The following is a 71623-nucleotide window of genomic DNA, read 5'->3' as shown; positions in this document are numbered from 1 at the left end:
GTGCACTACCAACGCCCGGCTCAAGACAGGGTTTTTTTTCTGGGGCTTTGGAGGCTGTCCTGGAACTAGCTCTTATAGACCAAGCTGGTCTCGAACTCACAGAGATCCGCCTGCCTCTGCCTCTCTAGTGCTGGGATTAAAGACGTGCATCACCACCGCCAGGCTCTTGTACAATTTGTGTCCATAAAAGTTGTTTCATCTTTTCAGGTTGGCTGTCCTAAGGTTAGGGCCATTTGTCTCCCCTTTTCCCCTGTTGGGGGCCATTTGAAGTTCTATCATCTTCGTGTTTGTTAGGGCCTTTTGGAGTTATCTCCCCTTCCTGTCAGCTTTTCCGGGGATGGTATGAGCCACCTGCATGGGTCATGGGGTCAGGTTCTCACATAGTGCTGTTTTTGGCCCTTTTTTCTCTAGGATGGTTCTGGTTTGGCCTTTCAACACCACCTACTTCTGCTGGGATTAGAGGCATGCTTAATCACGGCCTGGCCTTTTGGTTTTTTTTTTTAGTAAACTGATAGGGCTCAACAGATACGAGCAGTGGCTGCCTTCAAGAGGACCCGAGTTTGGTTCCCAGCACCCTCATTTCCCAGCTCCCAACCACCTGTGATTCCAGCCCCGGAGGATCTGACGCCTTCCTCTTCTGGCCTCTGAACGTATTTGCACACAGATGGCACACACAGACACACATACACAAATCAAAACACATCTTTAAATAAAGACTAACAGACTAACATTATCATTCAAGGCTGTCTTGGGCTTGCTCCCAGCTGCATGGGGGATGGAAAGCGCCCTGAGAAATGTACTGTTGGGCCATCTGATGTGAATAGATGTCGGTCACACAAAGATGTCCATCTCATCACCAGGCGAAGCACCCCGGTGGGACCTCGTGTTGATAGTGGCTGGGTGAACTGTCACTTGGTGCTTGTGGCTTTGTTTCAGCAGAAGGAATCTCGCAGCTATCTGACTTCCTCCTGCCCAGTGTCTCCCTCTTTCTCCTGATTCTTCCCCAGCCAAGTTATAAACCCCAGGAAGGTCACTTGTGAAGGTCACACTGTCAACGACCACCTCGACCAGCAAGGAAGACGCGACTCAGGAATCCTTCTCACAAGCAGTTTATTCAGGACCTTGAACAAATCTTCTGACCCCAGGGAGTGCCCGCCCACAGCTTAAAAAGGCCCTTGGGCGGCCAACCCCGGTAAGCCATGTGGCGACAGCAGATAGGTCCACATACGAGGAAGCAAGCCTGATATCCAGCCTTGACCAAATAAGGAGTTGTTTATCACAGAGAGCACTTGCTGTCGGGCTAGCAGAGGCGGAAGCCAGCACCATCTTAAGGGTGCGGCATTTCGCAGCTCTCTACATCACACCTCCTCACCTCCCAGAAGCTCCTCACGTGACAAGTGTCCTGCCCCATGCCTAAAGAGAAATGCTGTTTGCCCAGTGGTGGTGGCGCACACCTTCAATCCCAGCAGAGGCAGGAGGATTTCTGTGAGTTCAAGGCCAGCCTGGTCTACAAGAGCTAGTTCCAGGACAGGCTCCAAAGCTACACTGGGAAACCCTGTCTCGAAAAACTGGGGGGGGAGGGGGGAGTGGAGGGGAGGGAGAGGGGAGAGGAGGGAGGAATGCTATCCTTTGGAGACACGGAGGAAGACCCGAATAAACAGATAAACAGGCAAGCTGGAACCCTCCCTCAGTCTACCCTCAGAGGCTTACACCTGCTTTTCATCACCTCATTCTTCTACAGGTCTGTTTGCACATCCGTGTGAAAGACCTTGGCATCAAAGCGCTGGGCACTGAACCGAACCCTCTGCCCAAGAACCGGGGCCAGACCACTGGCTGCAAATGCAAGAGGTGATTTACTGAGTACACAGGCGCCTGCGGATGCTACTGCAACTTGGGTGCAGAGCATACCGGGCTTGCAGGGAGCACAATATTTATAGAGTTTTAATGGTTACATAAGTATCAGCATAGCAACAGGCATTTCATTGGCTCATCTTGGGGGCAGGGGTAGTTCCCACGGACTAAGTTTCCTCATGAAAGACCCCGGCATGCTTCAGCAATTATTACCTCATGAAAGACCCCGGCACGCTTCAACAATTATTATCCTGGTCCCATGACTACTATGGTGATCATAGACACAACTGGGGGCAGGGGTCCTGGTATTGCCATATAAAAGACCCTGGAACGCTTCAGCAATTATTATCCGGGTCCCCATGACTGCTCTGGTGACCACAGATCCTGTTTGACATCCTGCCAGCTGGGCGAGGCACCTGGTCTGGGTTTTTTTAATTAGGCAACGGCCTGGCCTTACTTTTCTTTTCCTAGGGGGTCCTGGGTAGGGGTCTTTCACGTGAAGAATGTTGCAATACCTGGAGGAGCATACCTGTAGTCCCAAAACTGGGAGGTAGAGGCAGGAGGAATACTTCAAGATCACCCTCAGCTAAGTTTCAAGTTGGGAGGTTTCCATGGCTACACAGAGAAACTCGAGTCTCATCAACAAGCAGGCAAACAAAACAATGGACAGTTCCAAACCAAACAAATAAAAAAACACCCTACCCGCCGGGCGGTGGTGGCACACGCCTTTAATCCCAGTACTCTGGAGGCAGAAGTGGGCGGATCTCTGTGAGTTCAAGGCCAGGCTGGACCGACAGCTTTCAAAAGAATACAGAGAAACCCTGTCTCGTAAAAACAAAAACAAACAAAAAAAGCACCTGACCACCGACCCGCCACTGTCCTAACTGCTCCCGCATAACCTAGGACTGGTGAAGTGGCTTTGTCTCTTGTGGTCTAGCCCATTGAGTTGAAAATCGTCACGTGGCCCTGATCCTGGCTCACTTCCTGGTTTCCTTCCCCACGGTTCCCCAGAGCTCTGCTTGTTGGGTCAAGGGGGCTGCAGCTGCAAGGCGCTGTACGGCCACCAGGGGTCAGCCCTCGCCAGGCGGTGAAGTCAGAGACTCGGCTGGGTCTGCAGCTCCGCTTTGATCTTGGGCTCCTGGGACCCCATCCCGCTGAAGTGTCCAGTTCCCCCAGGTCTTGCTGGCCCCGGAGGCAAACACGTGAGGTCAAAGTCGCCGTATGGAAGTGAGGCTGTCACAAACCTCAGGGACACAATTAAATTTGAATTCCTCTCATCTGTCTCTGCTATACACACACATGCACACAGAATAAATAAAATTCATTTGTTGGGGTTGTTTGTTTGTTTGTTTTGATTTGTTGTTGTTTTTTGAGACAGGGTTTCTCTGTATAGCCCTGGCTGTCCTGGAACTTGGTCCGTAGACCAGGTTGGCCTTAAACTCCCAGAGATCTGTCAGCCTCTGATTGCCGGGACTAAAGGCGTGCACCACCAACGCCCGGCTTACAAGCAATGTTTCTACCCTCAGTTTCAAACTTCTTCCGCCGAAGCCTCGGGTCGTGTCCTTCGGTCTGGGCAGTTCACGGTGAGCTGCCCACTGCACGCTCTGTCCTCCGGCATGCGCTCAAGGCCTGCTAAGGCTGACTCACCAGTGAAAACAAGCTGGACCTTGGTCTTCAGGGTTGCTTTGTGTTGCTTTTCAAACAGCCCGCTCGAAAATGCTTCCGTTGAAAAGTGCTGACTTCCCATCTGAGCCCACAGAACGACTAAAAGCAGGATGTCATCCCTGAAGTTTGTGTCTCTGTCTCCAGGACTTAGGCTGAAGGCACTAAGATAACTCATGGTCCTAGACCTGTATCACCTTGGCTTCCAGGAAAGGCAGATCTCAGGAGGCCAAAACCCTCCCCTCCTGGAGGAGGGCAATTAGCTATGAATGCACCTTGGGGCAGGAGTAACCAGTTCCTGAGAACTGACTTGTCCCCTCAAATACGGCCTTCTTTTGACCACTTTTGAAGGACCAGTCTGAGAACATGGTATGGAAGTTAGGGCCATTTCCAGGACAGCCAGGGATGCACAGAGAAACCCTATGTTGAAAACCAAAAAAAAAAAAAAAAAAAAAAGCAAGCAAACATCAACAAAACCAAACAAGCAACCCCAACAAATGATGTATTTTATTTTGTGTGCAGGTGTATGTATGACAGAGAGACAAGAGAAAGAATTATGCAAAGGAAGAGATGATAGAGAATTCAGATTTAACTGTGTCCCTGGAGTTTATATAACAGCCCTACTTCCAGACCTTGGAAGTGAAGGTTCAAACTCTCCCACCTTTTACAACTGAATTTAAGCTGCAGCTCTCTGAGAAGGACAAAGCAGGTGTCTTTTCCAACAAAGGGCCATTTATCTACAGGACCCTTATATTCAGGGTCAAGGGAGAGAAGAAAGACAGAGGATCTAAGTCAGCCTCACAAAATCTCAAGGACAAACCCAGCAGCCCCTTTATTTATTTATTTATTGTTTGTTTGTTTATTTATTTACTTATTATTTATTTATTATGTATACAACACTCTGCCTGCATGTATGCCTGCAGGCCAGAAGAGGGCACCTGATCTCATTACAGATGGTTGTGAGCCACCATGTGGTTGCTGGGAATTGAACTCAGGACCTCTAGAAGAGCAGCCAGTGCTCTTAACCTCTGAGCCATCTCTCCAGCCCCCAGCAGCCCCCTTCTTACACTACGGTCAGTTAGAAATATACTAATGCAACTACTCTTTGCTTAACCAGTTAAGTTTGAGATGGCCTGATGCTTCTGGAACTCCCCTCAGCTTTGCTTAAAAGGAGCCTGTGTGTCCCTCTCGGGGCCATCGCCATTTTGTGCAGGCGGACGACCCCACATGCGTGTGGTACATTAAACACTCTTTGTTCTCGCATACTATTTGAGTCTGGGGTCTTCTCTCCTTCAGAGTTTCCTTGGATCCTACAGAAGCAGGGCCACACCTCGACCAGGACCACTGAATTAAGCATACTTCATAACCCTTGCTTCTTGCCAGAATTCATCCTCTGTTTAAACCTAAAATGCTCGCCAGGTAAGGGCATCTGCCATCAAACCAGATGATCTGAATTTGATTCCCGGAACCCACCTGGTGGAAGGAGAGAACTAACTCCTCCAAGTTGACCTCTGATCTCTGCTCATACACATTCACTGTGTGTGTTTGTGTGTAGTGTATACGTGTGTGTATGTAGAGTATACATGTGTGTGTGTGTAGTGTATACATGTGTTTGTGTGTAGTGTATACATGTGTGTGTAGTATATACACATGTGTGTAGTGTATACACACGTGTGTGCGTGCATGTGCGTGTGTGCGTGTACGTGTGTGTGTGTGTGTGTGTATAGTGTATATGCATGTGTGAGTCACTGGACCTTTCTGTCTGTCCTTCCTAGTATGGCCACAGTGAACAAAAAACCTCCTTGGACAGGCACACTCCTTTTTTTGTTTTATTTTGTTTTTTTGTTTTTTTCGAGCCAGGGTTTCTCTGTAGCTTTGGAGGCTGTCCTGGAACTCACTTTGTAGATCAGGCTGGCCTGGAACTCACAGAGATCCGCCTGCCTCTGCCTCCCGAGTGCTGGGATTAAAGGCGTGCACCACCAACACCCGGCAGGCACACTCCTTTAATCTCAGAAGACAAAGGCAGGAGGATCTCTATGAGTTTGAGGCCATCCTGGTCTACAAAGCAAGTTCCAGAAAAGCCAGGACTGTCACACAAAGAAATCCTGACTTGAAAAACCAAAACTAAAACCAATGAAATGAAACAAAATACCCAGCAGAAAACAAAAAACCAATACTCATCAGTCACTTTTCTCTTTCTTTTTTTTTTTTTTTTTTTTTTTTTGGTTTTTCGAGACAGGGTTTCTCTGTGGCTTTTGGAGGCTGTCCTGGAACTCACTTGGTAGTCCAGGCTGGTCTCGAACTCACAGAGATCCGCCTGCCTCTGCCTCCCGAGTGCTGGGATTAAAGGCGTGCGCCACCAACGCCCGGCCCCAATAGATCTTTCTGTCTCTGGATCCCCTAAGATACTTTTTTAGGTGACAGGGGTGGTTTGAATAGGAATGACTTCCACAGACTCACATATCTGAATGCTTAGTCACTAGGGAGGGGCGCTATTTGAAAGGATTGGAAGGATCAGGAGGTGTGGCCCTGTAGGAGGAAGTGTGTCACTGGGGGTGGGCTTTGATGTTTCAAAGCCTGTGCCAGCCCCAGGCTCCCTCTTTCCGCCTGCAGATCAGGATGTAGATCTCAGCTACTGCTGCAGCACCTGCCTGTGTGGTCCTCACCATCATGAGTAAACCTCTGAAACTCTAAGCAAGTCGCCAATTAAATGCTTTCTCTTCTAGGAGTTGCTTTGGTCACGGTGTCTCGCCGCCACAGCAACACAACACTGGCTAAGCCAATCTCCATCTTTGATTTGTTGGCTCGATCAAAATATCTCACAGCAATAATCCCGTGGTCTCTAGCAAGCAGCCTGGTGACCCTGACCTGTATAGATGCCTTATACAAACAATGCGAGTCCCTGGTGCTTCGCCCTAAGTGACCAATCTCAGGAAGGACAAAGTGGTTGTTTGTTTTATTTTTTTGTTTTTTCAAGACCGGGTTTCTCTGTGTAGCTTTGTGGACCAGGCTGGCCTGGAACTCAAGGAGATCGGCCTGCCTCTGCCTCCCGAGTGCTGGGATTAAAGGCATGGCCACCATCGTCCAGTGACAAAGCGGGTTTTAACATTGACTACCTAAGAAGACAGTGAGCTGCCCTCCTCTTAGCTAGTCAAGCACCACCCCCCTCAAATGACCCACGACAAAGTCAGTAGCTTTTCTGAACGGCTACAAAAGAATACCTTCCCTGTCAGCAGAGTGATTCTCCCTGAGAATTGGCCTGCTGTGTTGTTTGTCTGCCTAACAGTAGACTGTTTATTAAAACCCTTACAACATTTTGGTCTGGTAAATATATATATATATATATGTATATATATATATATATATTTTTTTTTTTTTTTGGTTTTTCGAGGCAGGGTTTCTCTGTATTGTTTTGGAGGCTTTCCTGGAACTCGCTTTGTAGATCAGGATGGCCTCGAACTCACAGAGATCCGCCTGCCTCTGCCTCCCGAGTGCTGGGATTAAAGGCGTGCGCCACCAATGCCCGGCTCTGGTAAATATTTTTATTCCCCACGCGTTCGGCTTATTGCTGGCACAATGGTGACAGCATAGCGAGCAACATGGGCAGAGTATGGAGGGACTGCCGGAGGTTGAGCCTGTTAGCAAGGCTTCCACTGGAGCCCTGGAGAGAAGGGCGTGTTCATGCTAAACTTCCCTTACTGATGTGCACTGGTATTTTGCCTACATGAATGTCAGAGCTACTGGAACTTGATTTACAGACAGTTGTGAGCTGCCCTGTGGGTGCTGAGAATTGAACCCGGGTCCTCCAGCCCACAAATGAGGTTTTGTTTGTTTGTTTGTTTGTTTGTTTGTTTTTTGGTTTTTTTTTTTTTTTTTTTTTTTTTTGGTTTTTCGAGACAGGGTTTCTCTGTGGCTTTGGAGGCTGTCCTGGAACTCGCTTGGTAGTCCAGGCTGCACAAATGAGTTTTTCAACAGCTCATTCATTCTTCCTCTAATTCAGTAGTGAACTACTGCCTGCGTGTGCTTGAATCACCTTCCGGAGCTTGCAACACAGCCCTGAAGAGATTACAGTGATTTCCCACGAGGATTCCTGGATTTAAAGATAACTCAACAAGGGATGAAAATACTCTGAGCGCAGAGAAAATGATGGTTGCCTCCCCCTGGAGGCAACGTGGGCTACTGCAGAGACCCAGCAGGACAGAGAGCCGGCTCCAGGAGGCTGGAAAGGCACCGTGGGCTCCCAGTCTGTGTTTCATCCCGCTCCACTGGGCTCAGGGTCGCTGCTGTGGGGCACACTTGCTCCCCTCTAAGTGCAGGCTCACTCTGCTGAAAGCGACGCTTCTTTCTCAGTCAAGCCGGGAAACGGAAGACTACCGTGAGGCAGAGTGACGCGGCGGCCTTTGCCAAACCTCTGTGCTGCTGGAGAGATTTGCCTACATGTCTTCACTCCTGGGAGCCTCCCCTGTACTCAGAGCTCGCGCGCTGTATTAGTCACCTGTCCTGTTGCTGTGACAAAGTACCCGACGACAACAACTTAGGGAAGAGTTTCTTTAGTTCACGGTTTGAGTCGCTCTATCGTGACACCGAAGCTTGGGGCAACTGGTTATATTGCATCCACAGTCTCAGTGCCTCCTTACAGAGGCCAAGGTAGATCTGGGCCCGTGGGGCTTTCCGATTGGATAATCCCTGGTGTGGTGAGACAGGCCACGTTGTCTGTTTCAGAGGCCATAAGTTTTCCTGGGCCTTTAACTTTGGTGTCACAAGACGCGGCACCAGAGCTCAGCCTGGTCTCTCATCACCAAATTACATCGTTCACAAAGCAAATGGTTTATGGAGTGTGAGCATGGAGCGGAGCAACCCTACAAAGAATAGCTATCACTGACTTAGGAGGCCATGGAGGTGAGACGAGTTGGCTATTACATGGCTTCAAAGCCTTAAGAAGGCTCAAGGGGAAAATCATCGGAGTTCAGCAGGTGCTCTAATAGGATTTCGGAGAGAATTTAGATGGAGACAAAGACAATACGTCTAACATTTATCACTGGATTATTATGTGCCAGTATTATTTCTGGGTTTTGTGGTGCTGTGGACTAACCCCAGCCTGCTGCCCACTGGGCAAGTGCTTAATCACTGAGCCACACCCATGGCTCCTGTTCTGTTCCTTGTGTGTCAATGGGGTACACACAAGACCCTATTGATCCTGTTCAATGGAGTACACAAAATCCTATTGGTCACCGGGCGTTGGTGGCGCACGCCTTTAATCCCAGCACTTGGGAGGCAGAGGCAGGCGGATCTCTGTGAGTTCGAGACCAGCCTGGACTACCAAGCGAGTTCCAGGACAGCCTCCAAAGCCATAGAGAAACCCTGTCTCGAAAAACCAAAAAAACAAAAAACAAAAAACAAAAAAACCCTATTGATCATGTTCAATGGAGTACATACAAAATCTTATTGATCATTTTCAATGGAGTACATACAAGACCTTATTGATCATGTTCAATGGGGTAAACACAAAATCCTATCAAATAGACACTACATTCCCACCATCTTACAGAATAGAGAGTGAGGCTTAGGTATGTCAAATAACCTGAGCTAAGATTTGGGTAGACAGGCAGGTAGATAGGGAGAGAAGACATGCCGAGGTGATAAGGACACCCTTATGCCAAAGTTGATCTATCAGCCATCTTGTCTCTGTTCAAACTGACCTACTTTAAATTTGGGAGGAAGAGCTCTCAAAGACCCTGCAGACCCTAGCCCCGCAGGAGAAGTAGGACTTTGGGCTCTGAGTCTCCTCTCTGTTATGCAGAGGGACTTGGTCTTGGTGTGTCTTTCTGTATGTTTCTTCATCCCTACTAAAAGCCTTTCTTCATGGGCTGACTCTGTCTTCTGCTGCCTGTTGAGCTTGAGATTTTTCCTGCCTTTTAATTCTTTAGCTGGCAGAGAAAACAGACTTGATCAAGACCCCTAGACAGCAACACTTCCATTTCCCTGTGCTAGCACTATCTTTTTTTTTCACAGAGTCTTACTGTGTAGCCTTGGCTAGCCTTGAACATGTGACTCTACTGCCTCAGCTTCCAGAGTGTTAGGACCACAGGCAATGTCTTACTTAGGGTTTCTATTGCTATGAAGAGACACCATGACTACGGCAAATCTTTTTTCTTTTTTTCTTCCTGAGACAGGGTTTCTCTGATTTCTCTGTATCCTGGGCTGTTCTGGAACTCATTCTAGACCAAGCTGGCCTCAAACTCAGAGATTCACCTATGTCTGCCTCCTGAGTGCTGGGATTAAAGGTGTTGGACCACCACTGCATGGGCAACCACAATGAGACAGTTCTTATAAAGGACAAGATTTAATTGGGGCTGGCTTACAGTTTCAGAGGTTTAATCCATTACTGTTATGGCAAGAAGCATGGCAGTGTGCAAGCAGACATGGTGCTGGAGGAGGAGCTGAGAGTTCTATATCTTGATCCACAGACAGCAGAAGGAGACTGCATGTCACACTAGGCTCAGCTTGAGTATATGTGACCTCAAAGTCTGCCCCCTAGTGGCACACTTCCTCCAACAAGGCTACACCTCTAATAGTGCCACTCCCTATGAGTCAAGCTTTCAAACACAAGAGTCTATAGGAGCCATATCTAAAGATGAAGGTTTCTGACCCACTTGGTCCCACAGTTGCTTTGCCCCAAATAAACACACAAGACACTATATTAATTATTAAACTGTTGGCAGATGACTAGGGCTTCTTACTGACTTGCTCTCTCTTAATTATTACTACTAATCTATGTATTTCTACATGGCCTTGTCTTACCAGAAAACATCTGGCGCACCCTATCTTCCCGGTCTCTACATGGCATCTCTCAAGAGGCTTCTCTCTCCTCTCTCCCCAGCATTCTCCTTGTCTCCCAGCCCCGCCTATCTTCCTGCCTCTACTGACCAAACAGTGTTTTATTCATCAGCCAATGAGAGAAACATATATAAAGAGGGACATCCCCCATCACATACCCATTCAAACCACCACAAGGCATCACCGGCTAAGTCTGCTTCTTTTGGGATATTGTGAGCGAAGGTATGGATATTGAATGTAGCCGCTGAAAGCACTCAGTCCTTCAGAAAGAGCAGAGTCTGAGGTAGGTGTGGTGAGACAAGCCTGCAGTCCCTGCCCTTCATGGGAAGACTGGGGGTTCAAGGTTATCTTTGATAACACTGTGAGTTCAAGGCCAGCCTGGGCAGCATGAGAGTCTGTTTCAAAAAGCAAATCCTCAAACAATCCGATTCTATAATGTACATGTGGTCAGCAAGCATGGCGGCTCACACCTGTAATCCTACCAGTGGGGCTAAGACAGGGTGATCTGGCAAGTTGGAAGCCAGCCTGGGCTACACAGAGACTCCAGCTATCCTGAGCTATGGAGTGACTCAAAAAATAAATAAATAAAAAGGACAAATAAAACATATGTGAGGTATGCCTCCGGGTGTAATAAAGTCTGTGTGTTCTTTCTCCTATAAAAAATAAACATAAAAAAGTCAAAGGAACTGAAGCAGACAAAATATTTTTGAAAAAGAGCAGTGTCGGAGAGCTCATGTGACCTGGTTTCCATTCTGTAAAGCCACAAGAGACAAGACAGTGTGGTACTGAGGAGAAGACAGAAGATCTACTGATCGCTGGTGTGGAATAGAGTTTAGAAATAGATCTAAGCACATACGGGCAACTAATGCTTGACAAAGCCTCACAGGTAATTCAGTGTAGAGGGTATAGACTTTCAAGGGACAGCACCAGACCCGCAGACAGATATCATATATAAAGTGTCTTAATCCCCATGCCACACCCCATATAAAATAACTCAGAATGGATCATAAAAATAAATGTAAAAGATCTGGGTGGTGGTGGCACATGCCTTTAATCCCAGCACTTGGGAGGCAGAGGCAGGTGGATCTCTGTGAGTTCGAGGCCAGCCTGGTTTACAGAACAAGTTCCAGGACATCCAGGGCTACACAAAGAAACCCTGTATGGAAAAGCTAATAAATAATAAATAGATAGATGTAAAAAGGTTGAGGGTGTAGTTTACTGCTTGAGTGCTCTCTCCTTGAATGCACGAGGTTCTGAGTTCAATTCCATTGCTAAAACAAGAAAACAACAAATGCAAAAGCAAAGAAAAACAATATGGTAAAGTTTTTTTCTTAAGTTTTTCTTTTCTTTTTTTTTTAATTATGTAGTGTTCCGCCTGCAGGCCAGAAGAGGGCACCGGATCTCATTATGCATGACTGTGAGGCATCATGTGGTTGCTAGGAATTGAACTCAGGACCTCTGAACCGCCGAGACAAGCGAATATTTGTGAACTTGGAACTTGGGATAAGCTAAAGTTTTATATACCAAAGCACAACCCCCAAAAGAAAAGAATTAACTTGAATCAAAATAAAGGTCTCTTCTAGGACTGGGGATGGCTCAGTTGGTGTGGAGTGTGTGCTTACTACATGGAAATCCCTGGACGCATTGCTTCTATTCCAGGGCTGGAAAAGGGAGACAGAGAGGAAGAGTCAGAAATGAAATGAAAGAAGGGAAGGAGGGATGAAAGAGAAAACCCTACATATCGTGTACACCTGAGAGGCAGAAGGACCGAGGAGTTCAAGACCAGCCTCGCCTACATAGTAAATTGCAGGCCAGCCTTGGCTACATGAGACCCTATCTCAAAAAGTAACCAATCACAAAGAAATAAAGAGAGCCAGGTAGAGGGCCCAGTGAAGCATTTTATGAACTAGCATGAGGATTAGAGTTCAGGTCACCAGAAACTACTCAAAAGCCGAGTATGGGTGGCAGCCTGTCTGTAACGCCGGCGTAGGTAACTGGAGCAGGGAATCTCGGGCGCAAGCTGGCTGATCACACTAATCCAAACGGTGACCATTAGATTCAGCAAGAAACTCTGGCTCAGGGCCAGCTAGGGAGACGACTCAGAGAGTGAAGACGCTCACTGTGCAAGCCTGACGGCCTGAGTTCAATCCCTGGAACGCCGGTGGGAAGTCAGATGTGGCAGCACAGACATCTCAGCACTCCTGCTGTGCAGACAGGAGGTGGGGGGGGGGAGAGAACTGCCTAGAAACGGAGGGAGCCAGCTAGAAGACAGCAAAGAGATCTGCTAGGGTGGGAAGCAGCTGATGAGACACCAGATGTCCACAGCAGCATCCACAAGCATTTGGAGCATGTACACACGCACTCACATAACCTCCTGCACTGCGGTGGTTTGAAAGAAAATGGCCCCCAAAACTGGGTGGCACTGTTAGGAGGTGTGGCCTTGTTGGTGTAGGCGTGGTCTTATTGGAGGCAGTGTGCCACTGTGGGGGTTTCTTTCTCTCAAGCTTTACTCCGTGCAATGGTCAGCCAAAATCAACTCCCCATTGCCTGCAAGACACAGGACACTCTGCTATTTCTTCAGGACCATGCCTGCCCCATGTCACCATACTCTCTGAATGATGGACTGAACCTCTGAACTGTAAGAGTTGTGTGGTCATGATCTTTCTTCACAGCAATAAAAACCCAAACTAAGATAAGCACACATACACATGCAGAAGGGAGGGATGGAGAGAGGATGAGTCACATAAACCTAGGAGAATTTTTTAAAATTTTATTTATTCATTATGTATACAGTGTTCTGTCTGCATGTATGCTTGTACACCAGAAGAGGGCACCAGATCTTATTACAGAGGGCTGTGAGCCACCATGTGGTTGCTGGGAATTGAACTCAGGACCTCTGGAAGAGCAGCCAGTGCTCTTAACCTCTGAGCCCTCTCTCCAGCTACCACCTGGGAGATTTTTTTTTTTTCGAGACAGGGTTTCTCTGTGGCTTTGGAGGCTGTCCTGGAACTCACTCTGTAGACCAGGCTGGCTTCGAACTCACAGAGATCCACCTGCCTCTGCCTCCCGAGTGCTGGGATTAAAGGCGTGCGCCACCAACGCCTGGCCACCTGGGAGATTTTTACAAAACATAGCCAGTAAATAACTGATTGCTGACTATATAAAGAACTCACAAACCTCAGATGGGAGAAAAAAACTTGACTCTAAAGATATGAGAAAAGTATTAAATACCTTCCCAAAGGCAATATATACCTGGGAAATAAACACATGCAAATGTGTGCAACATAATTAGTAATTAGGGAAGTACAATTGAGACCACAATAAGATGCCATTGAAGGCATGGAAATTATGGATTCACCAGACCAGCATGAATGATAAGTGGTGTTTTATTGGGGATGGACTTGCACATGTAACTGTGAGTGACAGCGTCCCTGCTGGAAGGATGAAGACACTTTCTCTCCTGTGCTCTCTGTGACCCAAGGGGCTCATGCCCCGCACCTGTAACCACACCCAAAAGGCGTGGCCACTGTTACAGGTTCTCAGGCAAGATTTTGCTACATACCATCACACATTTATCAAAATAGCAAAAAAAAAAAAAAAGAAGAAGAAGAAGAAGAAGAAGAAGAAGAAGAAGAAGAAGAAGAAGAAGAAGAAGAAGAAGAAGAAGAAGAAGTTCTGGCAGGAATGAAAAGCAACTGGAATATTCCTCTATTGCTAGCAGTAATGCAAAAATACACGGCCTCTTTGGAAGACAGTTTGGCAGTTTCATTTGGAGTTACACATTTTTACACATTTATCACGCAGCCCAAAAATCCCGCTCCCAGGTGTTTACCCAAGAGAAATGGAATCTATGTTTGTCGAAGTTTTATTTACAGTTGCCCCAATCTGGAAACAACCTAGATGTCCCTCAACTAGCGCACAAATGATGTATGGTCCATTTGGTTAGAGAGCTGCTTCTCAGCATTGAATGGGATCAACTTGGGATGGGCAGAACTGAATGAATGGATCTCAGGTGCTTCATGCTGAGTGGAAGAAGCTGCACTCTGGGTTACACACTGTGTTCTCCCATTCATAGGACATGGGTAGGGATAAGATGGTAGGGTTAAAAAAAATAGATGAGTGATTGACAGGGACAAGGTTGAGTAGAAGGACGGCACAAGGGATTGTTTTTTCTGACTGATGATGAAGAGACTGAAGGACCCAACTGTCCCTAACTCTATCTGGCTAGGAGGTAAGCACTATTAAATACAGTAAGAATGTTCATGTTAGCTGGGCGGTGGTAGCGCACGCCTTTAATACTAGCACTCTGAAGGCAGAGACAAGCAGATCTCTGTGAGTTCGAGGCTAGCCTCTGACTCAGCAATATGTGCCTGCCTGACCTTGCCTGACCTCCCAGTCATTAGGAAGCAAGATATCTCCATGTGGCAAGGAACCAATCAGAAGGTAGCTGGCAGGCTCCGGCTCTACTCTTCCTACCAGACACACTGTGACCAGGGCTGCCTCTGAAGTCCTCTCACCGCTTCTTCAGGAGACATTGCCCAGGCAGCTTTGGAAGACCCCACTCAGGCAAGACAAGGGCATTGGATCCCTGGAGCTGGAGTTACAGGCAATTGTGAGCCACCCAGGTTGGGTTCTAGGAACCAAACTCCCCTCCATCCTCTACAAGAGCAGCACAGTTAATTGCTATGCCACCTGCCTAGTACCAACCCTTCCCCCTCCCAACTCTTGCTAGTCCTATTTACCCTGGAACTACTTTTAATGAATAACTAGAGAGAGAGAGGGAGAGAGGGAGAGAACCAGTGACTAAGCAAAATGCCTGGCATTAGTGCATATTCCAGGTTTGTGCTTGGTGCCCAATTCACGCTAGTCATCGGTGGATTAGAAGCTGTGTCCATGCAGCCCTGTGATTGGTGAAATGGTTATTCATTCTGGCTGTGTAAGACGGCTGTTTGCACGCAAGGGAGGTGTCTCTTACGTGCACTGATCCCTGCTGTTGCAGCTTTAGGCCGGGCGGTGCTGGCACATGCCTCTTTAATCCCAGCACTCAGGAGGCAGAGGCAGGCAGATCTCTGAGTTGGAGGCTAGCCTGGTCTACAAAGTGACTTCCATGACAGCTGGGGTGTTACAAAGAGAAACCCCAGTCTTGAAAAGCAAACAAACAAAACACACACACACACACACACATACACCAAGAAAGGAAGAAAGAAAAGAATTGTCGGCCGGGCGTTGGTGGCGCACGCCTTTAATTCCAGCACTCGGGAGGCAGAGGCAGGCGGATCTCTGTGAGTTCGAGACCAGCCTGGACTACCAAGCGAGTTCCAGGACAGCCTCCAAAGCCACAGGGAAACCCTGTCTCGAAAAACCAAAAAAAAAAAAAAAAAAAAAAAAGAATTGTCTTTGAACAGTGGTTCTTGTTCCAGGCCAAAGAGTGGGCTGAGCTGATAGCTCAGGGAACAGGCAAAAGCCCAAGAGAGATCGTTAAGAGCACTTGCTGTGCTATGGTGTCCAAAATCAGTGACTAAACACAGAGAGATATTGCAGGGTAAAATGTATTCATGGCCCATGAAGGTAGAAATGGGGGAGCCAGCTTCTAATGGCTGCTCTTCTAGAGGACCCAGGTCTGGTTTCTAGCCTTACCTTGGATAGTTCACAGCTGCCTGGAACTTATGCCTTCTTCTGGTCTTAGAGAACCTGTACATGGCATTCACACACACACACACACACACACACACACACACAGCAAACAAGCAAATACAGTTTTTAAAAAGAAGGCCCAGAGCCGGGCGTTGGTGGCGCATGCCTTTAATCCCAGCACTCGGGCAGGCGGATCTCTGTGAGTTCGAGACCAGCCTGGACTACCAAGCGAGTTCCAGGACAGCCTCCAAAGCCACAGAGAAACCCTGTCTCAAAAAACCAAAAAAAAAAAAAAAGGCCCAGGGCTTCCACCCTAGCGGCCACCATGAAGAGTCCCAGAAGAAGGTCACCATGATCTGAGGACTTAAACACCCAAAGCTCAGAGCTGTGACACCAAGAGGCAGCTAAGGGTATCAGACAGCTGTCAAGGATGGGCCCTCTGGTACCCACATCTCTGAGCAGTTAACACTGTGAGGCAGCTGAAGAATTCCAGAGGATGACCAAGGGCGTCTTCTGTAAGGATGGCCAGACTACAGGGATAATAAAGTTCTGGTGAGGAGAGAGGAGGGGAGAAGGGAGAGGAGCTGCCAACCAAGAGGGGCAGCCTGGGTCTAGAGACTGACCAAGAGACTGGCATAGCCAAAATGGCTGAGTTATGCAGGGGCCAGAGCAGGTGGAGGCAGGGAAGCCCAGCCCCTGGGCTGCAGAAGTTTAGGGTAGGGGGTGGTAGCAGATCGGGAGAACCTGGAAGCCAACATCTGCTTTGGTTTGTTAACGGACATCCCAGTTGGCAGTGTGTACCGGGTTCGAGACCTAACAAACAAAGAGCTGGAGAGAGAACTGTTCCGAGAACTCGGCAGCTACATTGCTAGTCACCAGGTCACCACTCTAAGCAATAAACTCCGGCATGTCGGCTTAGAACAATGAGCCTCCAGTTAAAGCTGGAGACCTGTCATAGCCCATGGAAGTGACTCTGTTCTGTACTGATTTAAGGTCAGAGAGTTCAAACCTATCCTTGCTCTTTCAAGGTTAAAGGTTTAAGGTGTGGCTATCGAAGGACGTTTGGCCTGACGTGTGGTCACTGGATGTCTTGCCTACATAACAGAATACTTGATCTAAGGTGTGGTCACTGGATGCCCTGAGTCTGTTCGTACCGAGTGTCAGTGGTAAGGAAATTCTTTTGCCTCCCTTTTAGGTTGGGGGGGGTACAAGAACTTTGGGCAATGAACTTAGGAGTAAATCCCAGTATTCACTCTATCTTCTGTCTTCAGCCTGTTTCTTTCTTTAATACACACTCTCCTTCTCAGGTTCGAACCAGACTACTGGACGGAACAGAGACCGAAGACTCCGGTATCCAAAGTGCAGAGTCACACACCTCTAGGTTCAGAAACCTCACTTGTGATCCTCCGGGCCTCAGGGCTGCCAGTGCTAAGTTCTGTCTCTGTCCACCCACAATTTCTACCCAAATAAAGCAAGAGAATGCAGCTGTGGTGGTTTGAAAGAAAACAGTCCCCCGATCGAGCATCACTATTAGGAGGCATGGCCTTGGTGGAGGAGGTGTGGTTTTAATGGAGGATAAATAAAACCTGTGGGGGTGGGCTTTGAGATCTCCTTCACTCACAGCACACCCAGTGAGACAGACTACTTCCCTTTGCCTGCCTATCTAGATACAGACTTCTCAGCTCCTTCTCCAGCGCTGTCTGCTTGTACGCTTCCACGCTTCTCACCATGACGATAATGAACTAAACCTCTGGATTATAAGCCATCCCCAATTAAATGTTTTCCTTTATAAGAGTTGCCATTGAGGCTGGGTGGTGGTGGTGGTGCACACCTTTAATGCCAGCACTTGGGAGGCAGAGGCAGGCGGATCTCTGTGAGTTTGAGGCCAGCCTGGTCTACAGAGTGAGTTCCAGGACAGCCTCCAAAGCTACAGAGAGGACTACAACAAAAAGAGTTGCCGAGGTCATGGTGTCTCTTCACAGCAACAGAAACCCTAAGACAGCGGTCTAATCACTTTCAACAACGAAATTGTTTTATATCTTGGTGTGGTAGATGGCTGCTGTTAAACTACACAGTGTTGCCTGACTGTGGTGGTGAATGCTATAATCTTAGCATCTGGGAGGCTGGGAGGAGGATGGAGAGTCAACCTATACCACATAACAAGACTGTACATCACAAACAACCCTTGCCATACCATACACTAAGAAGAATAAACAACTATACATATAAACTGTGCCCTTTTCTTTCTTTTTTTTAATGGAGGACTGTTATTCTGTGTTAGAAGTGTTTGACTTCAGTCAATTTAACTTTGTAGGGTTATAAACTGAAAAGTGACAGTGGGTCATATTGAACCAGAAGGCCAGAAGGCCCTGGCGGTGGTGAAGGGACCAGACCCTCACCCAGCCCCCTGCTTTAGGAGCCATGACAGGCTGCAGAAGAGACACAGCAAAGACAATGGTCTCTGACTCAGCAACATGTGCTGAGTTTCCAACCTACCCCAGTCACTAGGAAGCCAGATATGCTCCATGTGGCAGGGAACCAATCAGAAGTTAGCTGGTGGGCTCTGGATGTGTTTTACCATAATAGCAGCATACAGAGCACAGCAACCTCCCTGGGAGGGACTATAGGCCATAGCAACCAGCTGTTGACCAATAAACATAGGACAAGTCGCCCAAGCCCAGAAGTGCACCAATCCTGAGACTGTTGTGTACCCCAGACACTCCCCTTGCACACCCCAATAAATTCCCTGCCCAGGGATCCCTCCAGGTCCTTCTCACTCCACTCACTGTGTCGAACAGATAGAGGAACCACGTTAATACAGTTAACTCCTTAATTAAAGACTCTTTGCTTTTGCATTGGATCAGGTCTCTTGGTGATTTTGGGGTCCAGAATTTGGTCACAACAGTGCGCCCCTGTAATTCCAGTGTTTGGGAACTTGAGGCAAGAGGACTGTCATATGTTGGGCTAGCCTGGGCTATGTACGTAGTACATTTCAGGCCAATATGGGCTATAAAGCGAGAGCTTGTCTAGAAGAAGGGCAGTACTACAGCTGTAGGGAGAAGTTACGGGGTCTGAAATACTGAGCTGGAGGAAGGAGGGCTGGAGAGAGGTGAGCTGTTCCAGGGTGGAGGCACAGAAGGAAGAAGAAAGACAAAGCAGAGGGACAGACACAGGCCCCGAGCTCTTCTGGTTTTGGAGTTGGGGGAGTGTCACATTCTGGGGAGTGTTATAGAAAGATGGATTTGGGGATTGCGGGGCTTGGGCAGGGTGCTGTATCTAGTCAGCACCTGGAGGTTGGGGCCTTAGAGTGTCTCCCAGATCCCAGGGTCCCATTTCTCATCAGGACAGGCTTTCTCAAGGTCAAGGAAGCAGGTCAGAGACATCTTGCTTGGCTGTTATTTTTCCATTAGCTTGGAGGATTACTGCAGCCTTGAAAAGCACTGAGTCAGAGTGTAAATATTGGCACTGGCTTCCGCAGTACCAACTGCAGGGGCAGGAAGCCTTCCCAAAAGACACGGAGGCAACGGAACGCTGTGGAATCAAGGAACCACCAGAATTAATTCGACGAAGCCTCTTTGATGGGTGGCTCTGAGTAAGAAGACTTCTCTTAGCCTTCAGATAGGGCTGGTGCTGAATCTCAGAGTGGAAATGGTGGGTGCAAGCCTAGGTTTCTGTTGTTGCTGTTTGTTTCTGGGTTTGTCTTCTTGTGTTTTTGTAAGTAATCAAGGAGAGTGTTTTCTTTCCTTTTAAAAAAGATTTGTTGGTTTTTGTATATGAGTGCTTTATTTGTGTGTATGCCTCCAGGCCGGAAGAGGACATCAGATCCCATTATAGATGGTTGTGAGCCACCATATGCTTGCTGAGAATCGAACCCAGGACCTCTGGAAGATCAGCCAGTGCTCTTAACCGCTGAGCCATTTCTCTAGCCCTCCACTTCTGTTTGATTCCCTCCAGATCTGGTTTTTTCATTCATCAAATTATTTATGAACACCTACTATGTCCCAGAGTCTGTGACAGAAACAGGAACTAGTGAGACAAGTCACCGAGAAGAGGTTGCCTTGAGGGAGCTCTGAGTTGACAGCGAATGACATTCACTGCGTGTCATGGCCCTCTGTTGGAATTAATCTCTCTGGAACTCTGTAAGATGAAGAAACTAAGTCACAGAGACCTTGAGTAGTCTGCCAAAGGACTCGCTCATTTGTATACATAACCATAATCAGGGATAAGCAAACTCATTCTGCTGAGAGACTAGATTCGAATGCACAATGGCCAGACAGTGTTGGGAGTGACGAAAGATGTTGGGTTCAGTAGAAAGGGAGCTGAGACAAGCCACCCTTCAGGAAAACTTTATTAGTAAAGTTATTAGTGTCATATCATGGCAGCCATGATGGAGCCTTGAAGAGAGAGAGAGCCCTCAGTTACAGGAGGCAAAGTTTCCGGCTTTTACCGGCTTAGGTTCCATGGTTCACTAGGAAGGAGCCAAGCCACCCTTGGATCTGGGTATTATGGGGTGTGGGGAGGACTAGACTTGTCTCCAGTTGTGAGAGGGACAGGGAGGGACAACAAGGTTTTAGCAAGTATTATTTGTCCCCTCACTGTGTGAAGAGGAGGCTTCGGAAGGGAGAGAGAAAAGCTGTTGAAGTGTCTATAACCTATAGACAATACATAAAGCGTTCTCCGGGCAGGGCATGGTGGCACATGCCCCGAACTCAGGCACTTAAGAAGAGGAGAGGCGGGGCACTGCAGAGTCAAGTTATCCTTGAGTATGAACGGAGTTGGCAGCCAGCTGGGGGAAACAAGAGACCTAGTCTAAAAAACAAACAGTAGAACCCAAAGCAAACAAACAAAGCAGGACCGAGAAATAGACCTTTTATCGTAAGGAGCCATGGTGCAGTACTGCTCTTTGTGAAGCAGATGTTAGGAAATCAGGCTGCTACCCCCGTCAAACCCAGGTGCAACTGGCCCAGAGCAATGAAGACTTGGTTAGAAACTGGCAGCTTCCATATTTCTTTGTTTTTAAGTGTAAATGCATGCATGCACATGTATATGTGTGTGCATGTGTGCGTACATGTGTGCATGAGTGTGTGTGTGTGTGTGTGTGTGTGAGTGTGTGTGTGCATGCATCCAAGGTTGATACTGGTTATCTTCCCTTATCTCCTAATAGAAGGGACACTAACCCACTAGAGCACGTGACTCTGGCAGGCCTTGCTCTTCTCCCAGACTCCCCCGACTCCCTCTGCCTTGCTAGATGACATTCCTAAAGCTAGCCACCAAGGTCTAGTCCCTTATTTGGTCCCTTCTTCGCCTTGCTAGATGACATTCCTAAAGCTAGCCACCAAGGTCTAGTCCCTTATTTGGTCCCTTCTTCCTCCTGAGGCTGACTACCAAAGTCCAGCAATCAGAAGCTCCCTTTGGCTCACCTAATTAACATGCCCAATTGAAATTAAACACCTCATCCTAACCTGGGGTTTCCTCCTTTACATTATAAACCATTTGCCTACACACTGCTCTGTGTCTGTCTCCTCTCTATCCAGAGCAGTCCTTTGTCCCTCTGGAGCAAACACCCTTCCCTTTACCTTGTCCGCGCCCCCTTCTCCCTCATCCTGTCTCCCTTGGCACCTCATCCTAGCCCACGCTAACACAGACCTCCCCTTCTCTCTTTTTAAGGATGGCACTTGCAAGGTCATTTGTTGGTTTCTCTGCCTGAGTCAGAAAGCTGCCACTTTATTTAACTTTTCTTTCCACTTAATAAAGGATCTCTCTTTTTTTTTTTTTTTTTTTTTTTTTGGTTTTACGAGACAGGGTTTCTCTGTATTGTTTTGGAGGCTGTCGGTCCAGCCTGGCCTCGAACTCACAGAAATCCGTCTGCCTCTGCCTCCCGAGTGCTGGGATTAAAGGCGTGTGCCACCACCGCCCGTGAAAACTGGTGTTTGGTGTGGTTTGCGCCTAGCCCAGGGCCTGGAAGGGAGCCCCTGCTGCCCGGCAGTGCCTTTCATTGTTGCTTTTGATACTGTGTCTCCGGGAACCCAGAACTTGCAGGTTGGCTTTGCTGACTTGCCAGAGAGCTTCTTGGGGGGGGGGGAGGGAGTCTGCCTGTCCCTTCCTGCCCAGCATGAAGGTTGTAGATGCTTGTCAGTGTGTCAAGTTTGCTTGTGGCTGCTGGAGAGCGGAACTTGAGTCCTCATGTTTTTGCAGCCAATTCTTTTGAGCCACAGAGAGGTTTTAGAAGTTTTGCAAAGGAATCCTCTTTCTATCTATCTATCTATCTATCTATCTATCTATCTTTTCATATTTTATGAGTTGAGTGCTCTGCATGTACACCTGCACGCTAGAAGAGGGCACCAGATCCCACTATAGATGGTTGTGAGCCACCATGTGGGTGCGGGAATTGAACTCAGGTCCTCTGGAAGAGCAGCCAGTGCCCTTAACTGCTGGGCCACCTCTCCAACCCTAGAAATCTTCTTGAAGTACACTGCTCTTGTCTTGATGTTTATCCTTGCACCAGGGATTCAGGCAGCAGTGTTTGGGCTGTGTGGAGGCTCTGGATACACTCGTGATATTCAAGATGGGCTGTAGACTGGTAAAGGGTCTGGAATTCCTGGGGCTCTTATTCTCTTTATTGGAACAGATGCCACTGTCACAACCATTTGGTCTGTCACTTGCTACTCCGTGACGCTAAGGAGAGCTTCTGCTCCAAATGGCCTCTCCCCTTACTGTTGTCTCTTTTCCCACAGCTGCTGGGCGCCTGATCACTAAAGGCTTTCAAACTGCCAAGAAGGTGTTTGAGTGAAGTCTGCCTCCTCTGAGGACCTCACAGGGATCTGAAGCCCGGATATTTTGGTAGTTCTGAGCAGGTGGGATGAAGGGAAATTGGTAAGAACTGAAGGTTGTGAGTAACTGGGGTAGTCTCAGGGTCTGAGCGTTGGAGGGGAGGAAGCAGAACCCAGAGAGCTGGAGATGGGAAAACGGAAGGCTGGGGATGGAGGCAGCTGTGTTAGCCTGCAGCTGGAGCCGTGTTAGCCTGCAGCTGGAGCCGTGCTAGCCTGCAGCTGGAGCTGTGTTAGCCTGCAGCTGGAGCCGTGTTAGCCTGCACTTGGAGCTGTGCTAGCCTGCACTTGGAGCTGGGGTTCAGATCTGCTTGTTTTTAGATCACAGATAAAGCACACAAGATTTCCTTGGGACTCAATTTTAGTGGATTCCACACATTCGTTGAGAGCCTATTGTATAGGCATCCAAGCTGTCTTGTAAAGGGAAGTCTGTGTAGGCTGTTTACATCTAATAGAAGATAAATCCGACTGGGTTCTGCATTCACACAGCTCTTTATCCACCTACTTCAGCAGCTAAGTTCACACTGCATTGTTAAGGAGAATCTAAATATCCATCCACAGTCACAGCTACCGTTCTCCTTAGCCAGCATGCCCGCGTCTCTATTAGTTACCATTCTGCTGTTTTGATAGAACACAAAGCAGGGGAGGAAGGACTGTATTTGGGGCTTGTGGTTCCAGAGAGGATGCAGACCATCGTGAAGGGAAGGCATGGCAGCGGGAGCATGAAGCCAGCCTGGCCATCAGGAAACAGGGAGAATGGGGGGTGGGAACATGCTATACAACCCCAAGGCCTACAGGCTGGAGAGATGGCTCAGAGGTTAAGAGCACTGGCAGCTCTTCCAGAGGACCTGGCTTCCATTCCCAGCACCCACACGGCAGCTCACAAGTTGGCATGGACGGTATGGTGACTGTTGATTGCTGCTTGACAAAGTTCTAGCATTTCTGCATTGCAGACCACACTTCTCTGGCATCTTTTTACTTTCCTTTTTAATGATTCCCAATATTAAAGCCTTTCCCATTGGGAAATTGTGTGCAAGCTTTGGTAAACGATAAAAATGTGTACAGTGGTAGCCCTTTCTAAACAAAACAAAATAATTTTTCAGAAGAAAATCCAACCCCCCCCATGAACCAGGAATTCCAATGGACTCTCCTAATTACACCAAGAACAGGAAAGTTAGAGATTTACTAGACACACCTGACCCCAAGGATGAAATGCCCACAGCCTGAGGCCACTGAGGGCAAGAGTTCAGTTAATAAACACAGAGAAAACACAATGGTACAGCACAATGGGAAAAGACATCAGGACCTTCCCTTTTGGGAGCGTAAGACTAAGAAACAGCAGTATAGGGGCTGGAGAGATGGCTCAGAGGTTAAGAGCACTGCCTGCTCTTCCAGAGGACCTGAGTTCAATTCCCAGCAACCACATGGTGACTCACAACCATCCGTAATGAAATCTGGTGCCCTCTTCTGGTGTCCAAGCATAGAACACTATAAGTATACATAAAAAAAAAAAAAAAAGAAACAGCAGTATAACAAGGTCAAGCATTTGGATAAGGTTTTCTATTCCCTTGGGGGCTGGAGGAAAGTTCCTGCTTGACAAAGCAATCTTTCTTCTTATCTCTATCAAGAGGAATTTATTAACATATTAACAAATCATTAACATATGATTGGTGTCTACTGTTAAGGTCTTTGCTAGCTTCTTAACTCCTGATCTCAAGCCACACCCAGCTCACTAGCCCCTCATCTCCTGTTTAATCCTATGTGCAACTATAGTGCATAAAAGGTCTACTCTTTTCTTAATTAAAGGCTGCTGGCAGCCATCCCGATTCACCCTCAGATCAATTCTGTCTCTCATCCACCCCCCCCAACTCTACACATCCTCTTTGGGGCCTGAAAACTCCTCCTCCCAAGCAGGTCTCTGGCAACAAGTAATTTCAGTCTCAAGGAGTCCAATAACTTCTTCTGGCCTCCATGGGCACTGTACATACATGGTATATAGACATACCTGCAGGCAAAACACCCACCTATGTAAAACAAAGTTTAAATAGAAGGGACCAGACCCTTACCCAGCCCCCTGCTTTAGCAGCTATGACAGGCAGCAGAAAAAACTCAACGTGCGGGGCGTTGGTGGCATACGCCTTTAATCCCAGCACTCGGGAGGCAGAGGCAGACGGATCTCTGTGAGTTTGAGGCCAGCCTGGTCTACAAGAGCTAGTTCCAGGACAGGCTTCAAAGCTACAGGGAAACGCTGTCTCGAAAAAACAAAACAAAATCATGTCAAATCAAAAACTATGTGAGGTCTAGAGATGTGGCTTGGTAGATAAGAGCACTGGTTGTTCTTCCAGAGGGCCCAGGGTCAATTCTCAGCACCCACAGGCAGCTTATAAAAGTCTGTAACTTCTGGTGGGCAGACATACATGCAGACAAAACACTGACACTCATAAAGAATTAAAAAAAAAAAAGCTAGGGGAAGCCAACTGGAGATGTGGCTCAGTGGTTGAGCACTTACTTGCCTAGTGTCCCCAAGGTCCTGGGCTCAGCCGTCAGCACTGCCAAAACAAAACAAGGCCCCAAGTCCTAGTGTTTTTCTCTAGGGGCTATTCCTTTTTTTTTTGGAGGCTGTCCTGGCCTGGCCTGGAACTCACAGAGATCCGCCTGCCTCTGCCTCCCGAGTGCTGGGATTAAAGGAGTGCACCACCACAGCCTGGCCCTGTAGGGTCTATTCTGAGGGTCACTGTAGTGGCATCCTGCCTTGCCAGTGAACTTGTGGTGGTGGCCACACCCTTTGGGCGTGGCTTCGGGCTCAGATGTGACCCCTTATAAGGTAGAGGAGGGGCTGGCTCACTCTCTGGGGTTGTGTTGAGAGCACTGGAAGGGCAGAGACTGCATCTTCTGGAGCAGGAGGAGTGCAGCCGGTATTTACTCTTATCTGGCTCTGGTGGACTCCTTTAAGCTCCGCCTTCAGGTCACAGAGTGAAACTGACCTTTGGATACTGAGTTTTGATCTTATTCTGACCCAACACCTCCAGCTCTTATAAATACCTGGTTCGCAGCTCAGCATGTCCTTGGGGCTTTTGACAATACTCTGATTTGGTGGGGTTGGCTACCTATTTCATCTTCCCTCCTCTGGCTCTCCAGTTTGTGCTGCCTGGCAACTATTTAAACAACAGAGAAAGAAAATGGCAAAACTTCTGCACGTTAATCTCTAGTCCAGCACCTTTCCTTTCTTGTTATTTGTTTGAGACAAGGTCACAAATGGTCATCTAAACCAGGCTGGCCTCCAACTTCTTTTATTTTCTTATGTCATACTATATAGACCAGGCTAACCTTGAACTCATAGAGATCTCCCTGCTTCCAATGCTGGGATCAAAGTAGCGGCTTTGGCCTTAAATAATTCTCTCTCTCTCTCTCTCTCTCTCTCTCTCTCTCTCTCTCTCTCTCTCTCTCTCTCTCTCTCTCTCTCTATCTCTCTCTCTCTCTCTCTCTCTCCCTTTTCTTTTCTTTTTGTAGGGTAGGCTGACCTCATATCCCCGCCCTCCCTGCAAGGCAGGGACGTAAGAGGCTCACCACCCTCCCATCTAACCCTTTGTGGCTCCCCCAACTCCTGCCCTCACCTCACCTGACAGGCCAGCCCTCTGGAGAAAGTTCACCTCCACTTTTGCATTTTTGGATCCTCCAGGTCCTCAGGGATGCCAGACCTCATAAGAGCCCTCTAAGAGGGCTACAGCCCCTTCCTGTAACCCCACGCCAGGCTATCTTTAACCCCTTCAGAGAGACCCAGTTCCCTCGTCAGCTAGTCCTCCTGAGAGCTGTGCCCCGTTCTCCAGCATGGCTTCCCAAGCAGAGGAGGCCTCTCTCTTTCCTGATCCCAGGCTCTGGCACAGTTGCTGCCTAGGGAGGCATTCGCAGAAGCTTTCCAGGGCTTTCTCGGCATGAATATTTGATGTTTCTGCAGTGAGTGAGACTGTTTAATGAGAACGGAGCCAGCTCTGCCACCCCGCTGTACACTGACAAGGAGCTGGGAGGTTGGGGGGGGGTGGCAGAGGAACCCTGTCCTCCCTCCAACCAACACAGAAATGTGCCCCTCCCCTAAGAAGCCGTGCAAGTGGGTGTCTGTCACCAGGCTAGTGGTACTCCTGATTGCTGGCATGCCTTTGGGCTACTCCAAATTCTGCTTTGTCACTGGAGTCCCCAAATCTACTTCTGCCCCAGTCCCTGTGCCTGATGTCCTCTTGCTGGTCTCTGCTTAGAGAAGGGAAATTAAAAACCAGGGCTGAAGAAACTGTCTAAAGCCACTGACTGTCAGGTGGAAACACTCATTTAGGATCCTGACCCCTACTGGGGGCCGTGTCCACTCTGCTGACCTCAACCAAAAAGTTTTACCTGTACTACCCCAACATCCCAAGCTAAGACTGTGAACGATTAAAATTTCATTAAATTCCCTGTATATGAGATCCTGTTTGGGCCAGTTTACAGGAGTTTTATAATGTATTTTGTAATGCAACAGGCCTGTGAAGTCTATTCATTATTTTACAGATGAGAGATCCGAGGCTCAGAGAGGTTAGGTCATCTGCCTAGAGTCATGTAGAAAGTTACAGGGCTGAGTGTCAAGCCCAGGCTGTGTCAACAGGCATGACGTTGTACACTTGTCATCCCAGCCCTTGAGGAGCAGAGGCAGGAGGATCAGGAATTCGAGATTATCATTATCTGTGTACTATATGAGTTCAAGGCCAGTAACGCTGTATAAGAGCTCTTTTCTACACTAAACCAACAAACAAGCCTAGGCCACTCGCCTCCAAAGTCAGTATTTGGACTTTTACACTGTACTGTTACTCAAAATGACAAGCTATGCAAGTTCATGTTCCTAGAGTTTATAGAGGACAGTTTACTACAGTTGTATGGAGAGGAAAACGCTGATGGATGTCATTTCCCAGGCTTAGACAGGGTGAGTGAGCCAGCGACGGTTAGGCCCAGGGCCAGCTGGGTCCACTGGAAGGCGTTTCCTGCTGGGTGTGGGCATTCCCACAGACAATCACAAATGATGACCGTGAATCGTGTGGCTTGGATTGAGGGTGTGGGTTGGATCCAATAACAAAACAGGAGTTGAGGAGTTGGAGGCCCTCAAATGCAATTTTGGCACCTTCACTGCACCATGAAAAGGCGAGGAAGAAACAGGAAGTACTCAGAGGAAACAGGAAGTGAGTGAGATAGAGGCCTAAGTGCCATGCCAGAGCTAAGCCTCCTCTGTCCTCTCCTGCCACTGAGTTTCCAGCTTGAATAACACCAGGGGCATCATTCAGGCCCCGTCAAGCTGTGCCTTGCCTTGGTATATTTGCTTAAGTTGTTCCCACAGCCTGGAGAGCCTCCTCACTCCCAAATCTTTTCAGTGGGCAGCCTCCCATCCATTCCCAGAATGCTGTTTGGGGGACCCTCCTGGGAGGGGACATAAAAACTGTCATTAAGCCCCAGTCTAATGATCAGACTAGCTCTCTGAATGAACAGGAATGGCCTACCTGGCACTTAGGCCACCTGTGGGAGTGAAAAACCTCAATACAACCCACCCCCCTTTTTGAGACTTAGAAAACTGGCAGGCTGTAGAGATAAGTTTAATCTTGACCTTGTGGTTTCTCCAGGAAGGATGATTTATGCCCGAGTTCTTACAATACCCCTATTGCTTTGCTTGCCAAAATTATGTACATAAAAAGAAAACTGTCCTAAAGCCCAGCGCGCTCAGTTAGCTAAGGCTGCTGAATTGCTCACAGACATCTGTGTGAACAATGAACCTCTTGCGGTTTGCATCCAACTGTCTGGTTATTGAGCTCGGGATGTCACCAGGGTATTCAGCCTGAAGCCTGATAACCTCAGGTCTTTCAGGAGGGACTACCTTTCCCTTGGGGCAGACTTTGATACATGTCTTCCAAGGGCGCATGTATGTGTGTGGTGATATCTTTCTTGCACAAATAAAGCCTTTTTGGGAGTCAAAGAATGGAGCTTGCCACTAGCTAACCATATAGGTCTGGAGGTCTGTACAGACAGACAGGATATAAGCAGGGACAGACAGGAAATCGCTCTCTTCTTTGCAGAGACGCTTTGGAGGTAAGGTGTGCTGTGGCTTGCTCCTTCCCTCTCTATCTGCCTCCGGCCTTTTATTATCTAGACCAAGTAAGAACATCATTGTTACATATGTGTCAAAGACAAGAGGTGGGACCTCCAGCAGGGGGATCCAGGAGAGGTACACAGGTCATTGAGGGAAGGCCCTAGCAAGGACTATGGGATCCCAACCCCTTCTCCCTTTTTAGTGCTGTAAGGGAGCTTTGCTTAGATCTCATGTTCCCACCATAATGTGTGGCTTCAGCACAGGTCCCCAAATGGCTCAATCAACTGTGGACTGGAACCTCCAAAACTATGAGTCAAATGAACCTTACACGTTAATTCTCTCAGGTATGTTGCTATAGTAACAGGTAGCTAACGTGTGTCCTTGGGCTTTCAACATGCTGGGTACCCCGTGTGAGCTAGCTGATGTACGCACACAGAGGGAGCATGACTACAGCATGATGGGAGGAGGAAGTCTGGGTCAGGGTAAGAGCAGGCCAGGCATACCTGCTGTGTCTGCTCTTCTAAGTGAAGGACGAGGCCACCTACTCAGAACAGGAATGTTTTTGTTGTTGTTCTTTTGAGACAGGGTTTCTCTGTATTGCTTTGGAGGCTGTCCTGGAACTCACTCTGTAGACCAGGCTGGCCTTGAACTCACAGAGATCCATCAGCCTCTGCCTCCCGAGTGCTGGGATTAAAGGCGTGCGCCACCAACGCCCGGCCTTAGTTTTAGTTTTACTTATATGCATGCACACACTGAGTGCAGGAGGCCAGAGGCAGCAGATTCCCCCGGAGCTGGAGTCACACAGGGGCGTGAGCTGCCTGATGTGGGGGCTCTTAGCCACTGAGCCACCTCTCCAGCCACCTCCTTTCTCATCTTGAATCTGAGCAAGCGAACAGGGGTAGAAGCATCAGCTCCTCCAGAACTGGAAGGAGCCTCCATGTTGGTCTCACTCCGCACCAGAGAGGCTGGAGCGGGACACTCATCAGTTCAAAGCCAATTTGTGCTACTGTCAAACAAAACAACCAAAAAATGGGTGTGGTGGCTCACTCCTGCAATCCCAGTGCTTAGGAGCTGAGACAGAAAGAGCATCATTGAGTGTTTAGGGCCAGCCCGGCTACAGAAGGGAAGACCTATATCAGAATAAAACCATCACCACCACCACTACCAGGGGAAAAAGAAAAAGAAAAAGAAAAAGAAAAAAAAATACAGGGGCCAGGTTGTAGCTCAAAAGTAGAGTGCTTGCTTAGCATGTGCAAGGACCCTGGGTTCTATCCCCAGTACTACTAAAAAATAAAATGGAAATAAAGAGAAAAGAAGAAGAAAAACAAAGAAGGGTTTCCCCATTTCCAAAGGCTTTATTGGTAAGAAAGCTAGATCCTTTTACTTTATTGGAATGAGGGGCCATGCCCAGGGGCACATCCTGGGTACCAAAGGGGACTACCACTTTGCCTGCCTTTCTTTCATTGGCCCGTCAGGCACAGATTTATAGTCAACAAAGGCTTTTGATTTAAACCACAGACTGACTTTTTTTTCTCCCCCAGAATCACTGAGTTGAATGCTATCCCTGCCAACTCTCATGCAGATGTCTCCCAACGATGCCTGGCTTGGGTTCTGCTGGATCAGCTTCCCCGAGTCTGGCTCACGCAGTGTTCATCGCAGTCGGTTCCTTCCAGACCAGCAGAGACCTAAGTCTTGAGTTCACACACACCTCAGGGTGAATGGATGCTCAGATCAGTGTACCTCTACCCGGGTGTGTCTCTGAGGCCTGGAGACTTCAGGAGGAGAGTCAGAACCCTTATTGCTTGAAGGACTGGATGACCTTGGCCATGCCTTGCTCTCCTGTTTTTCCAGACTCCTTATCCAATTGCTGGGATTCTAGGTATGTGCCATCATGCCTAGGTTGGAAATTACTTTAATATATTTAACTTAATATGCCCAAAATTTCTCTCTACTTCCAATATCGAAATTACTGAAAAGATATTTTACGTTTCCTCCTATAGTTGTTCTATGACATCTGACGTGTTTCACACTCCCAACTTGGACCAGGCACATTCCATGTACTCAAGTACCACATGTAGAAATCCATTGTGGACGACATAATGTAAGAGAAAAAAAAAAGCCTCTATTCTCTGTGAGTTCGAGTGCCTCCTTGTATTAACCTCGGCTTATTAACATATGATGTCCAGAGAAAGGAGCAAATCATGAAGGAATTGTTTTAGAATTTCAGCTTAAGTTTTTCTGTCTGCCAATGACCTGTTTAAGCCAGGAAATATGTAGATTGGACTTAATGCCTCCTCTTTGGTGAGTTTCCAGTGTTATGTTGTAACAGTTACCTCCCCTGTTGCTGGGTAGAATGCCTGACTTCAGAACATAAGGGAAGGGATATTTATTCAGGTCCTGCCTAGTTCAGGGCCAACAGTCCATCTTCCTGGGTGAAGCATAGCAGCGGAAGCAGCTTGGTCCTCGGAGCTTGAAGCTGAGTGTTTTAGATAGTGCCCACCCAGAATCAGGGAAAGGACCGGAAGTAGGGCATGACTGGATCTTCCAGGCCTGCCCCTAACATCCTCCATACATCAACTAGGTCCTGCATCCCGGTGGTTCCACAGCCTTCCAAAACACACGAACCTGTGGGGCACATTCTGAATCTAGCCACAACATGCATCAGAGTTCTCATCACAGACGATGATATCTGTACAACCGATTTCATTTATCTAATACTTATTTACTCATTTATTTGATCCATGGGACCTTACTATGTAACTATGGCTGTCCTGGAACTCGCTCTGTAGACCAGCCCGGCCTCGAACTCACAGAGATCCGCCTGCCTCTGCCTCCCGAGTGCTGGGGTTAAAGGCGTGCGCCACCACGCCTGTTAGTTTTCTTTTAAATGTGCAGTGTGACCAGCCATCATTCCTTCCCCACCCTGATGGACTGACTGTATCCCTTCAGTGAAAGGCAGAATAAACCTGTCCTCTCTTAGTCATTGCTTGGCCAGCTTTTTTGACACAGCAGGGAGACAAGAACCTCATACAACCCTTTGAAGAGGAGGAGTGAGATCTGTAGTTACCCGCTTCTCCGGAAAGACACCCTTTGCGGTTTTCCATCTTTTCAGAATTAATTAGCCAAGGAATTAGCTTCCAGGAGAAACCAGAACCTCTCCCCCGCTCCCACATACCCTGAGCTTTTTCCCACTGTCTGCATTTCTGTGTGTGTGTGTGTGTGTGTGTGTGTGTGTGTGTGTGTGACAAACTTGATAGATTCTCTGCGAATCTAACAGCCCATAAGAGGACTCAGTGCAGATGGTAGGGGACCCTGGGACATCCTAAATGGCAGATGGCAACACTGGCTGGAAGGCTATAGGGGAAGAGCTGTTTCTTGGAGTTGAAGTTCTCCACCTTGGCAAGCAAGTCAAGGTGGGAGGGGAGGGGTTGCCAGGATATTCTCAGCCTTTTAAAAAGCCAAAGGGGAAGCTTCCAGATCTTCAGCTGAGACTGCACCAAAGTCCCAGGTCCTTCACTTGGAACCAATTCTGATAACAATAAATTGTCAACTCGTGGGCAAGTGGCTGACACCCACACTGTTTTTTATTTCTTGGTCATGGATGGCCAAACTGATACAGAAGTCTTCACAGTCGGTGCCAGCTGCTGGCGGCCCTAGTACCCTAAGCTCATCAGCCACCTCAGTGCACCAGTTTAAAGTAAAATAAATAGTAAACGGCAGAGGGCACATTAAGAAGAGGAATGAATAAAGAGGTCCAGTGGTTCCCCCAAGTCCATCTTTGGGGTCCTGACATGAGGTTTATGTTTAATTAAAGGGCAGGAGATAGGCATTACTGAGCACCTGGTAAGGTGTGGTCCCTGTTACCAAAACTGGAGTCACAGTCTATACCTCAAGCATGCAAGTTCAGCCAGCTGACCCTGAGAGTAAGTTAAAGGAACAGTAAAAAGCATTAAAAAGGGATTAACTCAAATCTGCCCTATTGGGAAGAGGCATAAAGAGATTCAATAATGTGGGCGTTGGTTGTGCACGCCTTTAGTCCCAGCACCCGGGAGGCAGAGGCAGGTGGATCTCTGTGAGTTCGAAAGCAGCCTAGTCTACGGAGCGAGTTCCAGGACAGCCTCCAAAGCCACAGAGAAACCCTGTCTCGAAAAACCAAAAAAAAAAAAAAATCCAATAAACCTCCCCAACTCCCAATTCACCTTTGGGGTCCTGAAGTGGGATTAAAATTTTACCATTTTAAAAATTCTTTTCTTTTTGCTGGGTGGTGGTGGTGCATGCCTTTAATCCCAGCACTCGGGAGGCAGAGGCAGGCAGATCTCTGTGAGTTCGAGGCCAGGCTGGACCAACAGCCTCCAAAACAATACAGAGAAACCCTGTCTCGTAAATACAAAAAAAAAAAATTCTTTTCTTTTTGATATAGTTGCACCGCTTGCTCCTCCTTTTTCTTGCTCCTTGCTCTCTGTCAAACTCATGGCCTCTTTTTTCACTAAGTGTTGTCACATATGTGTATGTGTAAATGCATAAGTAAAGTCTGCTCAGTCTGTAGGATGCTGCTTGTCTGTCTGTGTGTGTTCAGGCCTGGCCATTTGTTATTGGGTAGCCAGTTGCTGTGCTCCTCCTTGGGGAGGACCATCTCCCCACCCTCTGCCTCCCTTAGCTGTCTGCAGTTCTCTGTGTAAGGTTGAGGGCTCGAGGGCCGGGTTTTTATCTATTTATTTACTTAATTTTGCTTTTGAGACAGGGCCTCACTATGCAGCCCTGAGCCATCTAGAACCGTCTATGTAGACAGCCTCAGACTGTCAGAAATCCACCTGCTTCTGCCCCCAGAGTGCGGGGATCCCTGGGGTTAAAAGCACATGGGCTACCTTGCTGATGGAGATTAAAGATTAAATAGAGGGCTAGGGTACATCTAAGCAGTCCCACCAACCACTGACCCATCTTGTCCTAGCCTCACTCTTAGCCTGTGAGATGTCTGACAAGTTGTAAATCCCTTTCCGGAGGCAGGCAGATCACCATGAGTTCCAGGCCAGGATGGTCTGCAAAGCAAGTTTCAGGACAGCCAGGGCTACACAGAGAAACCCTGTCTCAAAAAAAAAAAAAAAAAAACCAAACAAACAAATAAAAAAACCAGCGAACCAACAAACCAACCGACGAACCAAGCAACCAAAGAATGTCTTCACTTGTGTCCAGGCTGTTACACTGCTCGCCACTGACTGTCACACCACTGCCACAGCTCCAGTCTCTCCTGCAAGGGTCTGACAAGTGGTCAGAACCCTCGAGACCTCTCAGGAGCCCGGCTCCTCCTCTGATGTCACAGCACCAGGCATTTTCCTTTGCCCAGCACAAGCTTCTGGGGGAAGTTTCTATAGGTCCATTGTTTTGACAGCCCGGCAGTGGTGGGGGAATGTCTTTACAATGCCTCCACTCCTGTTGGGATGCTCACAGAAGCAGGTCCAGGAAAACAGACGGCAAATTGATTGGCAGGGAGCGGGGAATCCCAACCGTTTTCTGGGACGCTCTCGATGAAGGCAAAGCTGGTACAGCCCACATGGCCGTCACCCACCACCCCAATTAAAGAACAGCCCCGCCCCCAGCCTCCCACCCTGCCTTCCTTTGGTCCTGTCTGCTTTCAGCTGTCTCCCGTGACCGAACAGAGCCAGCGGTCTTGGCCTGTGTCTGAGGCACAGTGACCATAAGTGAAAAGTCCTGCCTTCCTTTGCCCAAAGACCCAGAGCACAGCGCTGTCACTCACAGAAAAATAACAACACTTGCTTGCTGTGCTGTCTCAGAGCTTAAAGCCTCGGCAGCTGGGCCAGGAGCCTGGGTGTCACAGGAGAGAGATGTTCTCTACCTCCAGGATACTGCTGCTGGTTTATGGTCCTGTGTCTCAGATAGCTGCCCCCAGGGAGGCTTGTATGGAGCAAGGAAGAGCAGGGCTTGTAGCCCTTCAGATGTCAAAGGAGGTGAAAACAGGCCTGGAGAGAAGGCTCAGTGACTGAGAGCACTGGCTGCTCTCCTGAAGGGCCTGGGTTTGGTTTCTAGCATCCGCACAGAACTCACTCTATTGCCAGGGCATCCAGCATCGCCTTCTGACCTCCACGGTACCGGTAGTGCATGCACGAGGTGCACAGACAGGCCTGCAGGCAAAACATCCATGCACACACACAATAAAAATCTTTCAAAAGGAGGTGGGTGGGGGTGGGGCCTGGTAGGGGAGAGAGCCTGGTGTGTCAGCTGCTTCTCTCACTGAGGCTGCCACGCCCATGGCAGGAAGGGTTGTTGGGGCTTATGGTTTGAGGGGATGATTCGGTACACACAGCAGACCCTGGTGGGAGGCGTGGTGGCAGAGGTGTAAAGTGACTGGTCACAGTGCATTTACACCCAGGAAGCAGAAACCACACAGGAGGCGGGGCTGGGCTACAGAGCCTCAAGCTCCACTCCCCAGCAACCCACTTCCTCCAACAAGGCTCCAAGGGGTCAAACCCTTCCACATCCCCCATACCACCTGGGGACCAACTATTCAAACACATGAGCGACATTTCACATGCAGCAACATCTGGCCCCAGCCATGGCCGTAAACATGCCTGGCTCAGGTCATTCAGTCCGGCTGGGAGTTGGGCTTCCAGAAGGACACTAGCACGTTTGGGGAAGAACGTGTGACTGGGCGGGACTGGCGATCTAACCGCTTCAGAGAAGCGGTTCTGTTTCTTCATTGTTGCCCCGGGACCCGCTCTCACCCCAAAAAGGGCAAGAGAGGGCTTATTCTTGAGCCACATGTGCACAGCGTGGTGAGGGACACACATTCTCACTGCCCCTGACACGTTCCACTGCTCAGCAGTTATAGAGCGAAAGCAACCCGGGCATTGGTGTAGTCACCAATTACATCGGTTGGGGCCACAAACGAGTAGGTGGTAGCAAAGTGACGCAGGCGGGGTCAATCCAGATGCTTCCTGGTCATTTTCTTAGCTTCGGGGTTGGTGGAAGTTGGTGGTCTACTAAGAGAACATTGCAAAGATTTCACCGTATAGTCAAGCGCCAGGCCACACACCAGGGTAGCCAAGGAACTGACAGGGCCAGAGACAGCCCTAGATAAGTGGACGTTGGACCTGTGACGTCTTAACCCTTCATGGTCCTGAACCTCCAGGCGGCCATCCAGCTTTACCCCTCCCCTGGGAACTTCAGTTTACTCTCTCTAGGTGGTGATGGGGTCGGCTTTTCATGCCAAGGGAAACAGGTTCGGCTTTTCAAATGGCAGAACGAGGCACAAGACCTTGTGAATACAAGCACGGGGTCTAAACCAGTGTGGTGTGTTTAAAATTGAACCAGAAACATCACAGCCTTCTCCAGAGGCCACTCAAGGCAATACCGATTTTCCCAGCAAGGTCTCAGTGGAGAAAGTGTTCTAGCCTCTGGCTCCTCTTCTGTCTACCGAGCACAGGCTAGCCCCTATTCCTCCACACCCCTGAGCACAGGTCAGCTCCTATTCCTTCAGTCCTGTCGAGAATGTTTCCCTCCTGGCCCCTGATTTTCCAAGTCCAGGTGACTCTGCGCTGTAAGGAAAGCCAGCTAAGCCTGTTCCTATGAGCAAGCCAGCAACAAGGGCTTGTCCACGCTTTTTGCCTCCAGGCTCCTGCTCTGACGTCCCTCGGGGATGGACCACAACCTAGACGAGTAAGTTAGACAGATCCTTTCTTCTCCTAAGCTGCTTCCGGCCAGAGTGTTTTATCACAAGCAGCAACAAAACAGTTCTAGTTTAAAGGATCTAGAAGGTGTGGCTCAGTAGAAGACTGCTTACCTAGCACACTCAAGTCGTTGGTTTTAGTCCCTAGCTGTGTGTGTATCTGGTGTTTGTGTGTGTATCTATCTGTTTGTGTGTGTGTGTCTGTGTGTGTGTGTGTGTGTGAGTTTGTAAGTGGTCTCTGTGTCTGTGTGTGAGCATGTGTGTGTGCCTGTGTGTGTGTCTCTGTATGTCTGTGTATGTGTTTGTGTCTCTTTGTATGTCTGTGTGTACCTGTATTTGTGTATGTCTGTGTATATGTGTATCTCTGTCTGTGTATGTGTCTGTGTTTGTGCGTGGTGCATTGTGTGAAACTTGGGACAAACTGAACTAACAGAAGCTACAGAGGCTGCTGCCCACCTGGAAGAGTGCCTGCCTAACATGCACAAGGCCCTGGGTTCGGTCACTAGCACTATATTAAATGGGGGGGGGTGCAGCCCTCAGGAGTCAGAAGCAGGAGAGACAGAAGTTCGAGGTCATCCTCAGTCATATACTGAGTTTGAGGTCATTCTAGCTTACGAGAGATTCTATCTCAAAACAAGAACACACAAATATGACCTTAACCAACTAGGAATTTATTTTTCCTTCTTCTCAAGAAGCTAGGAGATGGTGGCCTAGTGCAGATAAAATATCTCATGGACCGCCAGGCTCCCGAGTTCCTTCACTCTGGTACCTGCCTCTTCAGGACACAGCCTTCCACAGTTAACACGTTCCAGATGGTAGCAGGAAGGGAAGGCCTTAGGCGGGGTCACGGAAGGTATGCTAGCTACCGTGTGAAGAAAGCTCCAGGGGTGGCCCTCATCTCACGTGTCATTCACTAGAACAAAGCCACTGGCCTCCTCAGGGTACAAGCAGGGCTGGGAAACAGTCTCTGTCCCAGCCAGCCACATGCCCAAAAGCAGGTCGCTGTCACCTCAGAAGAAGGGGAAGATGGACATCAGAGGACACAGACAAGACTTCCAGCAGAGATCTAGTTTGTGTTTGGATGTTTCTTTGAGATAGGATCTGGCTACACAGACCAAGCTAACCTCAGCTCCCACTTCTATCTCCTGTCACACACAATGAGCCGCAGCATTTGTCATCAGGGAACCGAAGACAGGTCACACTGGAGGAGGCCCTGGCGCTGACCTAATGTGGTGGCCACGTTGTGTCAGGCGCGTGGATTGACATGTTTGTGTCTTCTCAAAATGCCACAAATGATTGAATAACAATAACCCCACAACAGATTCACAGTCTATGTCAATTCCACCCAGTATTACTAGTTTCCATGGGTATTTATGACTGTTGTCACTCATGGGTTCATTTCATTCCAATCTTTAAGAAAATGTTACCGCACTTATTTATTTGTGGGTATGTATGTGGGCATACGTGTCACGGTACATGTGTGGTGTCAGAAGACAAACCTGTACATGTGTGGTGTCTGAAGACAAACCTGTAGGAGCCCATTCTCTGCCCCCACCATGTGGGTTCTGGGAAAACAGTTCAGGTTGCCAGGCTTGGCAGCAAGTGCCTTCACCTGCTGAGCTATCTGGCAAACTTTCACTCTAATATTCTTCTTTTCTTCAGCTGTTTGAGACAGGGCTTCTCTGTGTAGCCCTGGCTGTCCTGGAACTCGCTCTGTATACCAGGCTGACCTCCAACTCAGAGATCCGCCTGCCTCTGCCTCCCGAGTGCTGGGATTAAAGGTGAGAGCCACCACCACCTCCTAGCTTTGACTCCATCATCTTTATTACGAGTGTTAGCTTCAGACCTCTCGTTATACTTCACAATGACACGTTTTAGAAAGGCCATGAGTGGGTTACAGAGGCTGCAGGGCTGAAAGAAACTGTCCTGAAGTTTCTTTCCTTGTGTCTTGACCTGACACAGATGCAAGGAAAATTCTCTGGTGCGGACCGGGAGAAATAATTTACGAAGCACAGACACAAACTGTTCTTGCCCTCATGGAGCCCAGGTGGAGAGCAGGACACCTGTCCCTGTGTAATCTCCAGGGGTTGGGAGGGCGAAGGTCCCAGAGAGACTCTCCTGGCTGTTGTGGCTTTTGAGAGCCGGGGACAGTGGAGGGTACGGTGGCCCTCAGCACGTTCCGTTTTCCATTCTCCACACGCCACGCTTTAGGGTAGTAATCACCCAGGCAGCTGCCCCACTCGCTCAGCATCTAGGATGCATTTGCTGAGAAAGTCCCCGGACACAGTGCAGTGACATCAGTCACCAGTCTCTGAGGAAGCGTTTCTTAAATAAAGGGGAGATTGAAAAGGGAAGGTCAATGAGGATGGCGGCGAGCCACTCTGCACTGCCCATTTTTCCCTCAACTCAAGTGGGTTTTGATTTGCTCCAAGCTAGAGCAGAAGTTAATTGAAGGCCATTTTTCTTTCTTTGCAAGGAGCAGTGTTCCGGGGAACAGAACAGTGAGAGCAGAGCAGCCAGCGTTGTCTCTGCATTTGTATAATAGTGGCCTTGGGGATGAATGTGCGACAATTATCCTGCACCCGGAGTCCTTGGGGTGGGGGAAGGACAGACCTGGTATTAGTGGTTAGTGCTGAATCCCAAGTCTGCCTGCCCTGGAGCCTTCGCAGCCAAACATCACTTCAGTTCAGGACCTCCATCTGCCAGTGGGGTCTGCCCTTTCCCAGCGGGAGGCGAAGGGAAGCCTGGGTAACCAACCTCAAGAAAGGAGCACAGCACAGCAGAGAGAGCATTATTTTACATTCACTCCAGAATCCTTCCCCTCGCCACGCAGGCTTTGATCTCTGCCTACCTGCCAGGACCACCGGGTCAGTTCAAGTAGGCTTCGGAAAGCACAGAGAGAGCTCAAGCCCTCCACCAATGTTGGGTAGATGCTACCCTTCAGCCCATGCTCTTCATCACTGCCTACACTTGTAGAGCATTCTCCTGGCCAGAGAGGGCACGGGACAAAGGAACGGCTTAGCCCAGGCACGAGCCAGGGTCACTCTGTTACCTGAGTAGCTAAGTCACGTGTGGAATAAACTTTCGTCCACAGTATTTACTGTCATGGTTACTTTCCCTGTTGCTATGACAAAGGCAACTTCAGGAAGGAGGGGTTTATTTTGGTTCAGAGTTTAGGGTACAGGTTCATCAGAGTGGAGCAAGCCAAGGATACGGGAGTTTTAGAGTGGTTGAGGCTTTCTCCAGGATCGTGTGTGTGTGTGTGTGTGTGTGTGTGTGTGTGTGTGTGTGTGTGTGTGTGTGTTAGGGTTCTCATGCATCCCTGGCTGGCCTCACTATGTAACCAAAGCTGACCTTTCCCCCCATGATCTTCCCAGTGCTGGCATTCCAGGCATGCGCCTCTATTCCTGGTTTTACACAGCACAGAGGCTCGCACCCAGGGGCTTTAGGCATATTCTATGTAATCCTTGGATCCCAGCATAGGGAATGGTGCTGCCCACTGTTAGGGTGGGTCTTCCCACTTCAGTTAACTTAATCAAGAGACTTTTACACGTTTGCTTGGTAGCTGTCTACCAGGTATTCCAGACCCCACCACACTGAGAATCAACACCAACCACCACCTTATCCAGTATTTCCTTATATTCTTAGAGGGCAGAGTTATAGACTCATGTCAGTAGAGAAGGGGAGAGGACATAGTGTTGTCCAGGGATAGAGACAGAGGCCAGCCTGGTCTAAAGAGCAAGCTCTGGGACAGCCAAGGCTACAGAGAAACACTATATCAAAAACAAAACAACAACAAAATAGGGAGTTGGGGGCGGTGGCTGCAGTTCAGCTGATAGAATGATTGCCTAGAATGTAGAAGGCCCTGGATGTGATCCTCGGAAGGGTGGAATCCCAGAGCTCAGAGAGTAACAGGGGTAGAGGTCAGCTATGGCTATATACAGTGAGGCCAAAACCCCTACCACCACCACCACACACACACACACACACACACAACCCCCCACATACATACACACACTCACACACTCATACATATCCACACAATAGACACTCATACATACACACTCACACATACACACACAATATACACATACACTCACATACACATCCACAATACACTAACACATACACATTTACACATACATATACCCACACACACATACACACATACTCATATATACTCACTCACACATACCCACACAATATACACATATACTCACATATACACATTCACAATACACTAACACATACATATTTACACACACATATACCCATACACACATATTCATATACACTCACATACATATACACACACACTCACACACTCATACATATCCATACAGTATACACTCACACATACACACTCACACATACCCACACAATATACACATACACTCACACATACACATTCACAATATACTAACACATACACATTTACACACATATACCCATACACACATACTCATATACACTCACATACATATACACACACACTCACACATACTCACACAATATACACATACACTCACACACACTCACACATACACATTCACAATATACTAACACATACACATTTACACATACATATACCCATACACACATATTCATATACACTCACATATATACACACACATACACAAACATATAGACACTCACATATTCCCTCTGTCTCTCTCTCACACACACATATATGCACACATATACACACATATACATACACCATATGCACTCACATACACACACATATACACACACACCAATATATAGACACTCACATATTCTCTCTCTCTGACACACACACACACACACACACACACAGCCCCATCATCTTGCCATATTTTGTGAAAAGAAGTTCAACCTTCCCTTTCTTCAGTTTCTTTCTTTAAGCTGGCATTTTCCTGAACAAAGTCAACTCCCTTCTGAGCCGAGGTCTCATGATGCCACTCAAGATGATTTACACTATTCTCTTGCCTCGCTGCAAACTTTTTTTTTTTTTTTTGGTTTTTTCGAGACAGGGTTTCTCTGTGGCTTTAGAGGCTGTCCTGGAACTAGCTCTTGTAGACCAGGCTGGCCTCGAACTCACAGAGATCCACCTGCCTCTGCCTCCCGAGTGCTGGGATTAAAGGCGTGCGCCACCAATGCCCGGCCTTCACTGCAAACATTTAAAAATTGAAATTGGGGGGTGGAGAAATGGCTCTGTAGTTAAGAGCTCTTACTGCTCTTCCAGAGGACCCAAGTTCGGCTCCCAGCACTAATACGAGACAGCTCACCATTGCCTGTCCCTCCAGCTCCGGCGACTCTGATACTCTGTTATGATCTCCAAGGCACACGCCATACATTCACACAGACACATACACATACATTTTAATAAGAAGAATAAATCTTTAAAAAAAAACCCTGAAGATTCAGTAATTTCCCCTGCTTGTTTCCTTTAAAAAACAATTGTTTTGATATGGGGCCTCGGGCAGCCTGGTCTTGAATTCTGTGTTCTGAGATGTCAGTGACTCGAGAGGAGAGGTACAGCAGTGACAGGGTTCAGGAAGTCAAGGAGACAGGAAGACGAGCATGGTGGCTCACACTTCTAACTCCAGCGCTTGCTCAGCACAACGCACATGATCACCAGCAGCTCAGTGCCACCCGGGCAGAATGGAAGGAGGATGGAGGGGAGGCCTCGGGCTGGGGTCAGGATGGGAAGTAGGCATAAGGCCCTGGGCGTGGGGGAAGTTGAGGACTATGTGACCACAGAAACATGATTCCCAGGAGAGGGCAGCCTTGGTCCTATTCCAGCCTCCAAGGCTTGCCAGGGGAAGGCAGAAGCACTTGTCTGCTTCCTGAGGGCTAGACTGACTCAGGAAAATCCTCAAGAGCATCCCTAGAAAGCTCCTGGGCTAGTTTTCCCATATTTCTGGGACAAGTTACTGTTACCTTGCTAAACAGTACAGTTTTCCCCTAAAGGCTAGGCATGGTGGCACACATGCCTTTAATGCCAGCACAGGGTAAAGGGTTGGGGGCTGGAGGGTGCAGAGGCAGGTGGATTATCTATCCACCCAGAAAGTTCCAAGATAGCCAGAGGTACAAAATAGAGAGATCCTATTTGGTCTCAAAAAATCAAAGCAAATGCATTCTACAGTCTTGGAGGCCAGAATCCACGGTGCCTCTTGCAAGTCTCAGACTGAGGAGTAAGTATGATGGAGCCTTCTGCAGGCTCTAAGAATAAGCTTCGTCATTCTTCTAGGGGCTAGCAGACCCCCTAAGGACACCTGTGCCATTAAGGTACAGGCGATACCCCAGGATAATCTCCCCATGTCAAGATTCTTGCTTCATCTCTACAAAGACACCTTTTCCTTCTTCATCCCTACAAAGACCTTTTCACTACATAAAGTAAGACATTCACAGGCTCGAGAGACTAGTATGCATCTTCCTTTGGGGGAGGGCATTCACTGGTCTACCACAGATCTCCCTCCGCACCCATCTCTGGCCCTTGGACATCCTTGGGGGTGAGCATATGCAGATGGGGGTCTCCTGCTGCGGCTTTGAGGCCGTGTTATGGTTTGAATCTGCAGTGCATTAAAAAGCACATTAGCTGGCCGTGCTATTGGCGGGGGGTTACCTACCTGGAGGATCCAAGTCACTGGAGATGTGTCTCTGTGGGTATATGTTGCCCTGGACTCCATCTTGTACCCATGCCCTCTCTGCCTCTTGACTATCATGAACAGCTCTGGTCCCCCATGCCCTCCCACTGTGACAGTCAGCTTTACTATAGGCTCAGAAATGCAGCCTCTGCAGACCACAAACTGAAAGCCTGAGCCAGGGTAAACAGTTACCCCCTTATGTTGTTTTCTCAGGCCGGAAGATGCCCAGATAGGTGGCTGTATTTGTTTGTTTGTGGCAGGGTCTTGCTCTGCAGCCCAGGCAGGCCTTGAAATTGAAACTCTCATCCCATCATCTCATAGGGTTTTTTTTTTCCTTAAGCTCCAGGCTTTGGGATCTGGGAACACCACACAGGGCTCAGAGTGCCGATTTGAACACATTGATAACAAACTCAGAGTCACCAGTAATGGGTTAGTGTCACATTAAGGACAGAAATCAATAAAGCACTTCCCCTTGGTGTCATTTGGCCAAGAGTGAGCCCAGATTTTAATTTTCGACTTTGCTCTCCCCGTGTCTTCTGTCACTCCAGACTGTTGTCTGAGACTGAATCTGTGCCGGCCTGAATGCTCCTTTGTGACTCTGTCCCTGTGACTCTGTCTGCATCTAAGCATCTGTCCCAACAAATGACTTGGCATGTGCTCTCTCTGTTTCTCTCTCTCTCTTTGAACAGCACAGGAAGCATCCTATGCAAAAGGAATGAGGGATATTTTATAGAAAGCTACAATAGTTTTACAAGGGATGAAGTCATTGACATCAACTGACCCCAACTGATTCAATTAACAAACAAACAAACACTATCAGGCATTTATGGTGTTTTTTGTTTGTTGTTTGTTTTGTTTTGTTGTTTTGGTTTTTCGAGACAGGGTTTCTCTGTATAAGAGCTCTGGCTGTCCTGGAACTCACTTTGTAGATGATGCTGGCCTCTAACTCACAGAAATCCACCTGCCTCTACCTCCCGCATGCTGGGTGCTTTTAATCTGTATTTCCTGTGTTTAGCAAATGATTAATATACATGAAAACATACATTCGTTACTCTTGGGTCAGGGGCATGGAAGATGTGTTTTCATGGGTATATCTTGCCCACATAACTTACAATTACAGTTATGCATTTAGCTTAAGCTGTAAAAAGATGATCACATGGGAAATCCAAGACAAATAAGATTGATTTTTACATTGTGCTCTTCAAGGAAGGTTAAAGAGCTGAAGAGATGGCTTAGTGGTTAAAAGCACTGAATGCTCTTCCAGAGGACCCAGGTTCAGTTCCCACATGGCAGCTCACACCTGTCTGTAACTCCAAGATCTGACACCTCACTCAGACATACATGCAGGCAAAACACCAATGCACATAAAATAAAATAAAAATAAAAATTTAAAAGGCAGGTTAAACAAACAGACCGAGTACGCTGTAGGATAGCTACCTTAATAATTCACCCAGCTGCGAGGTCCAGCAAAAGTCCCAGTCTTTCAGGAAGTAAGAGATCTTCTTAGCATAACGCATTGCCATTAACTCAACACTAGGTTCATGTTGTCTCACAGACCCTGATTCCATGAACAGAGGCCCCCATCTCTTCCGGACGGGTCAAGTCTCAAAGCTGGAATGAAGTAAATCTTAGATGTCACAGGAACATGAAACCCAGGATTGAGTCCCAGGCCCAGCTATTCCGTCTTCATGACCTTGAGAAAATTACTTTTTGACATTTGATGGGTTTGTAGCATGCGGCCGCTACGCTATGCGTTGGATGTGAGGCAACCTCCTAAAGCCTCACAGACAGAGAACAAGCATAGAGGCCGGGTGTCATCTTCTCACAAAAGCCACTAATTCATGCAGGGGGAGGGGGCAAATTCACAATCTACTATGTGCCCCAAACCCCATCTCCAAACCTCACCAACATGAATTTGGAGATTAAGTTGCCAATATGCTAACTTTGGGGAGCAGCTTTGCCTAGAGACACTGACAGTTCTGGGTACAGGATTTTAAGGCAACGCATCCTAGAGGTCAGAGGTCGAGGCTCGCCTACACCCTGATGCAGGAGCCATGCAATCTCTGGGGTCCCCTAAGGGGATCGAGTTGCTAACTTTCACAGTATCGTGTAGACAGAGTTTCTGTTCCGCCTGGTCCCACAGTCGATTAGCCCCCAAATAAACACACAAAAACTCATATCACTTTATAAAAAGTTTGGCCGATGACTAGGGCTTATTACTGGTAGCTCTCTCTTAATTATTAACCCATTGCTATTAATCTGAGTGTTCCCAGTGCTCTTGGCTTACCCGGTTACGCCCCGACATGTTACTCCTTCCTCCCGCCTTCCTCCCCCCAGCCTTCTCCTGCTCTGGTAGCCCCACCTATGTTTCCTGCCTGGCTACTGGCCAGTCGGTGTTTTATTCATCAACCAGTAAGAGAAACATATATACGGAAGGACATTCCCCCGTCAGCATTGGCCTGTTCTGTCTGGCATGGGCAGAGTTCACAGGGCTCGAGCAGAAATGGGAAATGGTATCATGTACCCTGTCCCCAGGGCTCACCAGGTCCCTCTTGGTCCAGTTAGAGCAGAGATCCAGCTGAAACCACCCACTGGAGGAAAAGAATGCAGTTCCTGTCCCACAGCCCGCCCGAGAATGGGGTATATGCGAGTGGGGGAGTAATGAGGATCCTCCTTCCAAAGAGGGTCCAGGGCACTGAGCACTGCCTCCCATATGTCAAACTCTGTCCAGTGCCCCCTCCTGCCAGGGTTTCAAAGTGACCGCCAAGGCTCACCCTGCTTCGTGGCCCACAAGGAAGGGGCTGTCAGCAGTGTCTGTCAGCCAAGCCATTTTTGCCTCCCATTGTCTCTCCCAAAGGTTCAATGCTAGGGAAGCTGTCAATACTGGCTTTGGGTTGTGACTAAGTAGATTCAGAAAGCGTCTACTTATCAAATTGAACTAATGATCACAGTCACTGACAGTCATTGAAAACAGTGGCAACTGCTCGGTGGGCAAAGATCCACAAGAGGTAAGCAAGGGGCCGTCTCAACCAGGCTCTAAAGTACCTACGAAGGATGATAGTGCTACCCTTCCTTTCCAGGGTCTCCAGGTCCCTAGCTGGACATGTCCCGCCATGCTGGACCCACCCACCACTGGCATATTTCATAGCTGGGCTCTTCCTCCAGCAGAACTCTCAGCCTCCGTGTGACAGCCAGGGGCGGGGCAGGGTATAGGCCAGCTGACAGACGGGTACACTTGGCGGAGACCAGCAAGTCACAGAGGGTTTCCAAGGATGTCTACTTGAGCCAGGCCACGTAGGACAGGTGGGATTGAAGGGGAGAGGTTGACACAGAAAAATAATGTTTTAGGGGCTGAGATGTAGATTAGTTGGTAAAGTGCCTGCAAAAAAATACATGAAGCCCTGGGTTCCACCCCCAGCATACCTGTAATCCCAGCACTTGGAAGGTGGGGGCAGGAGGACCAGGCCAGCCTGGGCTACGTGAGATCCTGCCTCTAAAACAAGCAAATAAAATGGGCTGTTATGACAGTTTAAGTGTGTTCTAGACTCCACTTACCTGCCACCGATAGCACCTTCAGAAGGAGGCTGGGAAGCTGCAAGGCCAGGATGCACTTGCAGAGGTCCCAGAACAAAGGTCTCAGTGGCCCCAGTGCATGCAAAGCACCCTGCATCCCTCCACAGGAAGGAGGGAGATGCTCTAAGGAGCCCCGCCTCCACGTCCTGGCTATGAACTGCTGTCTTTTCTGCCCCGCCCACCCGAGGACTGGGGACCCCTCCAGCAAGTCTTCAGGGGAGCACTGTGGAGGGCCTCCTGCTTTTTCCTCTCCTGATGGTTGGAGCAGTAGAGGCCCACTTACCAGCGATTCCAGAAATAAGGAGGTTAAACCTAGAGTAAGCAACTTAAAAGATGGGGCTGGAGAGTTGGCTCCGTGACTCGGGTCAGGTTCCCAGCACCCACGTGGCGGCTCACAACAGTCTGCAACTCCAGTTCCAGGGGTCCTGACACCTTCTTCTTGCCTCCATGGGCACTGTACACACATAGTACACATGTACCCATGCAGGCAAAATACTTGTGCATAAAATAAATAAGTTCGTAGGATTTCTGAACAGGTAAGGTGTAGGATGACAGTTTATGGCAATGGGTCATCTCAGTGTCTGGTGTCCATGTCCACAGTGGTCACATCCAGTGTCCAAGGCTTTTGGGCCCTTGCAGTCTCACCCTGGGTTCCACTTAGCTCGTCCCCAGCTTGTCTTCCCCTCTTCCCTCCTGATTTCTGAGCCACAAAAAGGTTTACATTAATGGATTCTGCGAGCTAGCCCTAAAATATCACCAGGTTCTTTTTCTGCTTAAAGCTGCTTAAGCAAGACTGACTGAAGCACATTTTAACCAAGAAACGCAGGAGGAAGCGTATAAACTGGGGAGCACCAGGAGGACATTAGCTGCTGGCATCTGAGGCTCCAGACACTCCCCATCCCTGCCGGCGGCCGCTGTACACGGCCATGGTCTCTGCACTTTCGGGTCTGTGCAGCTCATGGGTAGTCTTGGAACAGGAGACTGCCTCCTCCATTGGTGCCTCCCCCTTCCCTCCCCAGTGAAAGATGGAAAAGCCTGGAAGGCACAGAAGCAGGAAGGGAAAAGTGGGGTCAGTCCATCCGTGGCCGTTGTCATTATGCATAAATAGGATGCGACTGCTTTTTAGGGCAGGCTCACGGGCAAGCTCCAAACCCCTTTTTCTTTTCTATTTGTCCTCAAATCTGGGAGCGAGAGAATAGCAGAGATTAATGTGCCACCGTCTGACAGAGGTTGAGCGGATTGCCAAGGCCTCACCGGGCAGAGCAGAGTGCACTGGACAAAGAGCCTAGGCCTGCAGTCTTTGGCTTTGTGCCACTGGGAGAAGCCTCTGTGCGGACCAGGCATGAAGGCAGCGCTCATGTGCAGCCCATTTAATAAGGGTATGACAATCACGCGAGCGTCCAGGTGTATTGGCAACACCCTGTCAAGGTGAACTGTCACATTCCCACCTACACAGCGCCCACGTCTTCTTTTTTTAAGATTGTATTTATTTATTATGTATACACAATGCTCTATCTGCTTGCCTGCCTGCAGCCCAGAAAGAGGGCGCCAGATCTCATTAGAGATCCCATGTGGTTGCTGGGAATTGAACTCAGGCCCTCTGGAAGAGCTGTCAATGCCCATAACCTCTGAGCCATCTCTCCAGGAGAGCCCTGCAGGTTACGGAAAGGGGTGCAGGAGCCTGGCTGTCAGGGCCAAGCAGGTTCCGGTTCGTATCTCCCTTTGCGGAGTAGAGATTGACAGGGCTGCTGACCCTCAGCTGGAGGATCGTCACAAGACCCATTATGAGAAGGACGTCTCTCTAGGTGTAACCACACTGGGTCCCCACAGTGAGGGTCAGGGCTACACTTACAGGCGAGATCTTGACTTGCCCTCCCAAGCTTTGCTTTGAAGATATGAACCCTTCAGTTGTGGGTCAAGAAGTATGCCGCCTACTACCCACAATGGCAGCTCATTGTCAGGTCCCAATGGAACTCGGGACAAATGGCTAACCATGGCACCAGCTTAACACGCGAAAGCGCTGACCGCAAGGCGCTCTCAGCTTCGCGTCCCTTCCCCCAACTGCTCCGCCACGTGCTTTGTGCATTTCTTATTCGTATCCGTCTCTTGGCTCCCTTTGCCCTCTCGGGTCCTCCCTTGGTTCTCCTCCTCCCTTGCTCCTCCAATTTTGGCTCCTGGTCGGCTCTCTTGCCTCCAGAAGGGGCAAGGGAAATAAAAAGAAAGGACATGCCTGCTCCTAGGTATGGCGGGGGAGGAAGTTTATCATAGATGTGTGGGAGAGCGTGGCCAGAGTCAGGGACGTCTGGGAGAGTCCAGAGTGGACATGACCCTGAGCCATGCGAGGAGAGGTGGGTAGGGGAAGGAAAGAGAGGGGGAACCAGGTACAGCAGCCAGGAGCCCCAGAAGAGAGTACAAGAAAGGACCAGGTAACCAAAATGGCTGGATTAGACAGGGAAGGGAAGCTGGGGGCAGAGAAGCCCAGCCCCTGGGGTGCAGAGTTCAGGTTAATTGTGGATCTTTGCCCCCCAGGAGTGAAGTAACAGTCTTTTGAGCTCAAGGGAGGGCCTGAGGTTCTCAGGATTACACAGGAACTTCTCAAGTTAGTGAAAGGCTGGGCCTGCTGCTGGTGGCCCTGGGTAGGAAGACAGTGGCCTGCACGCTGCTTGAAGGGAAGTGCTCAGGGACAGCCTGGCCGCACTTGGGGTCCCCAGGAGCAAGAGCATCACCTGTAGTTTGTGTGCCTCTAACAGGGGAGGTGCACCTGTCCAGTCGCTAGGAAACACACAGCCAGGCCTGCAGGCTCTCAGCCCGGAGGGAAGGCAGATGGTGACAAGATTAAGTAGTGCCTTTCATTTCAACATAGGAAATGTTTTCAACTCTCCTCTCTTCATGTCTCTAAAAAAAGGCAAGTGACGGAAACGCCCCACTGGAAATTTATTAACAAAAGCCCAGGCAGCACTCCCCCCCCACACACCCCGCCACAGACTTTTTCTTATCAAGTATTTTTCCAGCCACCCAGCAGTCACTTTGAGGGTGGGAGCCCTGCTTTTACACCAGGACCTGCCATGCAGCCTGAGCTTCATTCATCCGGCCTTCTCAACCACCAGGGAGGTATTCCATCTCACGGGTGAGGTGACAGGCAGGACGAGTTTCCTCATCCCTGAGGATGCAGCCACGGCCCCCCAAATGATGCAGAAGATAATGACCCCTTTTTTTTGATTTTTCGAGACAGGGTTTCTCTGTATTGTTTTGGAGGCTGTCCTGGAACTCACTCTGTAGACCAGGCGCCTGCCTCTGCCTCCCAAGTGCTGGGATTAAAGGCATGCGTCACCAATGCCTGGCTGTGATTTTTTTTTATGCATACCTAAGATAAAGTTTAATGTTTAAATTAGGCACAGGAAGCTGTAATTTCAGCACCCCAAAAGCTGGGGAAAGAGGGTCAGCCTGGGCTGCACAGCAAGACACTGTCTCAAAAACCAAAACACTGAACATCTAAATCACAATAAATTCAACACAGATTGACCACTATTGTGAAGTAGGGTAATTATAACAACAGTGTTGAGAGCAGGTGTGCCCGCTCTGTTATTTCGCCTTGTGTAAAACAGTGGTTTTCACACTGCGCCTTGCCCCAAGAGACTCCATTTTGAGGAAGAGAGATGACGCGGTACCCTGGTGTGACACATACATGACATCATCTGTCTACACCACCCCTTGTGGCATATGAATGACCTATCCACGAGTGTGGAAAGGGCGTCACCCTACAAATTTACCAAGGTCAACTGGGTCCACAGGAGTACATGCGGATATTTAAAAAATCACACAAGAAAAACAGCCCAAGAACTTACAGGGCACTCTGGGCTCAGGAAAGAGTGCAACTCCTTCATTTGGTGTTGGGTCCTGGAATTCTGCGATTAACAGGGAGCAGACCACAGAAGTACATTAGCCAGAAGCAACTTTACTCAAAAACAACACCACGGGGGGGGGAGACACGACATGACGACACACACGACACCTTTACCTAGTTAGGGTAGTCACAGAAAATGATTTGGTTCTGTGACTCCGATGAGGGGCTACAAACATCTTTTTATAGCCAAAGGTTATACACAGGGCAGAGAGTACTTATCAGGAATGGGTTCCTAGGGTGCGGGTCCACAACTTTTACGGAGTGTGCCCTTGGTGTCAGGGTTTGCAACCTCTGATTATAGGGTATTAACTCAAGACCAGCTCTAATAGGTCTTAATAATAAAAGACTGTAGTCAGATATAGAGGAAAATGCTAGAGATCAGAGAGGAGGAGGAGCAAGCCAAAGCCACCTTTACCTCACTATCTCGCCGGCAGAAAAGAGGGCAAGTTCCTGCCTCCTTTCTCCACCTAGCCATCTCATTTCCTATTGAAATGGGAAAAAAATCAATAAAAGTCTAAAAACTCAGACTTCAAAGCCCATGTAGGAAAAAGAAAACTTTCAAGCTCCTCTGAGCTCTCAAAGGCAACCGACAGATAATGCTAAACAAAGGACTGGGTATGTGACCAGAGGCCTGAGACCAGATAACACACCCCAGCTGTGCCAACAGTTTTCTGTCCTAAAGAAGACCAGATAGCTACCAACTCACGGTTGTAAAACCCCTTGGCCCAGGAGATGATTAGCAAACTTATTTCCCCTACAATATCCTGCTTAATTGTATCCTGCCCAAACATGCAGTTATTGTTTTATCCTATGGAAGCTTCATAATCTTAAGACTTTAAGGCTCTTGAACTTTCCCTTTAAACACCCCCACCCCAGCTGTAAGCCGTGTTCCGTTTGCTCCAGAGCCAGCAGAATCCAGGCTGCAGCTTGTCAATGAAAGAAACCTTTGTTCTTGCATTTGGTGAGTCCTCTTGTTGGTGGTGGACTTTTGAGGTACTACAAACTGCATGTAACACTCTCTATACAGACCCCCAGACCTCTATGGTTAGCTAGTGGGAAGCTCCACCGTCCGATCTTCAGACAGCCTTTATTTGTGCAAACAAGATATTGCAGGTTTACATAGCCTGGGTCTGGTCCTAACTGCTTTTCTGTACCTGGGAGAATATAGGATGAAGGGTCAGGTCACTTGTTTTAAGGTCATTATCAGGCTATAGGCATACAACTTTTCATACACCTGGACTGTTCACTGGAGAGGGCCTTAGAGACACTTACCGCCCCACAGCCTGTCACATGACCATCCACGTGAAGGAACCAGACCCTCACCCAGGCCCCTGCTTTAGGAGCCATGACAGGCTGCAGAAAAGATGGGTAGGCCTCTGACTCAGCACATGTCTGACCTGCTCCAGTCACTAGGAGGTCAGACACTCTTTGTGGCAAGAAACCAATCAGAAGTTAGCTGGCAGGACTCTGGACGTGTTTTACAGTGCTTTACAGTAAAAATGGCATAACAGCGGTATACAGAGCATAGCAACCACCCTGGGTGGGCCTATAGGCCATAACAACCAGTCGACCAATCAACACAAGACAGGTCGCCCAAGCCCAGAAGAGCACCAGTCCTGAGACTGTTGCGTACCCCTAGACACTCCCTTACACACCCCAATAAATTCCCTGCCTCCCAGTTCCAGGGTCCTTCCCATTCCACGTGCCGTGAAGAACGCTAATGCACCTTGCGCCTCCATCACTCCCCCTTCCCTAGTTTGGGCATCTCAACGTCCATGCTCGCCTTTCTCCCCTCCTCTCCTCCCCGAAACGTCACTAGCTTTCCGCCTTCCTTCCAGCTACTCACTTTCCCTGTCACCCTGCTGTGTCCTCTGCCTCCCTCCTTCCTTCCTCTCTCCCTGCTCTCCCTCTCTTTACGTCCATGTTCCTCCTGCACTCGTCCCCCTGTCCTGTCCCCACCCCGCCCTGCCCCCAACCTCTGCTCCTGCTTCTCTCATGGCTGGCTCCAGCCTGCTGGCCATGTTGACTCCACTACGTTCTCTCTCTGCTGTGGGCTCTTACAGCTGCCTCTGGCTGTCCTCTCTCTCACACACCTATAATAAAAACCTTCCCATTAACTGAACCATGGAATGGTCATCTTGTTATAGTAGGTAGTTCAAGACCAGCCATGGGCAAACCCAGTGTTTGGTGAGGGCCTCCAGCCTGGTTCCTAGAGAGCCGTGTTTTTACTATGGTGCCAGTTGGAAGTAGGCGAGGGAGCTCTCTGTGGATTGTGTATGAAGTCACCAATTCTCTTTTTTTTTCTTTTTTTGGTTTTTGAGACAGGGTTTCTCTGTGACTTTGGAGGCTGTCCTGGAACTCGCTCTGTAGACCTGGCTGGTCTCGAACTCACAGAGATCCGCCTGCCTCTGCCTCCCGAGTGCTGGGATTAAATGCGTGTGCCACCACTGCTCGGTGAAGTCACCAATTCTACCCAGGAGGGGACAGCCTCCCAGAGGCCCACCTCCTTACACCTCATACTGGGGATGAGGTTTCATCATGAGAATTGGTATGGAAGGTGGGTGTGGGGGTCCATTTGTGTGATCCCAATATGGGGGGGGAGGGCAGGGTTAGGAAGATGACTACAAGTTTGAGGCCAATGTGTTCTGCACAGAGAGTTCTAGTCTGCCAGGGATAGTGAGAACCTGTCTCAAAAAAAAAACAAATAACCAGCTGGGCGGTGGTGGTGGTGCACACCTTTAATCCCAGCATTTGGGAGGCAGAGACAGGCGGTTCTCTGTGAGTTTGAGACCAGCTCTAGTCTGGAGCTATGGAGAAACCCTGTCTCAAAAAACAGAAAAAAAATATGTGTATTGATATTTTTGCCTGTTTATGTCTTTGCACCACATGCATGCAGTTCCAGTGGAAGCCAGCAGAGGGCACTGGATCCTTTGGAACTTGAGATACGAACAGTTGTGAGCCCCCCATGTGGGGGCTGGGAATCTAACCCAGGTCCACCGGAAGAGCAGTAAGTGCTCTTAACCATTGAGCCATCTCTCCAGCTCCCCAATTACTCTTCAGGATACAGAGAAACAGCTTCTTTCACGAAACTAGCTCTATTTCTCCCAGACACTGTTCTCTGGATTCCCATGAGCACTTGGTAGCCAGCCTCACAGGATGGTGTCCTGTGAACCTCGTGGCCCTCCCTCATGCCCTGGTGTAGTTCACCTCAGTGAGTGGAGCTAACCCAGGTGACCATCGGGAGTCGGCAGAAAGGACTGGCGACTTTCTGTCTTGTGTTCCCATCTCTCCTGCTGTAGAGAATATTAGACACCAGGTCTGGAGGCTGCATCTACAGCCGACGGGATGGTTTGCTCGGCCATGAGCCGAAGCTGCCAGCAGCCTGTGCTGGCGGCCGTTTTAGAACCGGACCTTCCTGCCCCTTCAGGCCTTCAAATGACTCCAGCTTCGGCTCAGGCACGGATGCACCTACACAAGAGGCCTGGAGTCGGATCACTGAGCAAGGCCCGAGATGAGGCTCAGCGGTAGAGCGCTTGCCTAGTGTGTGCAAGGCCCTGGGTTTGGCTTCTACCATGGGACAGGGCAGGAAGGAAAAGTGAAGTCAACTGCCCAGCAAAACTGCGTCCAAATACCTTACCTGCCGAAGACAAGTGTGTACCATTTTGTTAGCTGATAGTAAATTCACACGAGTGCCTTGTCCTATAAGTGTCTTCTCAGATCTGTAACTAATAGCTCTGAGGCTCCTGCTGGAAGGATGGACACTGCAAACATTCAGAAGGCAGATGAGCTGGCCTCTTCATTCCTTCAACACACATTTATAGATGCTTGTGTCTGCAGCAAAGGAGCAGACAAGAAACATGTGATGGAATCTTAAACACACTCAAGCACGCACACACACATATGCGCACACACGCATGCACACACATACGCACATGCACACACACATGCACTTGCATATGGACACATACACACATGCACGTGCCCATATACACACACGCACACACACATGTACACTTACACACACACACATGCACAATGATAGTCTCATAAGTGCCATAAATAAAAACTAAAGGATAAAGCCAGGCGTTGGTGGTGCATGCCTTTAATCCCAGCACTCGGGAGGCAGAGGCAGGCGAATCTCTATGAGTTCCAGGCCAGCCTGGTCTACAGAGAGAGCTCCAGGACAGCCTCCAAAGCTACAGAAAAACCCTGTCTCGAAAAAACAGAAAACAAAAAAAAAGCAAAAAAACAAACTAAAGGATGAAGAGAAAAGGAGGTACATCTACACGGGGTAAAGGCTGGTGAAGGCAGGCATCTCCCTGGAAGTGACATTTAGGACAGCTTTCAATGAGTAGCCATCACAGTGCCATGAAAGGGACCGGCAAAAGCACTCTGGGTGTCTGTACATGGCCAAGGGACTCAGACGTTAGCAAGAAGTGAAGTAAATTGGGGGTTCCCAGCATTGGACACGGTGCTTGGGGGGGCTCAGGGCCACATCCCCATGAGTTCTGTGCATCGTGTTTGCTATTTGGAATTTATTTATTTTTTTACAAAAACTTTATTTATTAATACTATTATTGTATATGGTTTTATACATATGGCAGGGGCAGACTGAATGAGGAGAATTCTGTAAAGCTGTCTCTCAACTTTTACCTTTCGGTGAGCTCTAACTCAGTGAGACATGGCTGCGAGCTCCTTTACCCTCTGAGCTGTCTTGCTGGCCTCTAAAAAGAGTTTTCTATTTTCAGCTCTTTGAAAATACATTACCCATATTGTTCATATTATCATATACACATCACTATAGTAAACTATTTATTCATATAAGTAGAAAAATAGATGTAGGCCTCCATTAAAATTTTCTAGGCATTTAATATTTGCTAATTTCAGTTTAGAAAATTTCCTCTCTGAGAGCCGGTGCATTTTTAACTCTGGTTTCAAATATTGTCTGCAGGCCCCTTAGACAGCCAGCAGGCCCGAGGCACCGTGCCCACAAAGAGCACACTGCCAACCGAGGCGGCTTTTCCAAAGCCATCTGGGGCAGCGAGGGAGGTGTCAGAGTTGGCGTGTGGCACCTCCAGAATGCCACACAAGCCCTTGGGGGTCATCCTGACACGCTGTGGTGGGAAGCAGTGGCGCTGGGCTCAGCAGCTGATGTCCACCTGCCACCTGGTACTAAATATAGCACATGCACAAAGGCCTCTCTGTGTGCAACCTCGGAGCTGGCTTAATTGGCTAGAATTGCCACAGAGGGAAGCTGTTAAGATGAATTGGAAATGGCTTTCTCCCCACAATTCTGGGGTGCCGAGGCCCACAGTAACAAAACAGCGCTGGTCTCAGTAACAGATAAACCCTCCCTTGCTTTGCGCATTAATCAGGCCTGGCACAGGGGATATTCACTTTTCTTACAGACCCTGTAACACAGGACATTTCGTTCAGGGTTCTGTTTCTTGGAGTGATAGACTAAATGCTTGCATTCACCCAGCGAGACACAAATGCTAATGTCCTAACTCCAGCACGAATGCATTTGGAGGTGGCCTTTTAAGGAAGTAAAGTTAACAAAGCCAAGATCCTAAGAGTGCAGGCAGCCCTGGACCCACAGGACATGCCCTTAGATGAAGAGATCAGCAAGTTAGCTTTGTCTTTTTGTTTCAACAGAGGTTACATTTAGCATGGTGGTGGCAGAAAGATGGTGGCGATTTTTTTGTTTGTTTGTTTGCTTTTTTTGAGACAGTGTTTCTCTGTGTAATCACTCTGGCTGTCCTGGAATTCACTTTGTAGACCAGACCGGCTTCAAACCCATAAAGATCCGCCTGCCTCTGCCTCTGCCTCCTGAGTGCTGGAATTAAAGGCATGCTCCACCACGGCTGATGGAGGCAGTTTGTAAGTTAGAGGAAGAAGCCTCAAAAGCATTTTAGTCTTGGACTCCAGCCTCCAGAGCTGTGAGACTTATGTAGTAAGATATCCACCCCACCCACACCTGATGCATTGACCACACCCATCTGGGCGTGGTCACAGGTGTGGACTTGAGGGAGAATAGTTTTAGATCTGGGGTCAGAGCACAGATGGCTCTCTCTCTGGCTTCTGGTTGGGTCATAGAGAGCAGCCTGAGTGCATCCTTGGAGTGGGAACTTTTGGCGATCATCTGCTTCTTGTGTGAGTGACTTTTCCCCAAATAAAATTGTATTTAACCTATACTGAACCCAGTCCCATGAATCTTGATCCGTGTATCCATATCTGGCACCCAACGTGGGGCACAAATCTACAATCCTGAGATTAAGAGTCTCATGCTCAGCCGGGCGTTGGTGGTGCACGCCTTTAATCCCAGCACTCGGGAGGCAGAGGCAGGCGGATCTCTGTGAGTTCGAGACCAGCCTGGTCTACATAGCGAGTTCCAAGACAGCCTCCAAAGCCACAGAGAAACCTTGTCTCGAAAAACCACAAAAAAAAAAAAGAGTCTCATGCTCTACCTACCGGCTATTGTTTCAAGTGGGTGGGTAAACATTTCGTTGACAGCCCCAGTGGAAACTTAGAGGCATCGATTGTTGTATAATGCAAACAATATGAAATTAAAAAAATTTCATAACATCTACAGCATTATAAAGTTAGGAAATAAACAGGCTCCAAAACAATACAGAGAAACCCTGTCTCAACCCCCCCCCCAAAAGTTAGGAAATAAAAGAACTGTTGACCATGTGGTCTAGAGTTTATATATTATCCTTCTGTGGTCTTTGATGGAGTTGAAGACATATACCTATGGTTATAGTTTTCTTTTGTTATGATAAAAGATAAGCTACATATAAAACTTTAGACTCACAAAGATAGACGATAGAATATTTTCTTTAAATCTTGCGAGGTGTTAATGGACTAAATATTGTAACTATAGCTCTTACTCCATAACTGTTTTGTTATATATAATTTGACTATATTAAAGTTAAAACCTTTCTTTTTATTTAGACAGAAAAGAGATGATGGGGATGTCCTTCTGTATATATATTTCTCTTTTTGGTTGATGAATAAAACACTGTGGCCAATAGGGCAGCATGATAGGCAGGTCTAGGAGATGAGGAAGATTCTGGGAAAGGTAGGCAGAGGGAGTCATGATGTAAGGAGTAAGAGGAGTAACATGTCTCTGGACATTTCACTGGTAAGATAAGACCACATGGAAATACTTAGATTGATAGAAATGGGTTAGAAACTAAGTCAGAGCTAGCCAATAAGAAGCTTTATATATTGGTCAACAGTTTCATAATTAATATAGTGTCTCATGTGTTATTTGGGGCTGTGGAACCAGGCAGGAAAACTGTGACAGACCTACATCTCTGTTATGTCATCAAGTGGGAGCTGGGAACCTGGCTTACTGGGGTAAAGGTGCTTGCAGCGCAAGTGTGAAGATCTGAGTTCAGATCCCCAGCTCCCATCTACAGAGCCTAATATAAAAAGCCAAAAAGCCTAGTGCAAGTGTGATGCCTGTAACCCCAGCGCTGGAACAGGTGAAGCAGAAATCACTGGAACTGCTAATCAGTCAGACGAGCCAAAAAATATCTTGTTCCAGGCTCAGGGAGAGACCCTGTCTCAAAAATATAAGGTGGAGAGAAATATAAGACAACCCATGTTCTACAGACCTTTGTGTACGTATACATGGGTGAACTCCCTCACACACACACACACACACACACACACACACACACACACACATACACACACAAAGTATTTGGTATTCTGTTAGAGTGCAAAGAACTAACTTAGTACCTTGCATCTGTAGTCTGAACCAACATCACTGAGCCCAAATCCAGGTCTAACAGCAAGAGGAAGCTTTATAACATGATGTGCCTGTGTGCGTGTGTGCGTGCATGTGTGTTGTGAGGGTTGTGTCTTGTAAGGGAAAGTATGGCTGACCTAAAGGCCATTGTCTCTTCAGGAATGGGGGCTACAGGAAGAGAGAAAACTATGAAGTTAGTGCTAGCTGACTTTCATCTTTGTGGAAAAGGAATTTTAGGGGAAGCTAGCCCAGAGCTCTGAATTGGGTTGGGCTATCTGTGAATGAATGGGGATAGACTTTAAAAATCTTTTGCTACACTGTTAAGAGAAGCTTTTTCTTTGAGAGAAGCCTTCCCACCAGCCTGGTTCTAGAGCCACATCAGTCCCAAATAAACACACAGGAGGCTATATTAATTATAAAGCTGTTGGCCTTGCTTGTTTCTTACTGCCTAGCTCTGACTTAAGTAATTACCCTGTAATTGTTAATCTAAGTATTTCTCTTACCGGAGAATAGTTCCGGGCTTCCTACCCCATGGCGTTACATCTTGACTCTCTTGTGTTTCTCCTTCCCAGAGTCCTCCTGGACTCCTAGTCCCTCCTATCTTGGTTCCCTATTGGCTCAACAGTGCTTTATTGACATAAGACTTCCCCAACACTACACAATTATAATTTGTTCCAAACGAGGGGCAGTGGTGTTGAAAATGTATGTGTGCCTTGTCAAAGACTTCGTAACAGATTTAGGTTCCCCTGCCCTTCTTCATCTCACATATCCTTGGGTGGATTAATCTTAAGTACCAAGTCTCATCAGTCAGTAGCAGCTATTTGGAATGCTATGCTAAGATTCCAAGACCACCTCAGGGATCAGTAAAAAGACAGAATCTTGATGTATTAGTAATGTCTGCTGGGGACAAACATGGAGAGAGAGGGACAACCACGCATTTGATAATTCTGTAAGTCACCCAATGATTAGGTCTAGTTCCACATGCATTGCTAACATTCACATGTTTATTATTTATTGTCAGCTATTTGTATAGCTAAGATTTCTTGACTTGACTAGCTATAGAGGGAAAACAAGAGTAACTGGGAAAAAGTGGTAAAGAGCACTGACCGCTCTCCTAGAGGACCTGGGTTCAATTCTCACACCCACTTGGTGGCTCATAGCTATGTGTAACTCTAGCTTCAGAGTATAATCACCCTCAGAGGGCATCAGGCAAAACACATACATGTTTTAAAAAATATATAACAATTTTCTAAAATGTATCTTCAGTGGTAGGGCCAGCGGGTAAATGTAGTTGCTACTCAAGCCTTGAGTTTGATCCCTGGAACCCATGTAAAAGTGGAAGAAGAGAACTGACCCCAGGAAGTTGTCCTTAAATCTTCATGTGTGTGCTGTGGCGTGTGCTCTCTCCTCCCCTCACTCATGCCCTCACACACACACACACACACACACACACACACAATGATGGTGATGGTGGTGATGATGATGGTGGTGGTGATGATGATGATGGTGGTGGTGTAAAAGTTGTTTTAAGGAACACCTTATGACAGAGACAGGATTTGAACTCTATACCATGCTGGGAGTTTATCAGTCCAACTGAGGACTGGCCAGCTGGAGAGACCAGTGGACAGCCCATATGAGGCAGCAGACCTCCAGGTGGACACAGAGAGGCCCAACTGAGATGTTCCTACCAGGTGTGTGAGGGAAACCTTGATGGTTTCAGCATGAACTGTGGCTCATTTCAGCCATGTGAGAGCACCCCGAGCGAGACCAGCAGAAGACCCCGCCAACGATGCCACAGGCAGCTCAGAATCATGAGAGAGGTACAGCGGTGGTGGTTTGAAGCCACCGTCTTTTAGACTGGTTTGTTCTGTAGAAGCAGATAGCGGGAAGGGGTGGCTTATTTGTAAAGGTGGCACCTAATAAGGTTGAGGGCAAGAATGAGGGACATGGAGGGAATCGTGTACAGGAGAGAGTTTGAGGTGCGTAAGGACCTGAAAAGAGCCAGCGCAGGTCAAACGCAGAGACACCATGACCACGGTAACTCTTATAAAGGAAAATGTTAATTGGGGCTGACTTACAGTTTCAGAGGTTGAATCCATTATCGTCATGGCAGGAAGCATGGCGGCGTGCAGGCAGACAGGGTGCTGGAGAAGGAGCTGCCGTTCTACATCCAAGGATCAGCAGGCAGCAGCAGGAGATCGCGCCACACTGGGTGTGGCATCTGAGACCTCAAAGCCCTCCCCATAGGGACACACCTCCTTTAACAAAGCCACACCCACTCCAACAAGGCCGCACCTCCTAACAGTGCCACTCACTTTGGCCAAGCATTCAAACACGTGACTTTATGGGGGGGGCATTCCTATTCAAACCACCACAACTGGCTCTTGTGTGTAAGAAGAGATTCAGGCAGACTATGGGAAGGCAGAAAGAATGCTTTCATGGCCACCGTCATTGCGTCCTGGAGGGGTGACGGTGGCTTGGAGGAAGAGGGCTGACTGAGAAGGTGGAGAACGGCAGGGGCACGCAGCGCCGGCTCGTCGGGAGGTAGGATACACAGAGCCGCAAGATGCTGAGGAGTGAGAAAGAAGTGCCAAAAATGACTCCCAGATCCCTGACTTGACAACTGGGCGGGGGCTGGTGCCATTTACTGAGATGGGGAAGCCGTGGGAGGATGAGGTTTGGGTTAGGGGAGGCAGATCAAGAGTTCACTTCTACACACGTGGGGCTGGAGCTGTCAGCGAAGCCAAGCAGTGCCGTGAGTAGGCGGCTGAATATACAAGTTTACAGTGGAGCAAAATGATCCGGGCTGGGGGTATTCATGTGGAAGTCATCTGCCTAAGGATGATATTTCAAGCCAGGAAAGAGATGAGGATGCCTAGGGAAAGAGAGGAGTGGGGGGGGGTGGTGGTAAAAAAAACAACCTTCAAAAATGCTAACACTAAATATCAGTCCAGGAGCAGATCTAACGGTTCTGCATATTTAGGATAAAGATTAATGATACACCCCACCCCCAAGCATCCTCCTCTGGCTGCGCCTTTCTGGCCCCCTCTTCCTTCCCCTGTAATGTAGCATGGAGTCCTCCCACACACAGGCCATTCCCTCTCAAAGGTCCTTTCTCTGAGTGACACGCCAGGAGTGACTGACCAAGCCATGTTAGAGATGGACAAATGGACACTAAACAAACAGCAGGTCAGCCCAGCCAGGCTAGCTGAGTTCCGCTAGGGTGTTGCTAAGAGATTCTTAATCCCGTTTCCCCGTCTGTAGGGAAGGGCTGCGGGCTCCGGAGAAGGCCCCCAATCGCAGGAGCCCAGGCACTGACAAGCCTCGGTGGTGGCTGAGAGCGAGGCTGCTTCCCCGAGCAGAAAATAAATGGCCTTTAGACTTCAACAAGTCATGGGTGTCAGAGGGTGGCTCGCCTGCTTCACTCCAGAGCTTGGAGATGGATTGCTAGGGAAAAGCAGAAACCTATAAATGCAGAGCCGAGAGTTTTCCATCTTTTGCTCATTTACACCACAGACATTTGCACTGCAGAGATGCCAGGCTCAAACAAATATGCAAGCATGCCACTGTCGCCCTCAGAGTCCCGGCTGGAATAAGTGGTCTGAGTTCTCCATCATGCTGTTCAGGTTCCCCAAGTAAGGTTTCTATCTTGGTGATGATACATGGTGCTCTGAAACTAAGGCTCAGTAAACACACACACACACACACACACACACACACACACACACACAATCCCCCAGAGATACAGTTTGACAACACACGTCCAGGGTGGAGGATATAGCTTAGTGGTACAGCATCCACTTATCATGGCCAAGGTCCTGGGTTCCATCCTGTTGCATGAGATTTTTTTTGTCCTGGCTGGTCCTGTCACCCTTCTCAGACCCAAAGAAACACACGGATGCTATATTACTTATAATACTGCTGGCCGGCGACTAGGGTTTCTTATTGGCTAGCTCTGTCTTAATTATTAACCACAGCTACTAATCTATGTAGTTCCACGTGGTCTTGGCTTACCGGAGAATGCCAACCTGTAGCTCCGTTGCCTGTTACATCTCGACTGCTCAGCGTCTGGGCAGAGAAGAGAGAGATTTCCTCTTTGTGCCTGCTATATCCTGATTCTGCCCAGCTATGTCACTTCCTGTCTGGTCAATCAGCCAATCGGTGTTTTACTCATTAACCAATAAGAGAAACATATACACAGAAGGATATCCCCCATCACCATCCTGGGTGCCACAAGACAAAAGGAAATAAGAAAATTCCAATTAACAATTAATGGCAATAAAATCCCCCAAACTCAAGTATCTAATATTTGCTTTTGCAAGACAGGGCTCAACCTGAAGGCTTCATGAAGTTAGAGACTCGATCTGCACAGCAATGTACAGGTTCCCCTAGATGGGTCCTCAGCATATGAACCAAATTTGGTTTGTGGAGTAGATGCTTCTCTTCAAAGAGAGGAGCGTATGGAAGGTCCCAGCTGATCTGGGAGTACACCTGTCTCTATACGGGCCTGGGCTTTATTCCCTTCTAACAGTGATATCCAAGTGTGGTTCTCCCAACCAGCAGATCAACCTCCCCTCAGAATTCGTCAAGCCCACTACGGGAGTCCTGAATGGAAACTTAGGGTGGGGCCCAGAGCACTGTATGAACAAGCCCTGCAGCCGTGTCTGAAGCGATTCTAACTAGCTGAGTTGCTCCATCAGTATGGCTTCCATTCTGTAATAAACTCTAACTTTTAAAGTTTGCTTCTATGTTCTATGTATGTCTGTGTACCATGTATGTCTGTGTACCACATACATGCCTGGCGACCACAGAGGCCAGAAGAGGGTGTTGGATCCCCTGGAGTTGGAGTCACCAATGCCTGTGAGTTGCTACACGGGTGCTGAGAATTGAACCGGGATCCTCTAGAAGAGCCGCTGAGGCTCCTTCCTCTCGGATGAGTCTAGCTGAGTCAAGTTGACACATGAAACCAGCCAGTACAGCCCTTTAACATTTGAGGAAATAGCAGAAGCAGGAAGATGTCTCTGGAATAGCGCAGGCCCCTCCCCGAAGCTAGCCACTGAAGGAATCGCCTGTGTTTCCTGGGAGAAGCCCACTCTGTACCTGGGAGGCAGGAGCACTCTGGGCTCCGCGGAGGCGGGGCACAGAGAAGATGGAGAGGGTGGGGCTTGCTAGGCTGCCCCAGTCAGCCATCACATGGCGCCTTTTATCCCAGACTTGTGCACTTCTGCCCACTCGTCAAGCCTCGGTATAAAACCACACTCGGCTCCCTGTTGTGCTGGGGCTGCACTTTTGAAGGCTCCTGCATCATGCATAACCAAGGCAGAAAACGAACTCCTATGCTTTCCCTTGATGACTATCTTACTAGATACGCCCTAGCCCCATTCCTAAAGATGGGTGAGGAAAAGAAGTCTTTCCCCTTACAAGGGCCTTCTGGAGAAACCAGGACTCATCTGTCCCTCAAGTCAGGCTTGGAGCAAGCTTTCCTTCAGCTAACACCCAGCCAGCAGCGTGAACACGTGTGAATAGTAAATGCGTGTATACATTCCTGTGTATGTGTACACACCTGTGTGTGCTGTGCATTGGCAGGGCGAGGAGACTGCATGAGAAGCGTCTTGTTACATGCGTCACCACCAACAGTGGCCATCATCCTGCTCTTAAACCATAGGCCGTTATATCCAGGATCTTAGTATCTTAAGCCAGGGTCTGCAGCATCCTAGGACTGACTCATGTACTGCCACCAGCAAGCAGTGTTGTCATGTCTGTGGCCCCTCCACCTCCGCATCCTCCACACCCCAACTCCTCAGGCCTTGCACGGGGCCAAGGAACGTGCACGTAAAAGACCCTCTACGCCAAGCCATTCTGTACCGCACTGAGGAGACTGATACACAGCTCCCCCTTCTCTCTGGGGCAACGCTTTGGGGAAGGAAAACAGCACTGTGGAGCTGAAAAAGGGGAAAATTCTGGAACAGGCTCTGCCTAGCTGCACTGTTTCATCAGAACGGCTTCCTTCCTGTAATACATTCTACCTGCATACTATTTTTTTTTTGAAAGCTACAGGAGGGAGGAGCTTTATTTTCATAACAAGAACCCTGGAGAGGACAAGCAGGACGCCAGCATAGGGCCATCCTGGAGTGCTGCAGGGTCCCCGAGTTTCCCCATCAGCATCACTACTCAGGAGCAGGGAGACAGTGGGACACCCATGGTTGAGATGGATGTGGGTGGTGTCTACTTGGTGTCTGCTTGGCCGGTACCCGTCAGGCTGTTGGCTGCTCCTGGTAATGCCTACACAGGGCGGTCATCAGATCCCTCCTGCCTGTTCTTGGCAGAAAGGAGGCTGTGTCAGCCATTTGTGTGGGCTGAAAAGCCTGGGAGCCTCCCCCGGGGCAAAAGAAGTCTCTAGAGACCCCGGGAAAGCAGGAGAGCAAGTGGGCAGCATCAATATTGTAGGAGGGTCAGGGAAAGGAGGGGTCAGCAAAGCCAGAGACATAGTGACTCGGGACTTGTTAGCACATGTGCCACTCTGCCAAGTGGAGGGACTGATTTTTATGCTTCATTAAATTTACCTTCAAAGTCGGGCAGTGGTGGCGCACGTCTTTAATCTCAGCACTCAGGAGGCAGAGGCAGGGGGATCTCTGTGAGTTCGAGGTCAGCCTGGTCTACAAAGCGAGTTTCTAGGACAGATTCTAAAGCCACAGAGAAAGCCTGTCTCGAAAGACAATAACAACAAACAGTTTCAAACACCCTTACTTGGCCAGCCCTGCCGTGCTGGAAGCCAGCCCTGTTGAGAATCTCAAGTGGACGGAGTTAGCCCCCGTGGCACTATTATGTCTCGTCCTGACCTTTCCTTCAGATTATCCTAAATTTCAAGATGACAAAAAAAGGACAAACCACCCTCAAAGAAAACTCAGACTGGCTGCCACCCCGAAACAGCAATTTCCCCTGAGACCTAGACACCAGTCAAGGAAGTCAGCAGCCAGCTTAGGGTACCAAATGCACAGACCAGCACTTCCTACATCTGTTTGCTCCCTAGATAACCTCAGGACTGCCCGGGACACCAGGCGCTTGCCTTTTAAGGACGGCCACAGTGAAAGCAAGCTTCTTTCCTCTGTATCAACAACACTTTTTGTCTAGGTTTGGTTTTGGGCAAGCGGCCCAGCCTGGTCTGTTGGGGTTCCAACAGACAGACCTCTGTGCTGGGAGGCCTGTGACAGAATGACCAGCCGTGTCTCAGCACTGGACAGAGCTGGCTTATGGTGGGGTCCTTAGGTGGAGAGCAGCTCCGTTACTCCTTCCTCATGGCGGGCGGGATGGCAGCCTCTGCTCCGGGGTGAGTCTGAGCTTTGGCTTATCTCACCACGGCGAGCGAGCAGTCGGTGCTAGGGCTGTCAGCTTTGCTAGGCTCAAGGTCAAGGGTCTGTTCATGGCCAGAATACAATCTCAGCTCTGCAGCTCTAGAGGAACGTGGCAGAAACACATGGAGGTAAGGCCCCTTGCGTCCTTGGAGTATAGAGAGGCCTCTAACCACCCCAGGCATTGCTCTCCCTGCTTGCCACTGGATAGATAAAAAAGGATAATCAAGTATACAATAAAACAAGCTACTCGGGAGGTCAGCGGCTTAAGTCGGTGGGTTTCACTGTGCATGTTTGAACTTATAACCTTTCTGCTTCAGCCTCTTGAAATGTAGTTCCCAGCTATGGCAGCATTCTTAAAAGCCAAAACACTGCAAACACTCTGTTGTGGGAGAAACAAATGAGCCCTGAGATAACTAAACAAGGGAAAACCAAATTCCTCATACGGAGAGCCGTTAGTCACTGTAGACAGACGTCACAGTTCTCTGGCAAAGCCTACAAAGGACCTCCAAGGCCAGCGCCAAACCCCCGCTCCAGCAAGGACAGGGGCCTGTGCAAGACTCAAGCAGGACATAAGTGAAGTCCCAGAGGAGGGAGAGGATGGGCTGTAACTGGAAGAACTATATCACAGAGCTCCAGAAGACATACCAGGAAGATCTAGAAGAGCAGGAAAAGATCAAATGAATTCCTGGATTTGAGCTCCCCTGTGTAAGGACTCAGGCATTATGCTGCCCGCCCCTGTCACCTGGCAGAATGCACTCAGGCAGTGCCCTGGTCAGCCCAGGGTTCCATGACTACTAATCTGCATGAAGGTGCTAAGGACCCCTTCAAAAGATAAACCCCGCCCACTTATGCCTTCTTTCCCTCTCTCTTTCCTACTGTCCCCCAGGAGCAGACAGGACTTTTCCTGTCTCTCTCTTCTCTGTCCTCTGTGTCTCTGTGTCTCTGTGCCGCCAAGGTCCCCCTCTCACTTTATCATAGCACCCTGAAAGTGGTTCCCTGATTTGGGGAGAGAAAGGGGATAATTGATGGAGGGGCCAGGAGAAGGTAATTGTGGGGGAAAATGTGGTTTGAAAGACAGTTGTCCCCAAAGGGAGTGGCACTATTAGGAGGTGTGGCTTTGTTGGAGTAGGTAGGTATGGTACCCTTTGCTGGAGGAAGTGTGTCACTGTGGGGGCAGGCTTTGAGGTCTCTTTTGCTCAAGCTTCCCTCAGTGTGACATGGAGACCTCTGCCTGTCGCCTTCTGATCGGGATGTAGCCTGCACCATGTCGGCCTGCACGGCACCATGTCCCCTACCGTGATGATAATGGACTGAAACTCTGAGCTATAAGCTGCCACCTCGATGAAATGTTTTACTCTATAAGAGTTGCCACGGTCATGGTGTCTCTTCACAGCAATAGAAATCCTAGCTAAGACAGGAGTTGTTACAAGGGAGTCAGTTATTACTGTGATAGGCTGCCCCGTGTTTTTGTTTGGTGCAATGTGGACTTTGGCACTTTGGGTTAGGAAAGTGGTGGAATGCTTTAAGTGTTGCTTAGTGGTGTCTGCTAATAGAAGCATGGAAGACCATAATGCTGAGAATGATTTGAACTCTGGGCATCTGTCTAAAGAGGTTTCAGAGGCGAAAATATTAAAACATGGCCTAGAGGTCATTCTTGTGGTATTTTGGTGAAGAATGTTGCTGCTTTTTACCCTTGTCCAAAGGAGTCTGCCTCAGGCTAAAGGGAAGATTTTTGGATTGATTCTGTTGGCAGAGGAAATCTCAAGACAGCCTAGTACAGACTCTGTCGTGTGGTTATTAGTCTTAACTCTGACGGAGATTTATAAGGAAAAGGAGCAAATTGAGCAAATAAAAATACAAAATGCACAGATTGAGAAAAGGGGGCACCAGGAGGTGGACTAGAGCTAAATCCTGCATTCAAGGAGATAAACAGATTAAGAAATGGAATAAAGGGAGTGGTAACCCCAGGGCAAGATTCCACCCAGCTAAGTTTCCAACTTTCAAAAAGGAATTAAGGAAAAGCATAGAGCCAGGTGTAGGTGTAGTGGCCACCTTTAACCTCAGCACTACAGAAGGCAAAGCCAGGCTGATCTCTGAGTTGGAGGCCAGTTTGGTCTACAGAGCGAGTTCCAGCACAGCCAAGCTTAGACAAGTGAAGAAAACCATGGAAAACAGAAAGCTGGTGAAGATGTAGTTGGAAGGTCTCTGAGTTCAAAGCCAGCCTGTGCTGTGAGGATCCTAGAGACCACCAGGGAGACAGACCCACTGAACGATAAAAGCAAGGTTTTACTATTTCATCCAATCATGACAGGGACCTTGGCTAGCTGACTGACATAGCAGCTTCCAGAGGGAGTGAAGTTCCCAGTCTGCTGCTAGGTTTTAAAGACAAAAGTTACAGGATTACATCAGTAGGTACAGGTTGGTTTCTGATTGGTTGACATTTGGGGACAATTAGGAGAATTTCTCAAGGTCAAATTTTGACATGAAATACCTGTGTACTGAATATTCTCATTGGTCAGTGCTGAGAGTGAACATTCTGTGGTTTTTATGGCTTAGTCTTGTTTACTTGCAGGTGGCCTATTGTACATAGATACCAATAGTTTTTGGAACTATATATCCTGGAATCTACAGGGGAGGTTTTTGGTTTCCCCTGGAGTTTCTTTTGTGGCCAAATAGTTCCCAGGAACCAAGTATCTAGGAGGCTGGGGGTAGGGAGGTCTGGAGTTTCTTTGTGTTCAGTTTTGGCCCTAGGCTCCAGGAGGCCAGGGGATCTAGAGTTTCTTTGTGCTGAGTCAGAGGCCTACATGTCTTCTCTGTGGCCTGTCATGGCTGCTAAAGCAGGGGGCTGAGTGAGGGTCTGGTCCCTTCAACCTGGTCTACAGATTCAGTTTCAGGACAGCCAACCTTGGACAGTGAGGGAAACCACACAAAACAGAAAGTGGGTAAAGATGTAACTGAATCAGGGGACCATGTCCCAGCCCCAGCATGCCGCAGAACTTGGCAGCTTCAGTCACGTAGTTCTGGTTTTAAGGTTAGAAGGAAGGGGCTATGGAATATTCCTCCTCAACTTAGGAAAGCCACTGAGGCCAGGCAAGTGTCAGGGGTGTCCCTGGATGGAGGCCTAGAGAGAGCATTGCATGAAGCTGTGAAGGAGAAGCCTGCATTGTCTTGGAGACCCCAAAGTGCTGGAGATGACAGTGCCCTGGGATTCCTGCTGAGGAGAGCTGCTGACAGGAAATGGAACCGGCCCTAGAGAGAGGAGTGTGCTGCAGTGAACAATGCTGAAAGGAGCTGGAGATCTGAAGAAGATTTTGACATCAGCCGTGGAGATGCAGAGTTTGGAGCTTGCCCAGCTGGTTTTCAGTCTTGCTTTGGTCTGGTATTTCCTCACTACGCTCCCTTCCCTACGTTTCGGGATGGTAATATATATCCTGTGCCATTATACGTTGGAAGCATGTGATCTGTTTTCTTTATTTTAATTTTACAGGGGATTACAGTTAAGGGATTGTATGATCTCAGAAGAGACTTTGAACTTTAGACTTTTAAATGAGTTTGAGACTAAGAGACCATGGGAACTTTTGAAATTGGACTGAATGCATATGGCTACAAGGCTTGGGGACCAGGGAGTGGTTTAAAAGAAAATTACCCCCAAAGGCACTATTAGGAGGTGTGGCCTTGTTGCAGGAAGTGTGTCACTCTGGAGGCAGGCTTGGAGGTCTCATATGTGCTCAAGCCATGCCCAGTGTCTCAGATTACTTCCTGTTGCATACATATTGATATATAAAACTCTCAGCTCCTTCTCCAGCACCGTGTCTGCCTGTACTCCACCACGTCCCACCATGATAATAATGGGCTAAACCTCTGAAACTGTAAGCCAGCCCCAATTAAATGTTTCCCTTTATGAGTTGCCACGGTTGCTGGGCGGTGGTGGCACATATCTTTAATCCCGGTACTTAGGAGGCAGAGGCTTGAGGATCTCTGAGTTTGAGGCCAGCCTGGTCCACAGATTGAGTTCTAGGCTAGCCAAGCACAGCTAAGGCTATACAGAAAAACCCTGTCTTGAAAAAATCCAAAACCAAACAACAATGCTTGGTTACCCCCTAACATTCATGACACTATTCACCAGTGGGCATATCTCTCAGGCTGGTCGTTATGATAGCTTACCACAGGGTTTGTAACTGGGTGAGATACCTATTTTTCTCCTCTGGGAGCATGTATAACACCTTCTAGCACTATGAATGCTAGCTAGGAGGGGTGAGTACCAGCTAGATTTCTCCATATTCTATGCCATAAGGGCGTGGTATCTTTAGCAACAGGGTTTCACCATCAAGTTGGAGAGGGTAACCCATAGCATTGGCAAAAATCTGTAATGTTTGGAGGGATGTGTAGGATCCCTTGGCCAATGACTCAAAAAGAAGCAACCCATTCCTGTTACTTGGGGACTTCACGGTAGCATATGACTTCTAGGTTTTCATATGATTTTTCAAAGGCCTTTAGTATTACCTACCCCCCCCACCTTGAGAAAGAGAAGAAACCTGGGTACCAGGAGCTGGCTACTGTGGTGCATTCCTGGCATCCCAGCACTTCACAAGCTGAAGGTAGGTGAGTTTGAGACCACCCCTCCCAAAGAAGAGTGAAGGAAAGGAGGGAGGGAGGGGAAAGGATGGAAGGAGGGAGGGAGAGGGTAAAGGAGGGGGGAGGGGAAGGATGGAAGAGCAAGAGAAATAAACAATGGAAGAACACAAAAGTGGGTTTCAAAGGAAAGTTAACCTGGGCTAACACCGCCCCTCTGGGAACTTGGTGAACCTGGCACTGTCCCCACCAGCCACAGCATCAAGAGACACCTAAGTCACACAGGAATGGGGTCTAGATCCTGTCACAACACTAGAGAAGTGACTTCCGCCACGGGCACCGAGAACAAAGGGACGCTTAGGAGGAGCCGGCCACTGTGAGAGCAGAAACAGAAGCTGATCTGTCCCCTCTGTCTCACACAGGGGCAGTCCGTGGGAAGCCCCAAGGGGAGGACACTCTACCTGTTGTGGTCCAAAACAGGGCCAGGTGGCACCGCTCTCCCTGGCAGTGTAGCTCTCCCTGGTGGCGTGAGGACAGACTGATAACAGAACTGTGGACAGAGGTCTCCCAGCCGTGCAACCGTGCAGCCCTTCAGAGGTTAGTGACAAGAGATGACAAAGTGCTCACGCCCACCGATACGGCAAGAGGCAAGTCTGTCATTCAGGGCACCTAGCGCCAGCCTCCTTCTAGAGAGGCCGGTGCTGCTAGGTCAGTGTCTCTGGGGGGTGACTCATATCTCAGCCTCCCTGACTCGGGCACTGGCAGCCACGCCCCCTCCTGCTTGAGACAGGACTGCTTATTCCTTTACTTATTTATTCCATTCTCTCCCCACCCCAGCCGATGACTAATGGGCTCCTATCACCCCCAGGGCATGCTGGGAGGACACCACTAGCCCTGCAATTATCTGGGTCATTCAAGACCAAGTCAATGTCTCCACCTCCAACCCCCAGCATCAGCTTGGTTCTGAAATCCCGCCCCCGCCTCTGCCACCACCCACCCTGCAGCAGGCTATTCTTCCAGAAGACCTAGGTTCAGTTCCCAAGCAACCCACATGGTGGCTCGCAGCCGTCCATAACTCCACTCCCAGGGGATCCAATGTCCTCTATGGCCACCAGACACCCATGTGGTGCACAGACAAACACGTAGGTGAGATACCCATGAATAAAGATAAAAGGAAACCACTGAGAAATAGCAACACAGAACAAAGCACCCTTGACTACATAAAAGAGGGCGTGGATGAGA

At 48.6% G+C, this 71623-nt stretch overlaps 3 long non-coding RNA genes across 3 annotated transcripts; 1 reads left to right on the top strand and 2 right to left on the bottom strand.

The window, feature by feature from the left end:
- Positions 1-30201: 30201 nt before the first annotated feature.
- On the top strand, positions 30202-31887 carry LOC121137181. The gene is made up of 2 exons (XR_005874416.1): positions 30202-30787; positions 30909-31887. It is a non-coding gene; the product is annotated as an uncharacterized LOC121137181 (long non-coding RNA).
- A 5352-nt stretch (positions 31888-37239) lies between these two features.
- Positions 37240-39828, bottom strand: LOC121137169. Its single transcript, XR_005874403.1, has 3 exons — positions 39441-39828; positions 39203-39346; positions 37240-38914 (listed from the first exon to the last, which is right to left on the bottom strand). It is a non-coding gene; the product is annotated as an uncharacterized LOC121137169 (long non-coding RNA).
- A 21799-nt stretch (positions 39829-61627) lies between these two features.
- LOC121136878 lies at positions 61628-71131 on the bottom strand. Its single transcript, XR_005874052.1, has 3 exons — positions 70843-71131; positions 62472-62525; positions 61628-61904 (listed from the first exon to the last, which is right to left on the bottom strand). It is a non-coding gene; the product is annotated as an uncharacterized LOC121136878 (long non-coding RNA).
- Positions 71132-71623: the final 492 nt, after the last annotated feature.

This window comes from Mesocricetus auratus, unplaced genomic scaffold, assembly GCF_017639785.1.
Source record: "Mesocricetus auratus isolate SY011 unplaced genomic scaffold, BCM_Maur_2.0 Super-Scaffold_100676, whole genome shotgun sequence".
NCBI classification, from domain to species: Eukaryota; Metazoa; Chordata; class Mammalia; order Rodentia; family Cricetidae; genus Mesocricetus; species Mesocricetus auratus.
Note: the sequence above shows the minus strand (reverse complement) of the source record. Positions and strands in the feature narration are given on the sequence as shown.